A 72,089-nucleotide genomic window follows, 5' to 3' on the forward strand; every position below is an offset into this window, starting at 1 on the left:
CCCCCATAAGGCTCTAAGCTGAATTCTCAACAGAAACACTGCAGGCCAGACGGGAATGGCATGAAGTAATCAAGGTCATGAAAAACAAGAATCTGAATCCAAGACTACTCTATCCAGCAAGGCTATCATTCCGAATAGAAGGTCAAATAAAGACCTTTCCAGAAAGAAAAAAAAAAAGGCTAAGGGAATATTTTACCACAAAACCGGCACTGCAAGAAATGCTAAAAGGACTATTGTAATTAGCAGAAGAAATGGGGGGAAAAATGTAACCACACTAAACAAAAATGGCAATAAATAAGTACATATCAATAATCACCTTAAATGTAAATGAATTGAATGCTCCAATAAAAAGACACAGAGTAGCTGACTGGGTAAGAAAGCATGACTCATATATATGTTGATTACAAGAGACCCACCTCACAACAAAAGACTCACATAGGTTGAAACTGAAGGGATGGAAAAAAATCTTCCAAGCAAATGGAAAGAAAAAAAAAATGCTAGGGTAGCAATACTCATATCTGATAAAATAGATTTCAAAATGAAGGCCATAACTAAAGACAAAGAAGGTCACTACATAATATTGAAAGAATCTATTCAACAGGAAGATATAACCTTGGTAAACGTATATGCACCCAATATAGGAGCACCAACATATATTAAAAAATCTTTGGAGGACTTCAAAGGAGAAATCAACAGCAATACAACCACAGCAGGGGACTTCAACAGCCCGCTGATATCACTGGATAGATCCTCTAGAAAAAAAAGAACAAGGAAACATAGACTCTAAATGAAGCACTAGACCAAACAGATTTCATAGATATCTACAGAGAATTACACCCCAAAACTGCAGAATTCACATTCTTCTCAAGTGCACATGGGACATTCTCAAAGATAGACCACATGTTAGGGCACAAACTAAGTCTCTACAAGTTCAAGAAGATTGAAATCATACCAAGCATCTTCTCAGATCACAGTGGCATGACACTAGAAATCAATTGCAATAAGAACATGCAAAGACATTTGAACACATGGAGGCTAAATGAATAATGAATGGGTTACCATGGAGATCAAGAAAGAAATTAAAAACTTCCTGAAAACCAATGAGAATGAACACACAACAACACAAAATCTATGGGACTCAGCGAAAGCAGTTCTGAGAGGGAAGTTCATAGCACTACAGGCCCACCTCAAGAAACAAGAAAAATTTCTAATTGACTACCTAACCTCACAACTTAAAGAACTAGAAGGCAAACAAAAAGACAACCCCAGAGCAGTAGAAGGAATAAAATAATAAATATCAGAGCAGAAATAAATGACATAGAAACCAAAAAAAAATAATTGAAAGGATCAATGATAAAAAGAACTGGGTTTTTGAAAAGATCAACAAGATTGATGGACCCTTAGCTAAACTCACCAAGAAAAAAAGAGAGAGAACCCAAATACACAAAATCAGAAATGAAAGAGGAGAAGTAACAACTGACACCACAGAAATACAAAGGATCGTTAACAACTACTATGAACAATTATATGGCAACAAATTCGACAATCTAAGCAAAATGGACAAATTTCTAGAAACACATAGTCTCCCAAAATTGGATCAGGAAGAGGTAGAAAACTTGAACAGACCAATAACAACTAAGGAAATTTAAGATGCAATCAAGTGTCTCCCAGTAAACAAAAGTCCAGGCCCGGATGCCGTCACAGGGGAGTGTTATGAAACATTCAAAGAAGAACTAACACCCATTCTCTTAAAACTATTTCCAAAAATTCAATAAGAAAGACATCCAAACTCGTTTTATGAGGCCAGCATAATTCTAATTCCAAAACCAGATAAAGACACTACAAAGAAAGAAAACTACAAGCCAATATCCCTGATGAACATAGATGCCAAAATCCTGAACAAAATACTAGCAAATTGGATCCAGAAATACATCAAAAAAATTATTCACCATGACCAAGTGGGATTCATCCCAGGGATGCAAGGCTGGTACAATATTCGCAAATCAATAAATGTGATACACCACATAAACTAAATGAAAGATAAAAACCACATGATCATATCAATAGATGATGAAAAAGCATTCGACAAAATCCAGCACCCATTGCTGATAAAAATGTTTGGCAATGTGGGACTAGAGGGATGATATCTTGACATAATAAAGACCATATATGAAAGATCTACAGCCAACATCATACTCAGTGGGCAAAAACTAAAAGCATTTTTCTTAAGAACAGGAACAAAACAAGGATGCCCACTTTCACCACTTTTATTTAACGTAGTACTGGAAGTCTTAGCCACAGCAATCAGACTTGAAGAAGAAATAAAAGGGATCCAAATTGGAAAGAAGGAAGTGAAACTGTCATTATTCGCAGATGACATGATATTATACATAGAAAACCCTAAAGACTCCATCAAAAACCTACTAGACTTAATAAATGAATTTTGCAATATAGCAGAAAAAAAAATTAACATCAAGAAATCAACGGCATTCTTATACACCAATGATGAACTCACAGAAAGAGAAACTAAAAAATCAATTCCATTTACCATAGTGGAAAAAATTATGATACCTAGAAATAAACTTAACCAAAGTAAAGGACCTATTTCCAGAAAAGTAGGAGAATAAAAAAAAAGAAATAGAGGTGGATATTAAAAAGTGGAAGCACATACCTTGTTCATGAATTGGAAGAATTAACATCATTATAATGTCCATATTACCCAAAGAAATCTATAGATTCAATGCAATCCCCATCAAAATATCAACGACATATTTCCCAAAACAAGAACAAATACTTCAAAAGCTCACATGGAATCAAAAAAGACTCCGAATAGCCCCAGCAATCTTGAAAAAGAAGGACAAAGTGCAGGACCACAATACCGGATATCAGGTTATACTACAAAACTACTGTAATCAAAGCAGCCTGGTACTGGCACAAGAACAGGCATATGGACCAGTGGAACAGAACAGAGAACCCGGAAATTGACCCAAGACATTATGTTCAATTAATATTGGACAAAGGTGGCAAGAACATACAATCAAGTAACGATAGCCTCTTTAATAAATGGTGTTGGGAAAACTGGACAGCTACATGCAAAAAATGAAACGAGATCTTCAACTTACACCATACACAAGAATAAACTCAAAATGGACAAAAGACTTAAATGTGACCTGTGAATCTATAAAAATCCTAGAAGGAAATGTAGGCAACAAAATTTCAGACATTATACGCAATAGAATTTTCACTAATACAACCCCTAAGGCAACAGAAACAAAGGGAAAAAATGAACACATGGGACTACATCAAACTCAAAAGCTTCTGCTTAGCAAAAGAAATGACCATCAAAATGGACAGGCAACACAATGTATAGGAGAGCATAATTGCCAATGATGCATCAGATAAGGGGTTAATTTCCAAAATATATAGAGTGCTCATACAACTCGATAAAAGAAAGACAAATAACCCAATTAAAAATGGGCAGAGGAACTAAATAGACACCTCTCCAAACAGGACATACAAATGGCCAAGAGACATATGAAGAAATGCTCAACATCACTAATCATCAGAGAGATGCAAATTAAAACAACAATGAGGTATCACCTCACACCTGTCAGAATGGCCGCCATCAACAAATCATCAAACAACAAGTGTTGGCGAGAGTGTGGAGAAAAGGGGACTCTAATACACTGCTGGTGGGAATGCAGACTGATGCAGCCACTATGGAAAACAATATGATGTTACCTCAAAAAATTAAAAATTGAACTTCCATTTGACCCAGTGATCCCACTTCTAGGAATATACCCTAAGAAGCCTGAAACACCAATCAGAAAGAATGTATGTACCCCCATGTTCATAGCAGCACTATTTACAATAGCTAAGTCTGGAAACAGCCCAAGTGTCCATCAGTAGACAAATCGATAAAAAGCAGTGGTACATATACACAATGGAGTACTACGTAGCTGTAAGAAAGAAAGATCTCTTATCCTTTGAGACGACATGGAGGGACCTGGAGAGTATTATCCTAAGTGAAACAAGCCAAGCACAGAAAGACAAATATCATATGATCTCACTTATTTTTGGAATATAGTGAACATAGCAGTCTGAGGAACATAGTAGACCCAGAGATGTGGAAGTATGGTACAGGCTGACAACCCTCAGAACAGGGGTTCAGAGAGGAGGGAAGAGATTACCCACAGAACTTATATGCATGTATGCATAACCGATGGACATGGACAACAAAGCTGGGGACAGGGTTGGGGGTGATGGGGAGGAGAGTGTCAATGGGGAAAAAGGGAAAAACATCTGTAACAAAAAAAAATTAGTAAAAAAAAGTTATCATCATTATTTTTAAATTTTGTAATTCCTCTAGAAAAATAGCAGCATATTGAGAAATCCTAAAAAAAAAAAAGAAAAAGTATTTTCTTTTTGAATGTTAGGAGGACAGATTTGAAATCCAAAAAGGCAAAAACATTTTTTTCCCACCAAACCAAAATACAAGCAATGAGATTTCACTGTTTTAAGAGATATAATTAACTCATGTGAATGCTAATGGAAAATGTGTATTGTCATCAGTTAGAGTTGTTCATACTCTGTGATGATTTTTGAGACAGTTCCTAAGATCTTATCCATGTTAGATGCTAAAATTTTTCAAGTTAAAGAATATCTACTATGGAAAACTACCATTTTCAATAACAAGATCTGAGAAAAAGCAGTCATATTCCTCCACCCTAGAATTCAGTCTATTCTTCCCTTTCTATATTCCTGTTTCTGCTATCCAAATTGGAGGTCCTATTTATGAAGTGGACAATGATTAATAGAGGAACTAGATTAACCCATATCAACAGGGATATTCTGGTAACCTTTTCTTCTTCCCATACATTCTTTTTTCTGAGAGTAGAGTTGAATTATATTGAAGGACAGACCTCTCCATCTCAATCTCTTTCAATTTTCTACCTATGACACTTTTTCCAAATTATACAAAATACTTCCTGTTGCCTTGGCTTTGTAGCCATTATCCACTTACTCTGTGACCTTGCCCAACCACTCACCCTCTCTAAGTTTCTTCTTTCGTCTTTTTTTTTAAATATGTTTTTATTGATTTCAGAAAGAGGAAGGGAAAGGGAGAAGGAGACAGAAACATCCATTGGTTGCCTCTTGCATGCCCCGTACTGTGTATCAAGCCCACAACCTGGGCATGTGCCCTGACCAGGATTGAACCTGTGACCTCTCAGTACATGGGACCACACTCAACCAATTAAGCCGCACCAGCCTTTTTTGTCTTCTTCTTCTTTTTTTTTTGGTACGTGCCCCTAGTAGGAACCAAACCCAGGACTCTCTGGTCCACAGGCCAATGCTCCAACCACTGAGCCAAACTGGCCAGGGCACTTCTCTTGTCTTAAAGTAAATCTTTCTTGGGTTACACATTAAGCTAGAATCTTCAAGAGTTTCTACAGACTCTTGCCGTGTTATATCTTGAAGTTTATCTCTATTCACAGTGACGAATTCACATTTTGAAAATCAAAAAATTACAAGTTACAATCTGTAAAAATTTTCCAGGGTGGAGGGAAAGTTTGACTAAATATTCTTGGTAAGAGGATCCAGTTAATCTATACTCTTAGTGGTGTCATTTTTACAAAGACTGTGGAACGGCTATTTTTGTTACAGCAGCCATGAAGCTTATTTTCTTAAAACAGAATAATAACTCTTTCAAAAAGCAAAGAAATATTCTAGCATCAGGTATAATTTCTTTTTCTGAGAAATCATCTAACAAGAGGAAAAGCATTTTCTTTTTCAGTAGAAGTGCTTCAGAGTTGATGTATCCGTGTAGGAGGACAGATCAGCTGAAAGCACTTGAGGAGAAGAAACTATTTAAACCATGTTATACACCAGGTACTTTCCCAGGAGCGGGTGGAACCATGACGAACAGGGCATAGTCCTGGCCTTTCGGTTGTCTGGCCTTCGTGGAAATGTTTAGAAACGGTCCAAATATTAAGAAAGGTACTAGGCACAATGTAATCAATGGTGGTAAATGAAAGAGGGTGTAGACTACTTTAGTTACATCTATACCCAACAGAGGAAAATGTAATTCTAAAATCCCTGGAACCAGAATTTGGAGAAAGGTTAATTGGCAAAGATATTTCTATTGGCCACAGCAGCCCCTTATATTACTTCCTGTAAATTAAAACGACCCAGGGATATTCCTATATTCTTAAACCTTAAGAAGGCCCGGCTGGTAGACGAACAGGAGCTTCGGATTCTTCCATCCTTCCCAGATGAAATGCGACAGACAACAGCAAAATGGCCTTTGACTATTTAATGTCTATGTTTTAACAAATATCAGAAGGTAGTGGGTTTTCTTAAAGTATCTCCAATAAAGTACCTCCAACTACTCAGCTTGATGTCTGTTGCCAATTTTGTGCCACAACAAAATCTGAGTTGCAAAACCGGTTGCCCACTCAGACCTGGTCTCAGAAAAGGACAAGAAACTCCAGGTTGAACCTGAGAGATTTCAGAAAAAGGCTGAACCAGAAAGACTGATGTTATAGCACTGGACGCTCATGTCATTCGTTCACTCTCTGAATCATGACTTCCACAAACATTTTCTGATATGCTCTTGCGAGCCACCCACTGTCGTTGACAGTACAAAATAAAACCAAAAATAATCTCAGGGAGCTGAGGAGCGAAGTGGAGAACTGGAAAGATCTGACAGAATTGGAAAGATGTTATGACTTAGCTGAGTCGTAGAGTGTTAGGAAAGAAAACATATTCCTACAAGCCGTGGGTAGGAATGAGGTATCGAATGGCCTGCTGCTGTTGGCTGGAGGTTCTGGGGCAGCCGGTGCACTTGGAATTGGTCTCGCAGGAGGGAGGGAATAGACTGCAGAATTAGGGCAAACGCTGTGAAATGGAGGAGCAGGAATGCTAGCTTGCTCAGCAGCGGTGTCTGAGGGCAAGCCCTTCCTCAGAGTGAAGTGTTCAGAAGTCCAACCAGACTCTCATGCGCAGCCTGCTATCGAAGATGCCCGGTCCTGTGCTGTCCACTCCCAGCTGCTGCCCAGTCCACCAGCCTGACGAGGCAGAGCTCTGAGTCGCTAGTTTGCCTGAAACCAGGACTATTTCTCTGATTCTGGGTGTATTCCAACCATCCAGGGTCTGTCCCAGGACTCAGCAACTGACAAGGGCGGGGCCCACACCTGGCCCATGTTAGCCGGCGGCCCATGTCATCGATTTTACGCGGCAGGCGGCCGAAGGAGACCTCGTCTAGCTGCATCTCTTACTCCGAGTCAGTGGCAGAGCGACAGCTTCGCATCCAGCAAAAAAGCAAATGATCTCTTACTGACAATGGGATGAACATCAGGTTCATGACATCTGGTCATAAAGCCAATTTCTAAACAGAGTTGATGTAAAAGCTGTAGCTGAAGGTCTGCGGTCATGGGAAATGCCCCGGCTCTAGTGCTGAATGGACACAAAGCACTAAGCAGCATGCACACTTGTATGTAAATAATATTTGGGGGGAGTTGTACATATATGAGGTGTGTGGCAAATGTAGGGTTACAGTTGTGAGTCCATGAGTTTATTCTTGTATCATTATTTATTGATTATTGTATTATTTTTCATATGAACAATTGTAAACCTACTTTTGCCCACCCTATAATTAAATCTATAAAAGCATGTGATAGTGGAAGGACTGGTCAGATTGTTTGCCTTTTGACAACAGAAGTAAAGGTGTTTTTCCTTTTTTTTTAATATAAAGTTTTTTGTTCTTAATTGATTTTAGAGAGAGAGGAAGGGAGAGGGAGAAGAAGACAGAAACATCGATGAGAGAGAACATCCATGGGCCTCCTCCTGCATGCCCCGAACTGGGGATCGGGCCCACAACCTGGGCCTGTGCCCTGACTAGGAATCGAACCCGCGACCTCTTGGTGCATGGGTCAAGGCGCAATCACTGAGTCACACCAGCAGGGGAAGGAGTTTTTCCTTTGTGATTTTTCTGTGTTTTTGAACAGTTTTTGCTGTTACATTGAGGATATTATATCAAAGTGTTATATACATAAATAATTCAGTAAAATTAAATAATCCAAGATTGAAATCATATACAAGAGACACATTTACATCTGCATTTGGACAATGGTTACAGAAAAAAAAATAGTCCCCTGGCACCTTTAGACTCCCTTTCATTTGGAATTGGAATTTTTACCTTTAAAAAATAAAATGTATCTGGAAACAATGTTTGCCTTCGTGAAGTGAGAAGCATGGTGTCTCTAAAACGTATTTTAGGCAAAATAAAGGTATGTCCTGTTTGTCTGTTGCCCCTTGCTAACAGGTATTGAAAGAAAACAAAACTAGGGTATACATCATCTCCTGGTTTTGTCCTTCTCCGGCGTGCCGTCCGCACATCCCGCAGCCTCCCTGCCTTTTCTTGTTTCAGAACAGCAGATGGACGTGGAGGCAGGATGTGCTATAAAACATTCTCTCCTCCCACCCAAGATTGGCGCCCACAGAGCCTGCTGCATAATTTTCCTTAGTGCATGGCAGCCAAGGCCCTGGTGGATTAATCCGCTGGGTTCTCTGCTGCCTGGCGAGCCCCCAGTGATGTCCACATCCGATGTCCAGAACTCAGCCCTCCCAGGCTGTGGCCGTGACGGGGGTGGGTGATGCTGGGCTTCTGCCTTTGGCAGTTACTGGGTTCAGCCTCAGTCCCACTCATCTCCAAAAGTCAGCCCCAAAGCTTCCCAGGAAGTTCTCCCCTTTACCCTCGGGCCCCTGATTGGGGCATGAGTGGCTTCCTCCGGTGGGTAAATGGCTCTGGGTCACCTCTTTGTGGTGGGGACTCCGCTAGTCTAGGATTGATTGTTCCCCCACGAAACTGTTGGGTGTTTGATGCTATTCAGAGACTATTCCCTGCACTATGTTGTACTCGATACTCTTCAGAGGATACATATATGTCTCGCTTTTTTGTTTGTGTTTCGTAAGACTGTTAGTCTGAATCACCTAAATCACCATTACTGAAGCATGTCTTTTTCACTTATGTTATTAGTAAGTGAAGGCAGGTATCCAATCATAATGGTATTTAGATTTCATTGGATACATGCTCTAGCAGTGGTTCTCAACTTTCCCAGTGCCCGGACCCTTTAATACAGCTCCTCATGTTGTCTGTGGGCCTGTCCGCACGTGGGGGACGCCTGGAGAGGGATAGAGGAGCGGTGTCTCAGTGCCTAAGACCATGGGAAATAGGTGTTTTCCGATGGTCTCACACGACCCCGGTGAAAAGGTCATTTGACTCCAAAGGGGTCGCGACCCACAAGTTGAGAACCATTGAGAGTCTAAAGTGATCTGCCTAATAGTAGCAATATTTACAACAGGCTACAATTATACCATTTGCAATAATTTCAATGTATGTTAAAATATAAGATACTGGCATAAAATAGACAAGAAAAAGCATTTTTTATATTGTTTTATGGGCTACATGAGAAAACATTTTGAAGGCCAGCAAGTTTCCTAAGCGTGTGATTGATTTCCCACAACTTCCCTCCCCACGGTGCGGACTCACTCAGAGACGCTCGGCCTCTTACTTCTGTAGCATTAGTGCCCGTAGAGAGTGGGCCCTCAATATGTATTTGTCGAATTATTAAATTTTTATTTTATTAGTTTGACTTATATGGAGGAAGATATATATATTTTAATCCTCACCTGAAGATATGTTTCTATTGATTTCTAGAGAAAAAGGAAGGTAGAGAGAGAGAAACATCAATGCAAGAGAGAAACATTGATTGATTGCCTCCCATATGTCCCCCCACTGGAGATCGAACCCACAACCTTTTGGTGTATGGGATGAGGCTTCAACCAACTAAACCACCCAGCCAAGATTCAATATTTATACTTTTAAAAATTGTGTTGTTAGGCCGGCTGGTGTGGCTCCATGGTTGAGCATCGACCCATGCACCAAGGAGTCGCAGGTTCCATTCCTGGTGGGGGCATGATGTTCTTTCTCATCCATGTTTCTATCTCTCCCTCTCCCTTCCTCTCTCTCTAAAACCAATAAAGAAAAACATTTTTTTTTAAATTGTGTTGTTAGGATGCAAAGAGTAACTGGTCAACAATGGGATACATTACTATTGCCACTAAATCTAGTCATTTTCCTTTCTAATCAGTGTGGCAGTTGGCGTCCGTGTTCCAATGACATCAAGACCAAGCTCCCACCTGTTTTTCCGATTAAAATACTGGTTAATTTACTCTAATTTACATGCCATTTTAAATAACTTTGAAAGAACTTAGCACAGACTGAACAAATTGAAGATATTTATGTAATGCGGCTTTTGCCATTTTAATGACATTTGAAAGTATAAAATTTCCTCTGAATAGCATTTGCAAAAGCAAATGGATGTCTGAAATTTAAATATGGTATTAAAAATATTACTCTACTGCATTTTATGGCATATTAGGGAATATTTTTACTTTTATAAAAATAAACTTTAGACTCTTTTTTTTCCCCTCACCGGAGGACATTTTTCCATTTTTTGTTCAGGTAGAGTGGGAGGGAGAGAGAAGAAGAGAGAGAGAGGAAGACAGAGAGAAACATCGATGTGAAAGGCACACATCGAGTGGCTACCACCCGCACGACCAACCAGGGCCGGGGACAAATTGCAACCGAGGTACGTGCCCTTAGCAGGAACCGAACCCAGGTCTCTCTAGACCGCAGGCCGACGCTCTAACCGCTGAGCCAAACCGGCCAGGGCAAGACTCTTTTGTGGTTATGTTACTCCTACGCGCCCAAGGTCCGCGAGAGAGTCGCGGGGGTGAAGTCGTGCCTGGCACGTCACTGCGAAGAGCTCCCACGGGATACTGGCGGGGTCAGCGTCCTTTGGAACCGGCCTGATCGCTCAGACTGGTGGGAACTAGTGCGGAACGGAAAGGTGGCCATTGTGGAGACAGTGAGAGCAGCCACGTGAGTCCACGCAGGGACCGAACTGGGCATTGCTGAGAATCGAGATGGATGGCGTGAACAACAGCGTAAAAGCTGGTGAATGTGGAGGTCAGCAAAGTCTTCTGAAAAGGGCCTGAAAATAAATATTTTAGGCTCTGTGAGCCACCCACTCTTTGTCACAGCTGCGTGGCTGCCACCGTCCTGTCCAAGCAGCCCCAGACCACGCAGGAAGAAATGGGCATGGCTGTGTTCCAATGACACTGTGAAAGCAGCCTGGATTTGGCCTATGAGCTGCTCACTCACCACCCCTGCCCCAGACAGGCCAAGGCCCCAGGGCTAACCGGTTGCCCAAAGCGTTCAGCCCACACCCAGTGCCAGGAAAGAGGCTCGAAAGCCTTTCTTCTCCGTTGGCTGCCGCCCCGGGTCCTCCACAGGCCAGTGCAGTTCACCGGGGCTGCTGATTCTCTCAGTGACGGACGCCCAGCGGCTGCGGCGGCATCCCACTCTGGGCTACCCGGCTAGAGTCCTCTTCTTTCCCAGTCTCATGCTCATCCATCGTTCCTCAAGGCACACAGCAGGGCAGGACCAGGCCAGAAGGGCTTCCCACCTCCATTACCTATCCCCCCAGAGCCATCCCTCCTACCACCTCTTGGGCCCTATTATTATCGGTCAGGGTCACCAAACCAGAAAGCGTTTCCTTCCAGCACCTTCCTCTTGTGAGTCTGTATGTCTCCTCCAGCCAGAAGATCTCTTATTTAGGGACACCTTAGGTCACCTTGAGAAACTCCCTTAACTTTTATCCAGTGAAATGGGTCAGAGTCATGGTCTCTTTCTTCCATGAGGACCCTAAGCTTTTGATAAAATGGATTCATCTCTCAGCAGACCAGCAGGAGATGCTCAGAATTCTCATGTGGGACTAATTATTATACAAATGCTATGTGATCAGTGGATAATTACAGAAGAATCAAGAGGACAGGAGTCACCCTGGACTAATTAAAATCGGCTCTCATTTGTGTGTTTGTGACAGTTGTCAGTGTTCTCAAAGCTTTGGGAGAAAGTCCAAGAGTGAGCGCTTCTTCCAACAGAGTCGTGAACCGAAAAGCCCTCCTTTCATCAATGGTGCTTACTCAGAATCTCTCTGCTCTCCAGGGCTAGCCTCGTCACTGTAGGAGAGTACGAACTGCAAAACGTAGGCATCCGATAAATACTCCCAGAACTCTTCACGTGTGCAGAATACCATGCTAAGGGTTGACGATATTAAAGAAAGCTGAGTTACACATAGTTCATACTTCCAAGAAGCAAGAGAAGTAAAACTCATTGGAGAAGAAAAATTAAAGACAATCAAGGCTGAATGCAACATGATCTACAAACGATGTCCAAAGAAAGTCCTAAAGAACTCAGAGGTGGGAAAGGTGGAGGAAGCTTGACCAGGAAGTTGTTTTCATTGGAAACTTCAAGAATGGGAAAAGGAAGCACACAACAGGCTTCACTGCAGGAGAGCATGGTCTGTGCAATGCCGCGCAGGCTGGGTTGTCTGGAGTGGGGTCTGCACGGGGGAGAGTGGGGAGCGAGGTGGACAGACTGGTGAAGGCTGGGCCAGGGTGGCCCTAAACACCATGCTAGAGACTGAATGCAATTTTCTAGGCAATAAAGAGAACCAAGGAGTATTTCTGAGCAAACAAGTTGTGCTTTCAGACAATTATCCTGGTGCAAAATTAAAGAATTGATCAGAAAGGCAAGATTTGGAGCCAGGGAAATTATCCAGAAGGTTATTATAATGCCATAGAAATAATGAAGAATTTTAAAATGTTGAGGGCAGGGATGGAAAGTGGGCGATGAACAGAAGAGAAATGGCAGGTGTCCTACCCCCTGTCACTCCTACAGGCAGGGGAACGAGGTAAGAATCCATCAGCTGAAACAGAAGCTCAGGGTCGAGGGTTGGGAAGTGCAGCACAAAATAAGGGCTCCTGGTGCTCAGAGCCAGGTCACTGAGAGCGAGGGCATGGGACAGCGAGACCGGGGGAGTGACGCATCCCCAGGCAGAATGAGCACAGTGTAAGCGGGGCTCCAACAAGCGCATCGTGGGAGAGGACAGACTGAAATCAGCCCCTAACGAGAACATCACCTTCCCCTCTTCCAGACTTGCCTCATTTCAGTATTTCTGCTACTTCCCATATCTGCATATTCCATTTTTTAAAAACCTCTCTCTTTTTTAAAAATGCAATAAAATCTTACACTGTCTTCAAAATGCCATGGAGTGGGCTGATGTCTGCGAAAGGCATTACTAAATTAAATCTTCTTTTTAGGACTTTCATAATAACTGTGACACAGACAGCCCAGAGGATGATCGTAGCCGTGAAGCTGAGAGAGCCGGTACTGGCCTGACAGTGCACCGTCCAGCTCGAACCACGGCGAGGAAACCACGTCTTGCCCATCTTGGGAGTCTGGCAGTTTCCATGACTGTGGCAGGTGCATTTTCAGGCCCATTTTCCCGCCTGTTTGTGCCGGGAGGTCCTCTGCTTGAGAAATGTCAGCGTGCTTGTCGGTGGGCGCCGTTCCTCCCTGGGACACACAGGACGTTTCCACTGAAGATGCTCACGTTCTGGGAGGCGCAGGAAGTGTTTTTAATGCCATCGTGAGTATGAGGACCTGCCACATTCAGCACACAGGTTCTGCCCTAGGCCTCTCTGATTTCCCCAGGGAATGAGGGTGGAGCAGCTCCTGGCTCAGGGGTCTCTCCAGTACCCTCGGTCTGTAAGGGGCTCGGTGTCCTCCTGCCTGGCCCTCCTGGGCTGAAGGAGTCCCTCACAGCAAGGACAACTGCATCTTGCTGTTCCTCAGCAGGAGCATCCCAAGGCAGGACTGGCTGTGTGCTCAGGACCGTGCGCGCCCTCGAGCCCCGGAGCGCGGAGTACCTACTGGCTTCAAAGCCTCAGCCGCCCTCGTCACCGGCTGCCCTTGAGTGCAAAACCCAGCTTGTCTGAGCTCAGGTTTGTAACTAAGAACTGTGAGCCAGGCCGCTCAGTGCTCAGGAGGTGGCGAGAATAAAATGAGGTAACGGATGCCACGCGCTTTGACGGGGCGCGTCCACCATGATCAGCATGTGAGACTTTCCCATTGTCATGTCCAACTCCGTGTCTGGGTCTCTCCGGGGCCACGTGGGAGGGCAGGATCCATATCTTACAGAGCGGGGCATCAGTCAATATTTGGAGGCTGAATGGATGGGCAGATGAACGGAAAATGGACAATTTCCCAAAGGCTGTCGCGTACATTGTCACATTGGGTCAGAGTGCTGTGGTCCGGGGTAGCAAAGCTTCTCCCATTTCACACATTGGGGAACTGGAGCCTGGAGACATGACCGCTCACTGCAGAGCGGAGTTCAGACCTGGCATACCCCGGGTTTGAACTTTGGTCTTTGGTTCCAAGTCTCATTCTCCTCTGACTCAGCCTTCTAGTTCTTTTTTCCATCTCTAGGTCCAGTCTACAGGACTTTTCTATAAAATAGGGAAAGCACTTGCCCTATTTCTTGCATTCTTTGGAGCATCTAAAGTTAAAGTAGGTAAAATTTATCAAACTGTTTCCCAATGTAAGACGCGGCTGCTGTGTTTAGTTGTCGGGAATACATAGAGCAGCTTGATGGTTTCGTGAAATGATTATAAATGGGAATTTAATGATTTTAAATACTTTAAAAGAAAAAAAAAGAGAAGAGGAATCTGAGCAAAGGAGGGATAGGGGACTTATGTCAGAATTGGCTTTGAGTTCTGAAAGATTTCCTGATTCCTGACCACCCAAAGAGGAACGAACACATTTCTGATCTTTCAATAATCTGAATTACTGAGGTGTGGTCAGCATACCTCTCGGATATTCTATCTCATATATTCAGCTCCTGGCTAATGAAGTCAGGACGCTATAGTTTTAGCCTTATGTTTTACCTCCCTTTTATGTAGAAATCCTAAGAACTTCGGACATTTTCTAACTTATTTTTTACTTTTACCAAGAATTGTACGTTCTGCTGAGGTAGTAAGAAAGTTCAAGAAAAGAAGCACATACAAAGTAACTTTGGCAGTAATGAAAAATATAGTCATTGATAAATAACATAATTAACAAACATAATCAACTAACACTATAGAACATATAGACCAAACTATATGATGTGATTTTATATGTATCATTTAATTTAATTGATTCATTTCTTTCTTCAACAAATGTTTACTGAACACCCACTACTCGCCAGGCACAGTACCACTTACTAGACTTGTAATGATGTAAAAGTGCTTGAGCTTGTCCTGGCCAGTGTGGCTCAGCACTTAGCACATCAGCCCTTGGAGAGTGTCATGGGTTTGATTTCCAGTCAAGGGCATGTGCCTGAGTTGCAGGTTTGATCCCCAGCCCCAGTCGGGGTCGTGTGGGAGGCAACCAATCAATGTGTCTCTCTTATATCAATGTTTCTCTCTCTCTCTCTCTCCCTTCCACTCTCTCTAAAAATCAATGGCAAAATATCCTCTGGTAAAGATTACCAAAAAGAAAAGTGCTTGACCTTGTAAAATTTACATTCTAGTGGGAGATGAAGGCGATGAAAAAACTGACCAAGAAATAAGTGATGAGCTAGCAGACAGTGATGAGTTCTATGAAGAAACACGAAATGGCACGAAAGAATAAAGATTAACAGAGGCTGGGAGTCACTGACACTCTTAGATGGAGAGAGTGCCCCCCGAAGCCTTCTGGGAAGAGTTAAGTTTGAGCAAAGGCGTGGACAAGTGAGGGGTTGAGCCGTGCAGAGTTGGCGGAACAGGGCTCCTGGACAAAGGGGCAGTACGTACAGAATCCCTGAGGCAGCACAAAGCTACACCGGGATTTACTGACTGGGGCACAGGGTGAACAAGGCCCGTGGGCCAGGCGGGGTCTTAGGTAGGGCTTTGAGGAAGTGGCTGGGAGTTTGATTTTCTCTTGAATGTGACAGTTCTTGGAGGGTTTGGGCTGAGAAATGACACAACTGGGTTTACTTTTCAAAAGATCATTCTAGCTGCTCTACAGAGGATGGTTTGTAGCAAGGTGGAAGCTGTAGAACAGTTAGGAGGCTACTGTGCCCATCTGGGCAAGAGATGATGGGAGCTGGGTGGGAGGGGGTCACGGAGTTGGCTTTGAAAGAGAACATTGTTCTCTTCCGATTTCTCCCATTTATAAGTAGAATAAGAGTGAAGTCATTACTTGGACATGACAAGATTTAAACAGTGCGAGTTGGTCCTCAGAGAGTCAGAAAATAAACAGACTATAGACAAATGTTAGGATTGTGGACTAGTGGGTCCTGAAGTTCATGGTCATGAACCTCACGTGAGACTAGAGCACATGCCGTGTGTTTTCTCCCAAACTCGATGCTGTCCTGGTGAGGGTAAAGAATTGTGTTTGAGCGGCTGGGACTCTGCCAGGTGACTGTGGTACATGGATGGGAGATGATGGAAGGTACCCAGAACCTCTGAAACCTGTCAGAAGACAGCGCAGGCACGAGGCACAATGGCAGTGACATGTGAGCATGGGGGGCTCTGTTGGAGTCTGCTATGGACTGAATGTTTGTGTCCTCCCCCCAAATTCCTATGTTGAACCCCTAACCCCCAAATGATGGAGGTGGGGCCTTGGAGAGATAGTTAGGCTTAGATGAAGTCGGGAGGGCGGCCCCTCCTCATGTGATTGGTGCCCTGATAAAAAGATGCCAGATGAGCAGCTCTCTAGCTCCCTCTTCCTCCGCCAGTCAGGAGAAGGCCACCACCTGCCCCCAAGAAGAGAGGCCTCAGCCCAGCCTGGCAGCACACTGACCTCTGACTCCAGCCTCCAGCCCTGAGTGTGACCACCCAGACTGTGGTATCTCACTGTGGCATCCAGGGCTGAGGCAGAGGGGCAACTGAAGACGTGAGCTGGAAAGCGGGGTGCCAACCGGCTGTCCCGTGCTTGCGGGGGAGACTTTGGAGATGGTGGAAATGACCCCGGGGCGTGTGATAAAGGCAGTGGGCTATCTTTATTACTGTAATAAACTGTTTTATATTTCTCCTTTCTATCACTTGACACTTCAGGGTTGCCAAAATAACCACAAAGTTGAGCTCAGCCATGCAGCTGCCAAGAAGGTGAAGGACTTGGTTCAGGTCGGTGATGTCTGAAGGGGCTTCCTTTCCTTCGGCTGTAACACTGGTGGTGTCCTGGGGCCGGAGGACGAGGCTGGGCTCCCTGAAGATGCCCGCACACCTGCCTCCGCTCTGCAGGGACCCTCCCGTGCTGTGGGGAGTCCCCCGGCAGAGCCGCCTGGGAGGGGGTCACTCTGGGCAAGCAGCCAGCTCTCACTAAGCTCCTAGCACGGCCCACTTTTCAGGGAGGGGTCGGGAACAGGCTGGTCGGCACACCCGTGGCTGGCGGGGGCGCAGGGGCCAAGCTTCGGCAGTTGGGAAGCCTGGAGTCAGCGTTGGGTCCACAGTGCCCCAGGAGGCTCCCGGGGCGCCTCGGCTCTCCCGACGCAGTGCTGCAGAATCCAGGGCTGCGTCCCCCTTTTCCGATTCTTGACGTCAAGTTCCGACAGCCTGGCAGGGGCGGTGGCGAGGGAGGGAGGGCGGCAGGGAGGGGAAGCCATTGCAGCAACAGTTTGGAGGAGGAACTGGAGGTCTCCGCGGGGAAAATCGGGGCGCGGGACCGGAGCCTGGAGGGAGAGGACCCGGGGCTGCGCACCGAGGGGCGGGGACAGGCGGGGGCGCTGCGCGGCGCCCGCGGGAACGTGACATCAGCGCGCCCGGGCGCTGGCGGCTGGAGGCGGCGGCTGCCTCGCCTGCTCTGCGCACACCTCGCCCCGGAGGACGCAGACCCGGGCTAGCGGCGGGATGTCGGCGAAGGAGAGGCCAAAGGGCAAAGTGATCAAGGACAGCGTAACCCTCCTGCCCTGCTTCTATTTTGTCGAGGTAGGTTGGCCCGGGCCTTGGCATAATGCAGATCCTCCGGGCAGCTCGGGGATTCGGGTGCTGGACCGGGTGCCAGGGTGCGCGCCGCGGCCCCCGTGCCCGACCCTCCCCCTCCCCAGTCTTTGGGGGGAGTTCACCCGAGGGTGCCTGGGACTGCCTGCCAGCCCGGGTGACTCCCACGAGCGCTGTCGCTGCTGGGTGGCCTGGGAAGAGATACCTGTGTGAGTGTAGGGCTAGTTCCCGGGCCCTCTTGTCCTGCGGGCCACGGGGGCCATGATGCCGATATTTGGGGTTTGTATCTTCAGTCTGCGAGTATGTATCCAGAATTCTGTGAGCTTTTAGTAAGAATTCAAATGCACACGGCCATGCCTTAGTTGTTTGAGGGCTGGGGATGTATATAAAGTACTAGGATTATTTATTGCTTTATTGTAAAAAAAAAAAAAAAAAGCATAAAACCCTCCTATCATAATTACTGTGGTGCTTATGTCTGCTTCTAAAATAGGGTCTGCATCTCTGGGCAGCAATCTATTGGCCCTTTTCCATGGTTAGCAAAGAAAGTGTATATGCACACACACATATGTACATGTATCCATATGGGTATATATGGATGTAGAAAATAAGTGACATCATCTGATCTTGCGTGATTTGTACATTGCACTTATCCTGTGCAGAGCAGTATCACAGAGAAGCAGTTAACCTGCAGGTGTATTGGGAATGCTCTCTGACTCCCCAGAATGCTGCACTTCGGGAGGACCAGCATGGGAGGGTTATCCAGGCTGACAGGTGCAGAGCTTCTGTGCGCCGTGGGAGACATTTTCCAGCAAGAGGTTTATGAAATCATAGGTAGGAAAGAAATGCACGAATAGGTTTGATGAAATCAGATGGCTTGGGGCATGAAACTGTTGTGTGTAATCAGAGCCAGCATTGCATCGAGAATGAGAAGACTGTTGCTGGATTATAAATATTCTTCCTTGGCCGTCTTTTCAGCTAAATATGGAGGCTTAGCACTTGCAAGTACAGATGGGAGATCCTGGATTTGTTGATCGTGAGGCTTATCTGTGGTGGGTAGTCCCTGCCCTGACACCTGGGAGAGGGACACTGTCAGATTGTCTCCATGGATTACAGTATATTTGCAAGCTTCTCTTAAGGTCACACATTGTTTTAAATGCTTTTACTTTTCAGAAAGATGAATGTGATTTGCATAAGTCTCAGAGAAATGATGGCTGACTCCTTCATCCATGACCCATAGAGGAAAATAAGTTTTCCTGTTTATTTAAAGTAGTTAAGAGACTCATTGTCTTCCTCTTTTCATAAGGGATTTTGAGGCCATGGTTTAGGTCACTTTGCCAAAAGATAATAAAGAATTTTCTAAAGAAACACGTGGACAGCAGAGGAGTCCATGGTGAAAGCTAAAAGGCTGGAAAGATGAGCTCCTGCTCCCAAGTTAAGCCCTGTCGGCCCTTCGTCACATTGCTAACCCACTGTTTGGCACTCAAGGGCTTCCATTGCGTCTGGGTGGATTCCCTCTGTCTAGGAGAAATCAGTTCCTTGTGTGGGTCCAGCTCCAGGACAGAGCACTGAGCTGGATGCGGCTGAATATGCACCACCGCCACGTGCTTCAAGGAAAACGCTTTCCCGAGAGAGGGTGCAACCCAGAGAAGGAAGGCTGTGCCTTTAAGATCAGTGCGTACACCTCGGAGGGGCCTTGGACAAGCGCGCAGGTTCCTTCATCTAGAATGTTACAAGTCAAAATGCCTCAGTGCATTCGAAGTGCAGCTCTAGGAACAAACGTGTCACTGATGTCACTTCTTCCCTGGGTGGAAATAGCCCAGAATCTTGCGTTCGGTCTGACCCAGTCCGTTACCCGCTAGGAATCCCGCAGCAGGGTTGCTCTAGCACAGTTACTTGAAGACAATTCATGGCGTTTGAATGAGCATTTATGACACTTTGTCTTGGGGGGGGGGGGTCACAGCCACGGAACTGCTTTGCAAATAGTCTCCCTGGAATTGAAATGCATGATGAACTACTAAAGATCCTCTAGAAAATGGGGGAGACATCAGCACCCCGACTGTTGGAGGGGTGGCAGGATGCATCACCAAGCTCCTCTGGAGTGACTCGTGTTGCAGGCGTGAGAGTGAGGGGCATCTCGGGGCGTGAGCGGTACAGCGCGGGCTGACATGTCAGTAGGAGGCTAGGAAGCAGAGACACTTTGCCCACAGCACAGTTTCCCAAGACCTCAGGCACTGAAATGGGAAGTGGGACATGAGCGAGTCTCCCCTCCTATACCAGTCCAGTGGACTCGCCTTCTCTGTTACTTCAGACGATGGTTTAAGTAACAAAATGGGCAAAGGGACTAGATTTGAGGAGAAAGCCATGTTTGAGTGTCAAGTCAGAGACATCGTAGACAGTTTGGATCGCTGTCTCTGACAGGATGCGATGTGAGACACTTGAACCAGGAGATGGAGGAGCAACCGTCACCCAGACCAGAGGTGCCGGGATCCGACAACCAAACTGTGGCGGGAGAACAGCAGGGTGGTCCCCAGGAATAGCCTGGGCCCGCAGGCAGGTGACCCGGCTCACACACCACCTGCGCCACACACGACTTGCATACTTCTGGCCAAGTCTCTTCTCTCATCCTCAATTTCTGCATATGTGATAGAAATCACATGCTATACTATGAACATACATATATAAAAGAAATTCTGACACCCATATCTCGGACAACGAGGTCAAAGCGTGGAAGGCCTCATGGTGGGCCCGAGACAGCGCAGGCCCTGCCCTCAGTGCACGGGTCTGGGCTGGTCTCCGGGGATCATGTCCTCACCCAGCAGCACGGGTCCCCTCTGCTCAGAAGAAGTCTCCTCCTCCCCAGGCTCCAGGAGTGGCGTGGGTTCCAGAGCTTTCTGAAGCTGACCTATGTGGATGGAGCATGGGGGTAAACAGGAGAGCTAAACCTGGTCTGTCTGGTCACAGTGGCAGCCACTTCTTTCTGTTTTCTTCTTTTTTTTTCTTCTCACCCAAGGACATTTTTCCATTTTTTGTTCAGATAGAGTGGGAGGGGGAGAGAGGAAGAGAGAGAGAAACATCGATGTGAAAGGGACACATCGAGCGATTGCCACCCTCACGACCCAACCAGGGCCGGGGACAAACTGCAACCGAGGTACGTGCCCTTAGTGGGAACCGAACCCGGGTCTCTCTGGACCGCGGGCCGATGCTCTAACCGCTGAGCCAAACCGGCCAGGGCAGTGGCAGCCATTCCCGAAGCAGTCAGTATGCGAGAAGAACGTAGCTCACTGCTTTACACGTGCCATCTTGTTCAGTCTTCAGAGATTCTCAGAAGAGGCAGAGTTACTTCCTGTGGTTTCCCGCTGGTAAAACTAGGAAGCTGGAAAACTAGGAAGCTGTCGCCTGAGTGAGGCCAGATGACGAGCTGACGTGGTTGGCCTGACACAGGCCCCTTTCCCAGCCGAGTTCCTCCTCCCGGGGCACCTGTCAGCCAGAGCCGGTGGACAGTGTGAACTCCCCACGGACTCGCTCCTGAGCAGACAGTGTCCCCTCAACAGTCCCCATGCCAGGTGCTGGGACAGAGCAGGGACACTGACGGCCCAGGTGTAGAGTGTCAGGGTCTGTCTAATTACATCCTTGTTCAGCCACTGAAATCAAGTGATCTTGCCCTGGCCAGTGTGGCTCAGTTGGTAGAGCGTCATCCTGTGCACCAAAAGGTAGAAGGTTTGATTCCTGGTAGGATACGTACCTAGGTTTGGGATTCAATCCCCGGTCAGGGAGAACTGATCAATCTCTCTCTTCCCTTCCTCTCTCTCAAAATCAGTAAAATTTAAAAACTAAAAAAAGTGATCTTGTCCCAGGTCACCACCATATTTGACGTTAAGCAAACCTGAAGGTAAGGGACAGCACAAACTTCCCTTCCACCTGCGGGCTATGCCCCCAGTGACCGGTGACTGTGGTCGACAGTGATGAAGCACACCGCCGTCGCACGGCGATGGGAAAACAGCATGATGCGAGCAAGCTTGGCACCATTGCCTTGTTCAGGCCCCAGGCGAGAGGAGCCCGCGGGGTGGGCGCATTCAGGGCCTCCCAGGCTAGACAGCAAAGCAGGTGTCTCTGCCCTCGGAGTGGCAGCGTGCTCTCCACATGACAGTGTGTCACTGACGGCGGCAGCCGCAGCTGGCCGCACACCTGGAGGCAGGAAGGGCGTCTCACACTGGCCTCAGTGCTGTGATCGGCTGCGTGTCTGTGCGCCTCCGTGCGTCCCTTGGGCGCGGTGTCAGCGGCACTCAGACTCCCACTGCCGTTCTCATGACTCCTCCGGGTCAGAGGGAGTTCACACCAATACAGCGCATGATGTAATCACGTGGTAAATTCCCTCGGAAGCCAAAAAGAGATAAGTTCTTAATAAATAAATGGGAATGAGATTCTTTTCATTTAAGCATTGTGCTTTATGTTTATGACATGCATTTGTATTACTAATGTTTACTTTATGGATGTAGAAGTTTGACCTGTAGGCTGTAGATACAGATAGTTTAAATGTTTGTTTTACACACACACACACACACACACACACACCCCTCCACATATAGGCACGCACAGACTTGGAGGGAGCAAGAATATCATCTCTCTCTTCAGTAAGCATAAGATAACAGTATCTGAGGCATTACAGATTCAGAACGTTTTAAACACAACAGAGTTGAAATTATATGGGACGTTTTCACTAACTTGAATGTTGTACTTGACCACAGATGTGTTGCTCTGGGGTCAGTGACTACGTGGTGTGTCCAGGAGTGGAAACCACTGCTTCTCTGTTGCCAAATGACCCGCAGAAGCTCAGAAAGCCTTTGTGGGTGCAGAGACACCCTGGGGAGTCCAGTTTGGACACCGGGTCTTGACTTGTGTGTCCTGAAAAACCTTCACACAGTTGCTTTCTTCCAGGGGAAAGTGTCCATGGATCCCTAACTAGCAAACACATCAATTCACAAAATATCTGTTCCAGCGCATGTGCTATGTGCAAAGTATAAGAACTCATTTGAACTTCTTGTGGGGAAGAGAGCTAGCTTATTTCCTCTTACATAAGATTTAGCAGCAGTGGGAAGCACACAATCCCGAGACTTCTGCATTGCACACACCAAAGAGCAGCTAGACTTTCCCTTCTCTAGATGGCGCGGAGAGAGTGTGCTCCAAGTGCCACAGGGCCGAGCTGAGGGATATGTCCTCCTCCTTCAGGGTCTCGATGCCCAGCGTTCTTTGATAAAAAAGAAAAAGGGATTAGAGAACAGAACAGATTCCTAAGTTTTAGAGAGACCAAATTAGGACATTTCCACAAATACCAAGGTGAAATATTGAACATCAGCCCTGCCTTTGGGGCACAGGATGCCATCCTCGGTACCGCCGTGTGCCACCGTGTGCCACCGTGTGCCCACGGCCGGGTCCCTCCCAGTGATCTCTGCCCTGCTTTTCTCCGCCAGGAAAAGACACCGGCTTCTACCAACCTTAAACAGAGATCAATGGTCATGATGACAATAGCAATAAAAAGAGAAGAGTCCGTTTCAAGCCCCCTTTCTGTGGCAGGCCTGCGTCTGCTGTCTTTCATTCTGAGAACTGCCCAGAAGCAGGGTTAGTGCTGTGTGGAGGCAGTGCCAAGGAGGCGTCATTATCCTTCTTCTTTTAATCATCAAAGTGTGACTCAGAGAGAGGTGAACAGCAATGAAGGGAAGGAGCCAGAGTCTGAGTGCAGGCCCGCCTCTCTCCCCATCACCAGAACACATCTGTGCGGATGAGGTGGGCCTCTGCCACCAAGTGGGCGGGAGCCCGTCGTGGCCACGCGTGGGAGCTGGTGGACTGAAGGGATGGCTTGGAACGTGTCTGGTGGGCTCTGCGTTGTGGAGCAGTTATTCTCCTCTGCACCCTGCTACTGAACTTGGCTTTGTGACTGCCGTCCCTCCTTGGGGTGACTGGCTGAATTCTGCCGTGGATGTGTCGAGGGCAGAGGGACTGTCCCCCCAGCAACTGCTTCCTCTGGGGGAGCGCCAAGGCGGCCGTGGGCTCCTGTGGGGGCCGAGGAGCTGTGGTGGAGGAGGGAGAAGAGCCGGGACTGTCACTAAGTGCCGAGTGGGCTCCACAGGTCTGTGAGAAGGACAGGTCACCAGAGAGGTGACCGACGCAGAGGGGCCAGGCCAGCGGGACTGGGAGGAAAAGCTGAGATGATGAACGTGGGGGTGCATGTGGAACCGGCAGTGAGGACCCGGTCTGGGAGCGAGACACGGGACTGCTTAGACATCCGGGTGGTCCAGGCTGGCTTGCTAAATCAAAAGCATTTGAGGCACATTCGTTCCTGTTTATGTTAGGAATGTGTACAAATATTACAACAGGTTTCCTCTCTGTGAATGTATACAGCACAGGCTATTTCTCAAGCAAACTGTCTTTAAAAGATGAGGAAATGTCTCATTCCAGAATGAAGTCTAATAAAATCATGTACTCCAAGAACATCTGGTTTGAATCTTTCTTCCATCACAAATGAGCAACTAATGGCTTGAAAAGGTTAATGAGTCACCTTAGGGCACACAGTTAATGTCAGACCAGTGCTGTTCCTAATTATGACTATTTCTAGAATTCCTTATATTAGAAAGCTTCCCCCTGGATTACAACACTCGAAATGCAGGTCGCTCTAATTCGACATGGGAACCAATTGGGCCAGCTGTGTGATTTTACCTAGATACCCAGGACACCTGTTTCGTGACACCAGGTGGCCGTGAACAACACGTTACAGTTGTTTTGAATGAATCTCCTACTTTTCCCAATTGTTAGGCTCTTTGGAAAGTGGGTACAGCTAAAGAGCAGAGACTTGGAAGTGATGTTTTTCTTCCTCATGACCTAATTGCCCATCTGTGATTTCCCAGTTACTTCCCTTGACATGAAGTCTCTGGTGGATAGGAAAGGAAAGAAGGAACACTGGAAGGGTTAGAGTATAATTTACAACATTGGTAACAAAATAACTTTGAATTTTCCGTTACAGTTAAATGTGATTTGCTCACACACATCATCTCACTTGATCCTGAAATACAGCTGAGGAATAGATACTAACTCCATAAACTGAAACTCGGGGGGTCCTAGAACTTGCCTAACATCCAAGTTGTCCTTTTCTCCCAGGATGACCACAAGAAAAAGAATGTATTTAAACTGTGAAATGTCTCATCATGAGCATCCCAGCTTCCTATGGTTTCTCCTAGTATTAATTAGCTGAGAAATGTACTTCCCAGTAACTGCAGGATGGAGTAATTTCCTCCTGGCCAAGTGGATTTGGGAATGTGGGAGCCAAGGACAGAAATGCTCATTTGGACACAATGTTGAGGTGTTTTTCCTGCCAGTAATTAGAGACTCATTTATGTGAACTGACATAAAGGAGGAGAATTGCCTTCCTATCTGCTGTAGCTTCTGCACATTCTTCTAAGACTGAAGGTGGAAGACCAGTAGGAGGTGGTCCGAGAGCAAAGGTGAGTGAGAGCTCGGCTCACAGCAAACTGCTGACCGAGGTGGATGACTCGGAGACATGCTTTGAAGGCAGAAGCGATAGTTCTTATGAACGCCTTTAACTCACACGGGCAAGAAATGGTGAGAGAGGGGAAACACACTTGCTTCCCACTTCAAGATGTGTGGCGTCTGTATGACCGCACAGAAGAATAAATCCATCTTCTGTGTCCTCCATCCCCAGTTGCCTATATTGGCATCGTCCGTGGTCAGCCTGTACTTCCTTGAACTCACGGATGTCTTCAAACCTGTGCACTCCGGATTCAGCTGCTATGACCGGAGTCTTAGCATGCCCTACATCGAACCGACCCAAGAGGCAATTCCGTTCCTCATGCTGCTCAGCTTGGCTTTTGCCGGACCTGCAATCACGGTAAGAATTGCCCCCAAACGGTGTGTCAGTCCCAGAAAACTAAGAAGGGCCACATGTGTGTAGCAAAGGGGTTGAGAGCAAACAGAGAGTGCAGTCTAAATTTTGGCCCAGAAAGATCATGTCTGTGAGATACTTTGACAGCATCACGTGGGAATACTTCACAGCTTAAGAGTATCGGCATTACCATGATCTGATTGCGAAAATGATGGTTCTCTACGGTTTACTTTTATAAATCAGTCTGAAAAAAACGTTTGTGACTGCATAACTCTTTTTTTTTTTTTATCCTCACCCGAGGACATTTTTCCATTTTTTTTTGTTCAGGTAGAGTGGGAGGGAGAGAGAGGAACAGAGGAACAGAGAGAAAGAGAGAGAAACATCGATGTGAAAGGAACACATCGAGTGGCTGCCACCCGCACAACCGACCAGGGCCGGGGACAAACTGCAACCGAGGTACACGCCCTTAGCGGAAACCGAACCCAGGTCTCTCAGGACCTCAGGTCGACACTCTAACCGCTGAGCCAAACCGGTCAGGGCGTGACTGCATAACTCTTGAGTGGCTAATATGACCTATCTGGTCCACCTACTCAGTAATGCATTTTTCACATGTTTATGGAGTATCTGAAGTGTGGGGAAAACGAATTATGTAGCCAACAAATTTTCTTCTCAAAAGTGCATGTTGCTAGATCTTAGTGTTTCCTTTTTTACTAGATTAGCACTTTTTATTGATTCTGAGCTCTTTGTGTCAACAACTATAAAGAGGGTATAACTCACATCACACACAGGGAGAGAACACTATGGATTCAGAACAGGCACTAGCATTTTAAAATAATTAACATAAAGAAATGCCCTCCCCTACTGGAACTGAGTTAAAGACAGTTATTTTTAGTTTAGTTTAGTGTGAATAACACACTTTTGATAAATTCATTAATAAATAAGACAGACCAACCCTTCCCACCATCTCTTGTGCTCCCAGAATCCTAAAGGACAGTAAACATGTTTCAAGGTCAATAATACATCTCTCTGACAGGAGGGACTCGTACTTTGCTTTACTAATGCTCGTGGGTGTCAGAGGAGGTGGTTATTAAATAAAACGCTGTGTTTTATTTGAGCCGTGTTTGGACAACGTGCCTGAATGGACGGGCCTCTTCTGGTTTAGCACATCAGCAGTTTTCGGAGTCTGAGCATAGACCTTCGAAAGTCTTTGCTTGTGTTGGCTGTGGATTTGTTTTGTTTTTAAATGTCCCCTACATTAAATAATCATCACACGCTATTTATACTACAAATAAATCACACCCTATGCTCTCTGAAGATAAAATTAGAACTTCATTTTCCAAAGAGCTTTATCATACTTAAAAGATCTCAAAATACTTTGAAAATCAATGAGTTGTTTGAGTTCCAGTAACTCTGGGGTGGTTGGAACTATTATTGACATGTGGGAAGTAGCCGAGACTCAGATTAATAGAACATATTTAAAGTGCTGTACTGCTCAGAACATTCTTTTCCTGCCATTTCTTTGAAGACATAAAAAAAATTCCTATCGCCCAGTCCCTTTACAAAAGCAAAATGAGTATGTGCTTTAACTCGATCATACTAGAAAGCATTTCTCCTAGTCGGGGTACAATGGACAATTTATTGATTGGTTTGTTTGAAACAGAATAAATAAAATGCTGTACAAATGTCCATGAGTCTGCTGAAAAGACCATGTTGATATTAATCGTTTAAGTCATTTGTTGTTATGTGTCTCCAAGTCTGTCCCCCTCGGTGGACGTCATCTCGCGGCCAGGAAAGCGAGTCGATTTCTCACATCCATCCTATTGCTGATGTCTACGTGTCCTAGACACAGTGACCTTGGCCTCGTCCCTGTGTTTCTGCTTCTCCAACTCCTTCACTTCCTGTAATAAATTCGTACTATGCAATTCAAGTGTTCTTTCTGGGGGTTCTGGGTCAAAGCTTGCTCTCTCAGCCCTGGGCAATGAAAGAACAAGCCTGCCAGAACTCACTTCCGCAACCTTGACCCGGGGCAGCCCGTCCTCTCCCGGGTCTGCACGGGGCCCCCACGCGCTCACTGCCTCCCAGGGGAGGAGAGGAGAACCAGGTGCTCTCACCCTCGGGGCCCCTGACTTCCCCACCTGCTTCCAGCCCCAGCACCCCAGGACTCCGTGACCCTTTTCTTCCGCACGAGCCACAAGCTTTGGGTCAGCAACTACCAGTAAAACAAAAGTCTGACTTAGCTGACATCAAACACAGTTTTTCACTCCAACCATATATCATACGTACCTTCGTGAAGGCCTTCCCCCAAACATACGCTTTCTTAGCCTTGGTCCTGCGGCGTTTGCGGTCACCATGTCCAGAACCACAATCCTCGCCAATCTTACTACGTCACCCCTGCTCTGACCCAGCGATGTTCAACCGGTGAGCCGCAGGCCTTCTTCACACATGCACACCTGACTACCAGTCGGGCACTGACCTTTTCCCTGAGACTGTCAAGTGAAAAAGCGACCACAGCCCACACAACAGCTGCCCGGGGTGAATGAATCAAAATTATACCTTTTTTTCAGATCGGCAAAAATATACATGTTTTGGTGTGCCGTGGAATCTTAGCCATCAGGGTGTGCGCCGTGAGGTGAAAAAGGGTGGACACGGCCGCTCTAACCCCTCCCAACTCTTCCTGGAAGTGAAGGCCACCGGCGCATCCTTGACCCCCGCGGACGCCCCTTGCGTCGTATCCTTACGCGGCGCCGGCCTCTCCCGAACAGCCGCGGGGGGCAGGGGAGGCCAGGGGAGGCCAGGGGAGCCCTGCCTCCGGAGGTGGCCTTCCCCGCGCAGGTGTGCGGAGCAAAACGAGACCTCCCAGCAGCAGCCGCTTTAAGGGACCTGTCTACCAGCAAAAGGAAGGTGAACCGATTGACGGTCTTCACATAGAAATCACTTCGTTTTGCTTCTCAGATTTTTCTCTGTGCTTTGAGGGATGTTTTCAGAATAACTTGTCTTCGAGATATGAGAAACTAACAATTCCGTTCATGCCTGTGAAAGGCACATTCTTATTTCTCCACGATGCCCTCGAAATGGAAACTCTCGTTCATACCGGACGCTCGCTCACTTTGGAGCGAGAGCAGCGCTGGGGCAGTCCTCCGAGGTGACCTCCCGGGGCCACGGCGCAGACGGGCTTACAAACCGCGAAGGCTGCACGCTGGGCAGGAGTGTGCAGCTCTTCTCCCGGAAGCAAGCTGTGTCACACGGTCGTCAAGGACAGTGTATCTAATTTTACAGGAGAACTCTATCAACATTTTTTTTTTTTTTTTTTTTTTTTATCCTCACCCGAGGACATTTTTCCATTTTTTGTACAGACAGAGTGGGAGGGAGAGAGAGGAAGAGAGAGAGTGAGAAACATCGATGTGAAAGGGACACATCGAGTGGCTGCCACCCGCTCGACCAACAAGGGCCGGGGACAAACTGCAACCAAGGTACATGCCCTTAGCGGGAACCGAACCCGGGTCTCTCCGGACCGCAGGCGGGCGCTCTAACCGCTGAGCCAAACCGGCCAGGGCTCTATCAACATTTAAGCATAGTTCTAGAAGGTGACTTGGGGTCAGGAGTCCACACCGACCACAAGTGCAATACTGAAATCACCAGGGCTCCCAGAAGACGTCCGGGCAGTTTCCACACTGACCACACTGTGATGACTATAACACTTTTTTGCTGTTTTGTTTCGGTGTATTCACAAGAAAGACTTTCCGGGTTGTGAGCCCTCCCCGTGGTGGCCGCTCGAGGGCAGTGCCCGTGTGCTAAGAAACCGCCCCCACCTTCCCTGCCCTGACGCAAAGCCACTTCGGAAGCTCTTCCGAAAACCTGCCCGTGACATGGGACACGAAACAAGTTGTGCTGTTTCCTCTCAGGCTTCTGTACAGCATAGACAGGGTATTGGGGAAGGACAGTTGTCAGGAACGGTTTCTTTTTGCAAATGACTGCAGCAGCGGAGAGTCTGGCTGTCCAGGCGGAGCCTGAGCCCACCCCACACGGGACGCGCCACCGCCCACGCGGAAAAGAGCGGCGATTTAGAAATCCGTCAGTAAACACCTCCCCACCACGGGAATTCTATCTTTAAGCCAAATTAGATCTTTTTGAACATTCATGCAATGACAGAGACCAAGGTTAAATGAGTCGAAGTGTGAGGAGACTGATGTGCTCCTTAGAGAGAGGGACAGTTGGTGATGTCAAAATACTGACCAAAAACCCTCTGTTTAGAATCAAGCCAAAGAGTCTGAGTACCGTATGCGTTTGCAGCATACTAAGCAACTAAGGGAAAACGCCTGGAATCTCAAGGTCGTCTGAGAGGATGGCTGTTGTGTGAGAAGACACATTTCCCTAATGGCACAGCAGCAATAAGTGCGTGGTTCCCAACCTTCCTGACGCCTCTGATCCAGCTCCTCCTGCTGTGACCCCCTAACGCCACACCCCTCTAATCCAGCTCCTCCTGCTGTGACCCCCAACCATACAATTATTTTTGTTGCTACTTCATAACTGTAATTTTGCTACTGTTATGTCATAGGCGGCCCCTGTGAAAGGGTCGTTTGACCCCCAAAGGGGTCGCGGAGAACCGCTGGTTTATGTAATCTAATGATGAGAAGTACATCTCATTTCAGATATAATTAAAGAGAAAGAAACAAAATTACTCACAGATTGCTATTGAAGAAGTGAAGACGGGCTCCATCTCTCCTAGCCAAACAACAATGCCTTTCAGGGACGAGTGGTTAATTTTCTTGCAATGATCAATCTGAGACAACCATTATATTATTCTCTGTGTGTGGTGCCTCAGGCAGAATACAGAACCTTTGTGTGTCCATGCCTACTTTAAAGAGATAATGTAGGGTGATATTTTTCAAGATGTATAAAGAACATTTTCAATGTTCAATGATCTGGAAAAAAAAAAACCCTTTAAATTATTTCTCTACAATTGATCTTAAAAGTCTATCATGCATGCCACATGATTTTCACACGTGTATGGTTACTGGTCGAGTTTCATGAAGAAAATTATTTTTATACAAATTAAATTCTGTATAATGGTACACAGTACCGTAGTACCACAGAAGTGCGGTAGAGTGAACATCGAAGCAGGAAGTCGGGGCATCCCCGCTGTGTGAGCCTATCATTTAAACTTCTTCCTACAGTAAATGATAAGCTAGTATTGAAAACTGGGCAGATTCGAACAGTGCTCCTCCCAGCGGCCTGACCGCCCAGGAAAAACTGATCACATCTCTAACACTCTAAGAAAATACATCTTTACCTTGCTGAGCCGATGATGTGCTAAGAGATAACGTATAACTCAGCTGAAACCAGGAGTCCGTGCTGAACCTCTTGTCTTTGCAGATCATGGTGGGGGAAGGAATCCTCTACTGTTGCCTGTCCAAACGGAGGAGCGGGGTGGGCCTGGAGCCCAACATCAACGCCGGGGGCTGCAACTTCAACTCCTTCCTCAGGAGAGCCGTCAGATTCGTCGGTGGGTATGGGAACCACAGAGAAAGGAAATGTTTTGTTTTGTTTTTCAAATAGAGATGTTATGTTTAATTACAAATGTTAAGTCTTTAAAGCTATAATTTAGATGTGTGATTTTTGGTACATGATGAGTTTTACGTTATGCAAAAAAACCCGAACTTGTTGATACACCCAAATTTGGGCTTTGTATCTGAAATGTGTTTACACTTACAGTCCTTGTTTTGAGAGCTAAGACACTGTATGTTTTAGTGTATCTTTGTCTTCGATCTGGCAGAAGCATACATGTACTTTTAAATGGTTTTACTGGATCTGCGTTCATTTTTTTTTTTTTTTTTTTTTTATTTTTATCCTCACCCAAGGACATTTTTTGATATTTTGTTCCGATAGAGTGGGAGGGAGAGAGAGAGAGAAACATCGATGTGAAACGAACACATCGAGTGGCTGCCACCCGCACAACCCAACCAGGGCCAGAGACAAACTGCAACCGAGGTACATGCTCTTAGTAGGAACCGATCCCAGGTCTCTCTGGACCACAGGCCAACGCTCTAACCACTGAGCCAAACCGGCCAGGGCTGCGTTCATTTTTTAAAGTGGAGAATAAATGTCAGCAGGCTAGTATGAACCGTTAACACTTGAGAAATGACTTTGGTGACATCAGTGAGTCCATGCTCGTTGTCCTGGAGTGTCTCCATTCAGAAGCCAAGGCACAGCAGGTGTCACTGTACAGTACTGCATGGTGACTGTCTCCTTGGTCACGCCTAGAAGTCTGCCTCCTGTGTGTTCTGAGACCTACGGAAGAGGCCACAGGCCTGGCTAACCAGCATCTGACTCAAAGCAGTATCTAAACTTCTGTCTCTTTGGCTTGACATGGAAACATCTTAATGTTCTTTTAATGAGTTGCAGGACTTTTATTTGATCTCACTTTTTGAGAAAAAGCGAGTTGAGCAGTCTAGCCACATGCCTCACGCCAACATGCGTGCCTCACAGTCATTCCAAACAACTCAGTAGGAAGTCCTGTTACCTGTACCTCTCTCTCCAAGGCAGAGGTAGTTTCATTCAGTGCCGGGTAGATGACGTACAACCGTCTCCGCACCAGAGGACAGTCTGGTCCGAATCACGGCCTAGACTCTGCTCACGAGTGCAGCACAGTGGGCAGACGAGAGCAGGCCCCTTGGCAGGGTCATGACTGAGGCGAGGACGTAGGACTCCAGGGCGGAGAGCCGATCACGGAGGAAATTCTCCCTAAGGGGACGAAAGGAGCAGAGCCCGCAGCCTGCAAGCCCACCCTCCTTGCTTCTGGAGGTCCTCACTGGCCACGGGGGTTGGGGTGGGGGGGGGGCCTTAGTCCTCTCTAAAGCCTTGCACACTGCTAGGAACTGAATGCAGAACAAAGCCCAGGTGAGCTGCAGAAGGAACTGGTAGAGTGGGTGTCAGGGGACAAACACAGAGAAGGAAAATGCAGACAATGCAGGGGACCGTGCAGACGGCGATCCTGTCTGGAGGAGTCCACTGCTGAACCACCCGGTGCCTCTCACACCGGTGAGGGAGAAGCCGGGCTGGCCGGTCACAGGACCTCGAGGCCTCAACACGAGGAGGAAGCAGGCGTGTGCGTGCCGTGGACGTGTGAGCAGAGCCTCTCCCAGGGACAAGGAAGGAGGAACCCACAGCAGGAGTGGGGGTGGAGTGTGCGTGTGCAGCGGGGTCTGTGAGTCTGTGGTTTGAGACAAGCTCTAGGAGACAGAAGACAGAATTTGGACCTGGAGATACCAGAACATCATCTCTGAACTCCAGACACGCAGGGAGACGCCCACAGCCCCATGGCCGGGATATAGTTACTGTCTCCATGGCTGGGCCCCCTGCTCCCTACTCTGCTTTCGTCAGCATCCCTGGTGTGCTGACGGCGGTAGGGAGCAGGGACCGACTCTGCCGGGTGGCTGCTGTGACTAGAGTTAGGGACCGCTGGGCACAGAGCCGGGAAGCTCAAACGTGCGAGGCAATTTCAAATGATTTTTAATTCTGCTTCATTCCCCATATTTAATCCAGTTGGTCAACTTAACTCATTTCAGGTGTCTGGCAAGTGACCTATGGTTAATAATACTGAAAATTGGCCTTATTTAACCAAAATGATAAAAATACTTCCAATGACTACTTTGAAGATACTCATTGCCGTTCTATTGGCCTTAAGTATCTGTTTAGAAATTTAGGAGTTTTCTCTATTATCTTCTTGAAATAGACGCAGAGAAAATGGTCACAACAGATTTGAAGGTTGTGTAACAGACAGGAGCACGGCGACCAGCACCAGCCCCGCACCCGCCTGGTAACCGCGTGTTCCCTCTTCCTCACAGGCGTCCACGTGTTTGGACTGTGCTCCACGGCACTCATCACTGACATCATACAGCTGTCCACGGGGTACCAGGCACCCTACTTTCTGACGGTGTGCAAGCCAAACTACACCTCTCTGAATGTGTCCTGCAAAGAAAACTCCTACATCGTCGAGGATATCTGCTCAGGGTCTGACCTCACAGTCATCAACAGCGGCAGGTTAGAAGCTGAAACTTAAGTGCAACTGATCTCTGTTTGCAGCACTCATCGGCTCATCGACAGCTCAGGGATCACCCAGGCAGGCGGGCTTCGGTCATAATGATTTTGGGTTTTGTTTTTCTATTCAATTCAGTGATCTCTTAATAATTATACCATAGAAACCACTGATGGCTCATTCCAAATCTTCCTCTCTCTCCAAATTTCAGCCTCATTTTGCCATTAATCTTCCCATCACCAAACCTTACTCGTGTTTTGTGACCCACCATGTACTCAGTTGGTTTATTTTAGGATATTAGTCAGCCGTGGCTCATAGTCAGTGCATATTCTGTGCTGACTTAAGTGGAAGACTGAATATCAATAATGTGTACATCTCCATGGTATGTTTTATAAACAATCACGTGAATTTGCCTTTCAGGAGAGCTTTAAAGGGACCACATCTGGGACTGCATGTGTCTTCTACAAATAAACCAGAAGACCTGGATAGCTTCTAACCTTGCATTGCAGAAAACAGGAGACAGAAAACCTCAAGAAATTACCAATGCATTAAATTGTTTTCAATCACTAAAGTAAAAAATAAATTTATATGGCAGAAGGTGTTTTAGAAGTTGAAGAGAAATAAATTATAAAAAGATGAATAAATGATAATTGTAAGAATTGTATTTGTCATTCAAGAACTTCCCAAAGATCGACTTCAGAGTCAAAAACAAGTTACTGTGTGCACTTGACGAGAATCAGAGCCTGACACTGTGTGATCACACACAGTCAAGATCTCCTGGTCCAGTCAGTTATTTATGACCTGTGTCCTCTGTGCTTCTCCATCCTTTTACAGGCTCCTGTCTGTATTGAATGGTAATCCTTTTTATTTATTTATTATTTTTAATCCTCACCCAAGGACATTTTTGCATGTATCTTCAGATAGAGCAGGAAGGAGAGAAGGGGAAAGAGAGAGAGAGAAACGTTGACATGAAAGGGACACACCGAGTGGCTGCCACCCACACGACCCCAACCGGGGCCGGGGACAAACTGCAACCAAGGTACCTGCCTTTAGTGGGAACCAAACCCGGGTCTCTCTGGTCCGCGGGCTGACGCTCTAACCACTGAGCCAAACTGGCCAGGGCTATTTTTTCCAATCTTTTTATCCATCAAAAGAAATCTATGTTCTTCTTTTGTGTCTTTTCCAGGGTCTCTCTCACTATCTTGTGCCTCTGTCTCCGGGCTTCTTAAATTATTTAACTAAATAAGCTCTGTGATTCTTGAGAAAATACTTAAAATGAAACACACAGAGAAACATTTTGTTAAAATTAGATTTTTCTCATGCTTTATAGAGTGTAGAAATCACATTTAGATCCATTGCTGTGAAAAAATAATCTTGTCTTAACATTTTATGTAAGTGGAATCCTATTTTTAGGAGCACAAAAATTAAAAGCTTTAAAATCCTAGGTTTTATGAATTTTTACTTTAAACTGACATAGTTCGGATACCAAAGAACAGTTGTCCTGTCTTCCGATCTTTCTCATTCAACCACCACGGGGCGCTGTGGCGGCAGTCCTGGGGTCCCCACGAGGCCAGCCTCTTCTGGGGCGGGCACCCCGCTTTCTAAGCGACGGGGGTGAGCGGTGCTTCTGTCACACTCAGATCTCCCCAGGAAACGACAAGGAATGAAGGTCACTGCCCACTGCCGTGTGGCGTGTAAGGCGAACGCCTTGGCCACCGGGGTCTGGGCGGCGGTGAGTGCGGAGAGCAGGCGTCGTCTGACTGTGTTCCTTTTGCAGGAAGTCCTTCCCTTCTCAGCACGCGACCCTCGCTGCCTTTGCCGCGGTGTACGTGTCGGTGAGTACCGGTCTGTGTCCCCGCTCTGTGTCCTGGAGAAGTCAGGGTGAGCCCCTCTCCCGCCCCCGCCCCGAAGCCCGCAACAGCAGACAGTCCGCTTCGGGGTCCCTCCCTGCCAGGTGTCGAAGGTAGAAGTCAGGTGCTGCTGTAAACTGGTGTAGTAAAATACCTTTCTACAGCCGTTTACCTTGGCAGCCTGGCATCCCTCTAATCGGTGGTGCACTTCAGGAGAGGGGACTGGGAGCCGCGGGAGTGATGTGAATTCCAAACCGAAGACTGGGTGAGGTCCGCGGGTGCCACCCCAGCCTGACGCAGTTCTGGGGCCCGAGTCGTGTCAATCTGATAAACACTGTGCAACGAATTGTCAGCGGAGCTGATTAATACAATAGTTCATTAGATCTTATGCGAGGAAAATGAATTGAAATGATGACAAATAACATGGAGACTAAGCAGTGATGTGACTGATTGTACTCTTCCATATTTGCCAGACGTCCACGTAATTAAATGATGTTATCTATTTGCTGAGCTGTCACGCATTCCCTTCCTCTCGGGTGGAGGATGCAGAGAGAGCGGGCGGGGGAGGGGGAACAGCCTCTGTGCTGAGTGAGTCGGGGCGGGGTGGGGACCGTCTGGCCCGGGGCGTGCCAAGGCCCTGGAAACCAATACCAGCCAACATCACAGCCTCACCAAGTAGCTGACCACACAGAGCAGGCTAATGTTTAAGCTGATAACTTTGTATGGGCCACAAATGATGTTATAAATATCCAAATGGCCCTGGGCACAAACAAGGTTCCCAGCCCTGGTCAGACTTTGGAGTTGAACTTTTTATTTGATGATAATTTAATAGTAAAATGACCTTTCTCACATAATCGCTTTCATTTTTAAGATGTACTTCAATTCCACGCTAACGGATTCCTCCAAGCTCCTGAAACCCCTCTTGGTCTTCACATTCATCATCTGTGGCATCATCTGTGGGCTGACACGGATAACGCAGTACAAGAACCATCCCGTGGACGTGTACTGTGGCTTTTTAATAGGAGGAGGGATAGCTCTGTACCTGGTAGGTGATTTACTATCCTTATTTTGTAAGCCACAGTGTAAAATGGAAAACCCGCATAGAATATGCTGTACTGTAATGATTTACTGGAAATATAGTTTGTATTCATGAGGAAACCTCTGGCTACATCTCCATTCTAACCCAAAACGCGTATTCGATTTTCAGTAAAATAAGTAATCAAACTCCTACCATGGGCCGGAAACTGTGACTTTAGAAGAAATGTTGCATTTTGTCCTTACACACACACACACACACACACACACAAGCCAGGGATGAGTATAATTTTACAAATGAAGAGAGTGAATGTTAGTGAAAGTGAAGGTTTAGTGAGAGATTAGATAACCTGCTCAATACCATGATGTGGCACCTGGACCCTGTTGATCCAACTAATATGAAAACAGAACTCTATTTTCCAACCCGATCTTCCTTCAAGGGAAGAGTCTACAGCATGAGGAAGCCGACACTGCCCACTTCCTCCACTCATTCCCTCATCCGTGTATCCTACACTTAGACGATATCTGTGTCCAGTGCACAGCACTTACGGTTTCTCTTCTGCACTAGGGCCTGTATGCTGTGGGCAACTTTCTGCCCAGCGAGGAGAGTCTGTTCCAGCACAGAGAGGCCCTCAGATCTCTGGCAGACCTCAATCCGGACGCCAGCCGAGTTTTAGCTGCTAAAAGTGGTGGCGGCAGCGATGGGATAGCTCACACGGAAGGCATCCTCGCCCGGAACCACCGCGACGCCAGCTCCCTGACGAACCTCAAAAGGGCAAACGCTGACGTGGAAATCATCACCCCACGGAGCCCCATGGGGAAGGAGAACATGGTGACCTTCAGCAACACGCTGCCAAGGGCCAACACTCCGTCCGTGGAAGACCCCGTCAGAAGAAACGCCAGCATCCACGCCTCCATGGATTCCGCCCGCTCCAAGCAGCTCCTCACCCAGTGGAAGAACAAGAATGAAAGTCGAAAGCTGTCCCTGCAGGTGATAGAGACTGAGCCCGGACAGTCACCACCCAGATCCATAGAAATGAGGTCAAGCTCTGAGCCATCCAGGGTGGGGGTGAATGGAGACCACCACGGTCCTGGCAATCAATACCTCAAGATCCAGCCTGGCACTGTCCCTGTGTGTAACAACAGCATGCCTGGGGGACCTCGGGTGTCCATTCAGTCCCGCCCTGGGTCCTCACAGTTGGTGCACATCCCAGAGGAGACCCAGGAAAACATAAGCACCTCCCCCAAGAGCAGCTCTGCTCGGGCCAAGTGGCTGAAAGCCGCGGAGAAGACCGTGGCCTGCAACAGAAGCAACAGCCAGCCCCGGATCATGCAAGTCATCGCCATGTCCAAGCAGCAGGGCGTCCTGCAAAGCAGCCCCAAGAACACAGACGGCAGCACGGTCTCCTGCACGGGCTCCATCCGCTACAAGACCCTGACGGACCACGAGCCCACTGGGATCGTCAGGGTGGAGGCCCACCCGGAGAACAGCAGGCCCATCATACAGATCCCGTCCACGGAGGGCGAGGGCAGCGGTTCCTGGAAGTGGAAAGCCCCTGAGAAGGGCAGCCTCCGCCAAACCTATGAGCTCAACGACCTCAACAGGGACTCAGAGAGCTGTGAGTCCCTGAAAGACAGTTTTGGTTCTGGAGACCGCAAGAGGAGCAATATCGACAGCAGTGAGCACCACCACCACGGGATCACCACCATCCGCGTCACCCCGGTGGAAGGCAGCGAGATCGGCTCAGAGACGCTGTCCGTCTCCTCTTCCCGCGACTCCACTCTCCGGAGAAAAGGCAACATCATCTTAATCCCTGAAAGAAGCAACAGCCCCGAAAACACTAGGAACATCTTCTACAAGGGAACCTCTCCCACACGGGCTTATAAGGATTGAGTGAATGGCATTCAATCGTTTGGGTGACCCCCACCCAAAGACCACTGTTTGAGTCTACTTGTGTTCTGTTCCAGAAGATTGGGGAACTTCGCACCAATCTAGGTCATCCACTGTCAGCCCCGGACTCGGTGACTCTTGAGAAGGGCTGCCCTCAAGCTTGTAGATTTCACATCGAGGGGCGGGAAAAGCACAATGCAAGAACCTGACTAATGTGATCACGTGAGGATTCTTAAGACCTATCTCCAAACTCAACAGGTTTGCAGAGGGCAGCCTAAAGGACAGGGGCTGCCTTCAGTGTATACTACTTTACTTCCTGAATGTGCCAACTTTAGGGACTTTTCTTTCTAATTAGCTGTGGGGGCCCAGAACCGGTTCCCCACGGCAGAGGCCATGCAGTTTTATATACCCATTCTGCAGAATCCGCACCTCCTGCTCCGCGTGGGTGGTGCTGATCAGTCTAGTGCATCTACCATGTAAACTCCAGTGCTATCTAGCTGTGCAGTCGTGGTGTGAACCCCTCGTCGAAGCAACGCCGCTGCGTCAGGACGCCGCTGGCCGCTTTGTGGTAGACTAGGACCCCAGCCCCTCTGCGGCGGCTCCGTCACAGCCCAACGTGCAAAGGTCTTGTGCATTTTTTTCAAAATTATGCTTTCTTCAACAACAAAAAGTTGCATAGGAATATTTTCAGTAAAAGGGAATAGCTAGTACTTTTCTGCGTAGTATTTTTCTTCGCTGCTTACGTTTTATTTAAGTGTAGGTACTGCTAATCAAGAATCTGGCTTTTAGTGAGTCAAGATGCATCACTTAAAAATACATATTGTTTTAGAGTCTTTTGAAATGGCTATGATCCTATTTTGTATTTTATGGCTTATCCTTTATTTATTGATTTTTAGATTTTTTTTTTGATGTTACAGATATGTTCTTCTATTTTTAAAGAGAAAATAGCCGTTGACATTCCCTGAGCAAAATGTATTGCTGTGAATTCTTAAACAAGAAGTCTGAGCCACAACTTGGCATTGTGGGTTACATTGCCAGCTGGCTTAGGTTGCTATCTCAACAAATAACCCAGAAATTCCACTTAGTTCCAAAACAGTAACTTTTTTGATATTCTGAAAACCAGTAAATCAGAGCTCTCCGCAGGGAGGTGTCTTACCTTCTTCCCTGTTTTTGTTAATTATTCACCCACAGGAAGAATCAGAAACAAATACAAACTGATAATAAAATTATCTCACAGAATAAACTAAGAATTTATTTCTTCAAAATACCTGAACAGGCACAATTTGGTGCTCAGCGTGCGAATGCCAGTCTTTGCTGTCACCCTGAACGGCTTTCGGCCTAAATCAAAGGAAACAATATTATCAACAAGAAAATAAAAACAAAACATTTTGAGGGTTTTTTCCAATTTAAAAATGTATTTTAAGTATAAAGAAGTATTTGGTTCTTGGAATGTAGTTCTAGACCTTTCCTACACCATTTCTCGAGAATTGTAACCGACCGTGATGATTGCCGGGGGACCTCAGGTAACAGCAAAGCCGGTGATCTGACCTGGGTTCCGATCCGAGAGCAGAGAGTGCTGTTTAGGGAGGACAGTTCCACATTATCTCCACCTCCTGCAGGAAAGGCACGGAGCTTTCTAGAACAACCAACCTCCTAGAGCATTAGGGATTTAGCTGAAACCAGCAGAATTGAAAACTCTGGCAATAAAATAACAGATTCACTATATCCCTTCTGGCAACCTCCTTCTCAGAGAGGGGAGTGGGACTCAGATGCTGCCTTCCCGCTTCTCACCGCCCCGACGCCTGGCTCCTGCGCTGGGGCTGGGGAGGCGGCTGGGGTCAGTGCTCTGAAGAACAAGCTGCAGTCTTTCAGGTGCAGTGACCTTTCCTAACGTTTCCTACTTCTTAACAAACGATTTTAAAGTACTTCTCTAGTCATTGAAGCTTTTGTTCTTCACATAAATATTGATATATTCTTTTTCTACTCAAAGTGCCAAAGGCTATGGTTTTTAAAGACTTAAATTGTACCACATTGTTGAAATAAAATGAGAGCCGCTAGAACTCAGACCTCTGCATGTATATTTGATAACACATCTTTTGTAAAAAAAAAAAAAAAAAATTACAAGAAATTTGTTTACATTCCACTGGTACCTTAATTTAAAATAGATGAGACTAACAGGTGGTATCCCTTAGTGTTCTATTTATCTTGTTTGCTAACGAGAGCACCCCTTCCTTCGTTCGGCTGTGCTTTACGGACACAGACAAGTATTGAACAAAGAGAGTTCCTTATCTTTTTAAAGTAAATAAAGTTATGAGAATATATATATAATATATATAAAGTATCGTGTTTAATAAAATGTTACGCAATGTTTTCCAAACTGAAAAAGTTTGTAAAGTGCTATAATGTATTTTGTTAAGTACAGATCAAAGCTATTGTGTGAGTATATTGTGCTAACATCATAGAAATAAAGATTAGATTTCTTCATCAAAACTGGAACATTTTGTTTTTTTTAACTTCAGAGTATGTATGAATGGATAACTTAACTTGGCTTATAGAAAAACAGATGAAGAAATAAGACTGGATTGGAACTGATTATATTCATAATTGTTTAGAAGGAAGATTGTTTTATTGGGAAAGAAAAGTGTCAAACTATGACATAGTGTTTCCTTATCATTCAGCATTTTTACTTTATGCTCGTGAAAGGAGCTCTTTTCGACTTTAGAAATAAATCATTCACATAGCAATGTTGTAGAGCATAAAAACTGAAAATAAAGAGTCGTAGTCAATTTCTCTGAATCAATATTGTACTAACAGTAGTTTATGTGCAAATTTCCCAAACGTCAGTGCCCTGGGCCAGCTGCTCTTAAGCGAACGCTTCACCCGAGACCAGGACTGCTGCCGAGCCCAGGACACCTGTCGGGCGAGCTGCGAGGCGGACCCTTCACGCGTCTCAGGAGGGGGTAACACAGTTTCAGACCTTAGCCCGGGCCTGTGCTTTACTCCAGTGAGCCACACCGCTGTCTGAAACATGAAGTCACAGTTGTCCAGTGAAGCCACCAGTCACCCAACTGTCCAACAGCACCCAGTTCACATGTCCTAGCCACTGCACCATGATGGCCACCTGGCCAAAGCCATTGGAAGATGCTATTCATTGCACAAACATCCTGGTTTTTGAAACATTGACATGTAAGAAAACTCTGTGTCTTTTAATGGTTGAAATACAATATTAAGACTCGCTGGGTCTTGATTTTTTAATCTCTAAAATGGGGGGTAGCTATATTATCCTTTCTAAAGGATCTCTTAAAGTCCTTTCTAAATTTCTATGGGTTACTATCATGTACTTTACCCAAAGAATGAAATCTGTGTGCGTGTGTTACTCGCTGCTGAGTTGGCTCCCACCCCTGATACCCTATGAACAAATAGCATAATGTCCTCACCCCTGCTCAGCTCTTGTACATCATGCTGATGGCTTTTTTTTGGAGTAAATCCATCTCATATTTGGTCTTCTTCTTTTCTTGCTGCCTTCTTTTTTTCTCAGCAAAAACTACCAACAAAAAAATAGGAAATAACTCACTGGTCTAGAATGAGTATTATCATCTTTGACCACAAAGTTAATGGAAACAAGGCAATGGGGTTGCTAAAATCCTACATCAACCATTTACCTTCCACACTGTACATCAAAAAAACAGGCAATTTGCATACGAATCCCCTGATGCTAGGACCTTTCTCATGATGTATCAGGGGAGCAGACTCTAAGTTATAAACACAAGAAGCTATCATTAGGGGCCCTATTATTTCTGCCTTTCACAGGGCAAGCCTTTACTTAACATGTGTGGATCACTTCAAAGGGGATATGGAAATCTAGGCATGTTTCAGAGAGTCATTTAATTAAAATACCATAATTGAAGGAAATCAAAAGGAAAAGAAATGGTTTAATCTGAAATGAAGATGTGGCCTGGAAATCGGATTATGGTGGTTTGTGGCTGGATATTTTGTTTCCTCTGCTCATCAAATGTGTCTCCTGACCTTTTTCTGTAGAAAGCTTCTACAATGCTCTAGATTAAATCTCCAGTTTGAAGGAAACATAGATTTCAGGAATAGTTTATGATATTACAGGTAAGACAGTACAGGTAGAAGCAGCCTACAGTTGGAGAAGTGACTTTGCCATATTTAACTCACAGTTTCCAAAATGTTTCTAGTTAGCCCAGCTGGTGTGGCTCAGTGGTTGAGTGTCGATCCATGCACCAAGAGGTTGCCGGTTCGATTCCCGGTCAGAGCACATGCCCAGGTCGTGGGTGGCATGCAGGAGACAGCCACTCGATGTTCTCTCTCATCGATGTTTCTATCTCTCCCTCTCCCTTCCTCTCTTTCTATTTATTTTTATTTTTAATCCTCACCTGAGGACATTTTTTTTTTTTGCATTTATCTTCAGATAGAGCAAGAGGAAGAGAGGGGGGAAGGGAGAGGGGAAGAGAGAGAGAGAGAGAGAAACTTCGACATGAGAGAGACACATCGAGTGGCTGCCACCCACATGACCCCAACCAGGGCCAGGGACAAACTGCAACCGAGGTACATGCCCTTAGCGGGAACTGAACCCGGGACTCTGGTCCACAGGCTGACGCTCTAACCGCTGAGCCAAACTAGCCAGGGCCTCTCTCTCTCTCTCAAATCAATAAAGAAAAAAAAATGTTTCTGGTTGTCACAGTTTCCCAGCAGGAGTTGGGGTGGAGGGGAGGGCGTCAAGGGTTAGCTGCTTTGTCTTTAAGAAGATGACAAAGAAGTTGTGTGGGTCAGTAGAATTCACCCGAATGGTGCAAACTAGGTCACCGGCTGCAAGCGAGACTGGGATGCCGCCTCCAGCTGGGAGGGCCTGGGCCCAGCTCGGACTGGGTGACTTCTCCAGTGGGACGGAAAAGCTGAGAATGGCTGCTGGGGGCGACTACTCAGCCTCTGTCACACCACCGTCAGGACCCTTCACAGTGTGACCCACAAACCCTTATATTTCACTACTTCTGCACACAAACCTACTGCTGCAACAGGCCTTGTGTGTGTGTGTGTGTGGTTTATTTTTAACTCTCTAGAAAGTCTTTACTCCCCTTTTTAAATCTCCTTTGTGCCTCTAAATCTCAGCCTTCTCTTATGCAATGTTAGAGCTGGGAGGGTTTGAGATACCACTCATCCTTTTAGGTATAATCTCTGTACAGTCGTCCCTGTTTACTGCGGTTAATCCGTCCCAGACTCCAGCGGCGGCGCCTGGCGTTGAAGGATCCCTGGGGCGCTCGAGCACACAGGCCCACAGTCCACACGTACAGGAATTTTAATTGTAATTGTAATACAGGGGTGTGTAATTGACAGACAACCGAGCACACACTGTATCATTTTCACTATCTCAATCAACTTTTTAATGAATATATTTGAAAAAACTGCGATAGAGTGAAGCCGCGAAAGTCGAAGTGCGAAGTGGCGAGGGACAACTAATTCCTTATGTTTCACAAATGAGAAAAGTAAAACACATGAGAAGTGATCTACTCAAAGTCACACAATTGGTAGGTGTCAGGAGGGCATTGAGGGCAGTAAAAAACCACCTTCTGTTCATTTTTTAATTCCTAATATTGAACACATCGCCTACCTCATCAGTTGGAAACTCAATGAGCATTTGGAATGAATGAATCAATCAATCAATGAATAAAAAATATTCTGATACCAGAATGGGTACATTTTTCAAAAGGCTAAGTTAACTCTCCCTTTTGAGAATATTTATAGACATTGTTCTGCATGACCAGAGTATTCACCTAACCATCAAGTTTGCACTATTAATCAACTTGATTAGCAAGGCTTTGAATATTTACCCCACACTAACTTATAAGTTCTATATCAACAGCTCCTAGCACAGTAGGTGCTCAATAAATATAAGAATTGACTGAGTACAGAATGTTCTATCTACTAAGAGTGAAAATATGATAATGAGTAAATAACAAAGTTTATTACAGAAAGGAAAGTATGAAGGATTTTCAAGAGGAAGAAGTGGTTGTCTGTCTGTACCCTGATCCTCCACAGTTCTCAGAAGCGCCCTCCAAGATTCTGAAGCCCAATTTGTTTTATTTGTATTTTTCTCCTTTTTCTTATTTGAAGCATCTTTTTAAAATGTTGCCATGGTGCATGCCAGATCTTTTGGAACAAGCTGTCTCTTCACAACAGTTGTTTGTTCAAGTGTTCCCGCCTCCACAGCGTGCCTGGGGGCAGGTGCCAATAGAATGAACCGACGTAGTCTATCTTTTCTAAATGCCTCTTTAGAGTCAGCATTACAGTTATTTTCAAATTCAAAATTAGATATTAGAGACCAGGGACCATATATAAAGAAATCTCTATAGTTCCTGGACTCTAGTATCTGATTTTTAATTTGCTTATGTATTAGTTTTCATTTTTATTCATGACATTCTTTTCCTTGGTTTAGTCCCAGGAAGACTACTTTAGAGGGGCCTTGAGACAGGCCAGCGAGGCAGGACCGGTGGGCTGGGGAAACCGAGACCGAGCTGCACACACTGCCCGAGCCACTTACAGCAGATGCAGAAGGTCTCCTCCCCACAGGTAACATGGAGGCCTCGGCTGTATTTCAGCTCCAGACCCAGAGGGGCAGCAAAGTCATGTGGGCAACACCAGGACCAGCTGCAATGACTACGACCCCTGCCCTGGCAGTGACCAGTCATTGGAGACCAGAACCCTGAAGGAGCACACCTGGAGAGCTGACGAATATTCTGTTGAAACCCTCCTGAAACTTCCCCTAAGACTGCCCCCTGCAGGAGAGAAATCAAAGCCTCCGGACTAAAGAGCCAGCAGGTCCCCCCTTCCCAGGAGCACGCTCATGCCCACCTTTCTTTCCCCCCCTGGCAGGGTCTCCTAGCCTCTAAGGGAGCCCACGAGGCTTGCAGCCAGGGCAGCAACAGGCAGTGGCAGTTCATCCCAGGTAAGCCCCCTGAGCCTGTCCCCAAGGCCCCATTTTCTCTGACTTCTCAGTGAGCCAGCCGCCCAGCCTGGGCTCATTTTCCCGCCCTTTCTTCTTTCCCTGTCCCCAGTTCTAATAAATGTCCTCTGAAATTTACGTGGACTCGTGTTGTGAAACTTTGCCTACGTGGAGTCAAGAACCCACACACTGCCTGGCCCGTGTGGCTCAGTGGATTGAGTGATGTCCCAGGGACTGAGAGGTCCTGGTTCGATTCCCAGTCAGGGCACAGGCCCAGGTTTCAGGCTTGATCCCCAGTCGGGGGTGTACAGGAGGCAGCCAATAGATGATTCTCTCTCATATCAATGTTTCTACCTCTCTCTCCCTTCCTCTGTCTCTAAAAAAGTCAATTAAAACATACTTTTTTAAAAAACCACACACACTACCTGCTGGCCATAGGCAGACCTGCTCAGGGCCAGGTCCCTTTTCCAGTCGGGGGTGGGGGACAGGTAAACAAAGGCCTCTTCCAAAAATCCATGACCAGCCAGGTCATGATTCCTATCTCTAATCCCTTTCTAACCTATTTGTTAATCAAAGACACCAGGAGTGAGGCGGGAGCCTACAGATTTACACTGTCCCAGAACTGACCTTCCCTGCAAGTGACCATCATCTCCCTGATGCCCCCTGCTCCGCTCCCTTCCACACAGGCCAGGCAAGACCTTGACGTCATCACTGCATTTCTTCCTCACCAGTCAGAGAAATGCCTTCGGGCCCCGCGGTCCAGATTGTTAGACATAATGAAGACATGGCATGTGGGTTCTCATGTGTGTAAGTGATCTTGAGGAGAACGCACACACCTGTGCATGTCGGTGGGAGCGTCTAAGCAGTGGCCGGGTGACTGTCTCAGGTTCCCTCCTGGCCGTGGCTCCTGGAACCCTTTCTAACCTGCAGGAAAGCCAGAGAGAAGAGTGCAGGAGAGCTGTTTCCATAGGAACAGATGTAACAAGAGAAAACCTATCAGTCCTGCAGGTAAACTGGGCTCACACCACCAGTGTGTTATGAACAACACAGTGACTTAGTGCAATTGCATTTTCTGTCACCGAGAGGGGAGCTGGCCCTGAGAGGCCCCGGGGCCAGCCGGCAGTGTGCAGGTCTTGCCCACTGCGGGAAGCTTCAGAGCACGAGTCCAGGTGAACTTCGGGGGACGTTTATTCAAGCTGGGGACAGTGAAAGAAGGAAGGGCTGGGGAAATGAGAAGTCAGAGAAAAGGGGGCCTCGGGGACAGATTCAGGGGTTTCCCTAGGTGAACTGCCACGGCCCTTGCTGCCCTTGGCTGCCAGCCTGTGGGGTCCCTGAGAGGCTAGGAGACGCTGCCTCTGGGGGAAAGTGGCCAAGGGTGTGCTGGAGGCTTTAATTTCTCTCCTGCAGGGGGCAGTCTTAGGGGAGAGCTCAGGGGAGGGTTTCAACAGAATATTCGTCAGCTCTCCAGGTATGCTCCTTCAGGATCCTGGTCTCCACTGACTGGTCACTGTCAGGGGGTGGGGAGGGGGTCATCAGTCATTGCAGCTTGTCCTAGCATCACCCACCTGGTTTGCTGCTGTTCTGGGTCTGGAGCTGAAATACAGCAGAGGCCTGGATGTTATCTGTAGGGAGGGGACCTTCTGCATCCGCTGTAATCGCTCAGCCAGCGAGTTCAGCTCGGTCCGTTTCCCTGTTACACTTGCCCTGGCTCACTGGCCTGTCTCACTTCCACTGCTAAGAAGTACGAACTAATTTTTAAGTATACAAACACGGACTATCTGGCCTCCGAAAATAAAAATATTTTAAATCAGAAAATTAACTTTTTTTTTATTTGGATTGGCACTATTTGAATATGGGGGCAGAGCCACTAAAGCATATATATTCTCAGAGAAGATTAAGGCACCACAAAATAATTACTTTCTCTTATAGAGGAACTCCATGTGCATCCAACCGAAACCCAGCACCTTGCCCCAGAGCCTGAGGGCCCAGCAGGCACAGGGTGCGAAGGCAGCTCACTGCTCCCGGTCCGGGATGGGACGTGAAACCATTCCATTCAGGAGAACTGGGTATTTAGGGCGAACTCCTCATACTCAATGTGAGAAAGCAAGGCTAATCCCTACTGTGTCCTAAGGGCCCAGAGAAAAGAGTTCCGTTTTAGAAAAATCTGTAGTTCTTAAGTAAACTCTAAGACTTCTGCCAAGAGCTTTTGAAGAGGAAAAAGTATTAAAATAGTGACAACATGTAAGTTCTAGAAACTCCGAATGACCTTTCAATTCTTCTTGCCTCTGGGTTCTGCCACTCCGGCTCCTCAGCCGCCCTGCCCCGCCCCGGCTGCTCGGGGCCCCGCCCCGGCTGCTCGGGGCCCCGCCCCGGCTGCTCGGGGCCCCGCCCCGGCTGCTCGGGGCCCCGCCCCGGCTGCTCGGGGCCCCGCCCCGGCTGCTCGGGGCCCCGCCCCGGCTGCTCGGGGCCCCGCCCCGCCAGCGGCCTGTGCTCCCGAGCAGAACCCGCGTCCTTTTACCTTGCTTTGCCCACTCTCCCGATCCTGGGGAGAGAAGGGTGGAATTGAATTATTTTGCAATATAATGAAAATGAGTGCTGGGAGGTCAGTGTGTTCTGCCTCCCAGGGTGATCTGCATTTAAAAGGGAGATTGTAATCCAAAAACATTCATTAACTGGATGATTGAAAGCCTTTGGAAATGGGAGAAACAATTTCTTATTGAAGTAAGCAAGCAAATGAACACACAGAGGAAGGATGAATCTATGGTGCTAGAACATCAGCAGTAGCACCGCTGTGGACCCTAATGGTCTCTTTTTTTTAAATCCTCACCCGAGGATATTTTACCATTTCTGTTCAGATAGAAAGGGAGGGAGAGAGAGGGGGAGAAACAGAAACATCGACATGAGAGGGACACACATCGACTGGTTGCCTCCTGCATGACCCTCAACCAGGGCCGAGGACAAACCGCAACCGAGGTGGGTGCCCTTGGCCGGAATCAAACCCTCGATTCATAGGTCCGCGGGCCTACTCTCTCACCGCTGAGCCAAACCAGCCAGGGCGACCCTAATGGTCTCTTAACCTGCGGAGTTTCAGAACCAGCCCCTTAGCACACAGGCTCTGCGACAACACTTCAGAAACTTCCAGGCACAGGTGTGCTCAGCGCCTCTCCGCCAGGACAACACCGGAAACTTCCAGGCACAGGTGTGCTCAGCGCCTCTCCGCCAGGACAACACCGGAAACGTCAGGCACAGGTGTGCTCAGCGCCTCTCCGCCAGGACAACACCGGAAACTTCAGGCACAGGTGTGCTCAGCGCCTCTCCGCCAGGACAACACCGGAAACTTCAGGCACAGGTGTGCTCAGCGCCTCTCCGCCAGGACAACACCGGAAACTTCAGGCACAGGTGTGCTCAGCGCCTCTCCGCCAGGCCGCATGTGCAGCACCAGCTGCCTTCACAACGGTGAGGCAACCAATCTGCGCGCGCTCCCTCTCTCTCCCTCCAACTCCATCTTTTAAAAAAATGAGTCAGTCAGTGGAAAAACATCCTTATCCTCAGGTGAGGATTTAAAAAAACAAAAATAAACAAACAGAGAGTCAGCAGCAAGAGGTACCAGGTCATTCTGAGACGGAAGCTGGGAGACAAGGCCAGTCTGAGCGGATAGAAGGTCTGTCCCTTGGAAGCACACACCGCACTGGGGTGAGCATCCAGATCAGAAGCTCAAAGTCAAAGTTGACTAATCAACTGGATTTTGAAAACCCCGGTTCTTCCTGCAGTGGGACCTCAGAATGATGGCAAGCAGGCTGATAACCTCCAGGTCAGAGAGTGAGAAATTCACTTTGAGGACTCTGGCCCACACCAGGAAAAGAAGTGAAGGCGCTGTCATCATATGCCCGGCCCCAGCAACAGCCCCCTGTGCGCACTGACAGACTGCAAAGCAGGCAGAGCAGCGAGGAGCAGGCCTGGCAGGAAAAAGGACCAATCCACAGGTAGTGCTTGTAACACTCTTCCTTGTGACCGATAGCATCGGCAGAAAACCACCAAAGGAACGCCGGAGTTGTGGATACCACTACCTGGACCTGATATTTATACACTACACACACCTGCAGAATGTACATTCTTTCTAAGTTCCCTGGGAAACACTAAGACCATGTGCTGGGTCACGAAACAAGTCTCAGTAAATTTAAAAGAAATGAAATCATGTTTATATACCACGACTGCATTTAATTTTTTTAAATCTAGAAGATCAACAAATGTATGGAAATTAATCAGCCTACTTTCAAATGACTAGATGAAACAAAGAAGAAATCAGGAGGAAAGTTAGACGGTATTTCTTATCGTATGAGAATGTTATAATGTGTCAACGAGATAACCAGAGACACACAGCCAAATGGTAAAGAGAGCTTTATTCTCCTCAGCCAACTGCGGGGGGCATAGTCTGCTCTCAGATCAGCAGCCAAGATTCTTCCGCCTTTAATTTTATTTTATTTTATTTTATTTATTTATTTTTGGAAGTAAATGTTTTATTTTATCTTTGTTCTCCTTTTTTACTCGATTGACACCCTCTTCCCATCCCCCCCAGCTTTGTTGTCCATGTCCATTGGTTATGCGTACATGCATATAAGTTCTGTGGTTTATCTTTTCCCTCCCCCACAACCCCATCTTTTCAGGGGTGTCAGTCTGTACCCCACTTCCATGTTTCTGGGTCTACCCTATTCCTCAGACTGTTATGTTCATTATATTCCACAAATAAGTGAAATCATGTGATATTTCTCTTTTTCTGCTTGGCTTGTTTCACTTAGGATAATACTTTCAAGGTCCCTCCATGTCATCTCAAAGGATAAATATGAGATCTTTCTTTCTTACAGCTGCATAGTACTCCATTGCGTATATGTACCACAGCTTTTTTATCCATTCGTCTACTAATGGACACTTGGGCTGTTTCCAGATCTTAGCTATTATAAATAGTGCTGCTACAAACATGGGGGTACATATATTCTTTCTGATTGGTGTTTCAAGCTTCTTAGGGTATATTGCTAGAAGTGGGATCACTGGGTCAAATGGCAGTTCAATTTTTAATTTTTTGAGGTAACACCATAGTGTTTTCCATAGTGGATGCACCAGTCTGCATTCCCAAGAGCAGTGTACTAGAGTGCCCTTTTCACCACACCATCACTAACAATTGTTGTTTGATGATGTGTTGATGGCAGCCATTCTCACAGGTGTGAGGTGATACTTAATTGTTGTTTTAATTTGCATCTGTCTGATGATTAGTGATTTTGTGCATTTCTTCATATGTCTCTTACCATTTGTATGTCCTGTTTCGAGAGGTGTGTGTTTAGGTCCTCTGCCCGTTTTTTAATTGGGTTCTTTGTTTTCCTATTGTTGAGTTTTATAAGCACTTTTGTATTTCTGTGATGTCAGTTGTTACTTCCTCTCTTTCATTTCTGATTTGTATATTTGGTTTCTCTCTCTCTATTTCTTAGTGAGTCTAGCTAAGGGTCCATTGATCTTGTTTATCTTTTCTAAAAACCAGTTCTTTGTTTCATTGATCCTTTGAATTGTTTTTTTGGTCTCCATGTCATTTATTTCTGCTCTGATCTTTACAATTTCCTTCCTTCTGCTTGCTCAGGGGTTGCCTTTTTATTTGCTTTCTACTTCTTTAAGTTGTGAGGTTAGATAGTAAATTAGAAATTTTTCTTGTTTCTTGAGGTAGGCCTGTAGTGCTATGAACTTCCCTCTCAGTATGCTTTCGCAGCATCCCATAGATTTTGTGTTGTTGTGTCTTCATTTTCATTGGTTTCCAGGAAGTTTTTTATTTCTTCCTTGATCTCCATGGTAACCCATTCATTGTTTAATAACATGCTATTTAGCCTCCATGTGTTTAAATGTCTTTGAATGTTCTTGTTGCAGTTGATTTCTAGTTTCGTGCCATTGTAATCTGAGAAGATGCTTGATATGATTTCAATCTTCTTAAACTTATAGAGATTTAGTTTATGTCCTATCATGTGGCCTATCTTTGAGAATGTCCCATGTGCACTTGAGAAGAATATGAATTCTGCAGTTTTGGGGTATCTATTAAATCCATTTTGGTCTAGTGCTTAATTTAGAGTCTCTGTTTCCCTGCTAATTTTTTGTCTTGAGGATCTATCCAGTGGTGTCAGTGGGGTGTTGAAGTCCCCTGCTATGATTGTATTGCTGTTGATTTCTCCTCTGAAGTCCTCTAGAAGATTTTTAATATATTTTGGAGCTCCTATATTGGGTACATATATGTTTATCAAGGTTATATCTTCCTGTTGAATAGATCCTTTGAATATTATGTAGTGGCCTTCTTTGTCTCTAGTTATGGCCTTCATTTTGAAGTCTATTTTATCAGATATGAGTACTGCTACCCCAGCTCTTTATTCCTTTCCATTTGCTAGGAAGATTTTTTTCCATCCCTTCACTTTCAACCTATGTGAGTCTTTTGTTGTGAAGGTGGGTCTCTTGTAAACAACATATAGATGAGTCATGCTTTCTTATCCAGTGAGCTACTCTGTGTCTTTTTATCAGAGCATTCAGTCCTTTTATATTTAAAGCAATTATTGATATGTACTTATTTATTGCCAGTTTTGTTTAGTGTGGTTCTATTTTTCTTCCTATTTCTTCTATTAATTATAGCAGTTCTTTTAACATTTCTTGCAGTGCTGGTTTGGTGCTAATGTATTCCCTTAGCCTTTTATTGTCTTGGAAGCTCTTTATTTAACCTTCTATTTTGAATGATAGCCTTGCTGGATAGAGTAGTCTTGGATTCAGATCCTTGTTTTTCATGACCTTGATTACTTCATGCCATTCCCTTCTGGCCTGTAGTGTTTCTTTTGAGAAGTCAGCCGATAGCCTAATGGGGGTTCCTTTGTAGGTCACCTGTAGCTTATCTCTTGCTGCTTTTAGGATTCTCTCTTTGTCTTTAATTTTTGGCATTTTAATTACTATATGTCCTGGTGTGGGCCTGTTTGGGTTCTTCTTACTTGGGGCCCTCTGTGCTTCTTGAAGTTGAATGCCTTCTTCCTTCACCAAATTAGGGAAGTTTTCTGTCACTATTTTTTCAAATATATTCTCTATCCCTTGCTCATTTTCTTCTTCTTTGGGGACTCCTATGATGCAAGTATTATTACATTTCCAGTTTTCCCACAGTTCTCTTAAGCTGTCTTAATCGTTTTTTCCTTTTGGTTTTCTGATTGGTTGATTTTTTCTACCCTGTCTTCTAATTCACTGATCCGGTCCTCAGCTTCTTCTACTCTCCTGTTTAGACCTTCCAATGTTTTCTTTATTTTTGATATGTAATTCTTGATTTCTTCTTGGTGGTTTTTAATTTCCAATCAGTTGATTTTTAACATCTCTATGTCCTTACTCATGCTGTTGAGCTTCCTCAAGATCATGACTCTGAATTCTAGCTTTGTTAATTTGCTTAACTGCTCCACATTTATCTCATCTTCAGTAGACGTCTCTTGTTCTTTCATTTGGCTTTTGTTTCTGTGTTTCACCATTTTGGCTATCACAGTGGGCTTTGGAGCCTGCCAAATTTTCCCTGTGGGTGTTGGTGTTCTGCTGTTTGTGGCTCCCTTTCCTGGGTTTGGATGAGTAAGAGAAGACACATGTTATACACCACTGTCAAGTCTTACTTTCCTGGTTAGAGTTGCTAGCCCAGGAATGGTATAGTTATCCTCTAGATTTTTGCCTGGAGGCTATCAATAGCAGTTACTTGAAGAGCCTTAGGTTCTCAGTTGAATGAAAAACTCCCTCAGGTGCTCAGAGTAAGGGGATTTCCCGAGGGTGGGACAGATGCTGGTTGTTAGTGAGCCTCAATTTGCATTTCAATGGCCCACCTGGGTGGGGTTGAATATCCCAGTGAGGGGCCGCTGCCTCTCCCCAGAGCCCTGGGAAGGAGTAAGATGGCCACCGTTCTGCATGGCTGCAACTCAGCAAAAGCTCTGAACCCCTCCAAATCCCAAGTGTCCCCACACAGTTCAAGTCTAGTCTGCCCTCCCCGTGTTGGAGCCCAAGGTGTGTGGCTATGGCTACTTTAGCGTCTCTCCCAGCTCTGCATTGTGGAGCCACTTTGGAGTTTAACCAGAAGGCTCTACTCACAGCTAAGGCCATTGCTGTGTGCGGGCTCCCAGCCCCACTCTCGCGCCTCTGTAATCATACCAGGATCAAGTCAGTGTCCCTGGGTATATGATCCTCCACAGCTGCTTTTCTGTTGTTTTTTCCCATCGATTTGTCTTTATTTTAGTGGTAATTCCAGTTTGGTCCTGGAAGACAGTCTGTGTAGCTTCCATTCACTCCGCAGTCATTTTGGAATCTCTCCCTCCTTCAATTTTAAAGACAGAAGCCCCATCCTCTTTTTTCCCCCCTTCCTCCCAGGACCATTACAATAGAGGGTGTAACAGTGATTCCAGAAGTCAAAATTGGCATTATTTTTCAAATAATTTATTTATTTTTGTAACAGATGTTTCTCCTTTTTCCCCCACTGATTCTTCCTCCCCCTCCCTCCCTGCCCTGTCCCCAGGTTTGTTGTCCATGTCCATTGTTCATGCATACATACATATAAGTTCTGTGATTTATCTCTCCCCCACCTTTCCCTCTTCTGGTGATTGTCAGTCTGTACCCCACTTCCACGTCTCTGGGATTATCCTGTTCCTCAGACAGTTATGTTCATTATATTCCACAAATAAGAAAGTTCATATGATACTTGTCTTTCTGTTTGGCTTGTATCCATTAGGATAATACTTTCCAGGTCCCTCCATGTTTTCTCAAAGTATAAGAGATCTTTCTTTCTTACAGCTGCATAATATTCCATTGTGTATATGTACCACAGCTTTTTTTTTTTTTTTTTATTCATCAGGTATGTATTGTTTTTTTTTAATTTTATTTTTGTTACAGATGTTTCTCCTTTTTTATCCCATTGACACTCTCCTCCCCATCCCCCCGCCCCATCCCTGGCTTTGTTGTCCATGTCCATTGATTATGCATACATGCATATAAGTTCTGTGGTTTATCTCTTCCCACTCTCTACCACCTCCTCTTCTGAGGGTTGTCAGTCTGTAACCTACTTCCGTGTTTCTGGGTCTACCCTATTCCTCAGACTGTTATATTCATTATATTCCATATATAAGTGACATCATATGATACTTGTCTTTCTCTGTTTAGCTTGTTTCGCTTAGAATAATACTTTTCAGATCCATCCATGTTGTCTCAAAGGATAAGAGATCTTTCTTTCCTACAGCTGCATAGTACCCCATTCTGTATAGGTACCACAGCTTTTTTATCCATTCGTCTACTGATAGACACTTGGGCTGTTTCCAGGTCTGAGCTATTGTAAATAGTGCTGCTATGAACATGGGGGTACATATATTCTTTCTGATTGGTGTTTCAGGCTTCTTAGGGTATATTCCTAGAAGTGGGATCACTGGGTTAAATGGGAAATCAATTTTTAACTTTTTGAGGTAACACACCATGTTTTCCATAGTGGCTGCACCAGACTGCATTCCTACCAGCAGTGTGATACAGTCCCCTTTTCTCCACACCCTCGCCAACACATGTTGTTTGATGATTTGTTGATAGTGGCCATTCTGACAGGTGTGAGGTCGTACCTCATTGTTGTTTTAATTTGCATCTCTCTGATGGTTAGTGATGTTGAGCATTTCTTCATATGTCTCTTAGCCATTTGTTTGTCCTGTTTGAAGTGGTGTCTATTTAGATCATCTGCCCATTTTTTAATTGGGTTCTTTGTTTTCCTTTTGTTGAGTTGTATGAGAACTCTACATAATTTTGAAATTAACCCCTTATCTGATGTATCATTGGCAATTATGCTCTCCCATACAGTGGGTTGCCTTTCCATTTTGATAATTGTATCCTTTGCTGTGCAGAAGCTTTTGAGTTTGATGTAGTCCCATGTGTTCATTTTCTCCTTTGTTTCTATTGCCTTAGGTGATATATCATTGAAAATTCTGATGTGTATGATGTCTGAAATTTTGTTACCTACATTTTCTTATAGGATTTTTATAGATTCATGAGTCACATTTAAATCTTTCATCCATTTTGAGTTTATTCTTCTGTATGGTGTACGTTGATGGTCTAGTATCACTTTTTGCATGTAGCTGTCTAATTTTCCCAACATCATTTATTAAAGAGGCTGTCATTACTCCACTGTATGCTCTTGCTACCTTTGTCAAATGTTAATTGAGCATATTGCCTTGGGTCTATTTCTGGGTTCTCTGTTCAGTTCCACTGGTCTATATGCCTGTTCTTGTGCCAGTACCAGGCCGTTTTGATTACAGTGGCTTTGTAGCATAACCTGAAATCTGGTATTGTGATCCCTCCAACTTTGTTCTTCTTTTTCAAGATTGCTGTGGCTATTCAAGGTCTTTTTTTGGTTCCATATGAACTTTTGAAGTATTTGTTCTAGTTCTGTGAAGTATGTCATTGGTATTTTGATGGGGATTGCATTGAATCTATAGATTGCTTTGGGTAATATGGACATTTTAATGATGTTAATTCTTCCAATCCATGAACAAGGTATGTGCTTCTACTTATTTATATCTTCCTCTATTTCTTTTTCAATAACCTGTAGTTTTCGGTGAATAGGTACTTTATTTCTTTGGTTAAGTTTATTCATAGGCATCTTAACTTTTTGCCAGGATGATAAATGGGATTCTTTTTTCAGTTTCTCTTTCTGTGAGTTCATCATTGGTATATAAGAATACCATGGATTTCTTGACATTAATTTTGTATCCTGCCACTTTGCCAAATTCATTTATTAAGTCTACTAAATTTTTGATGGAGTCTTTGGAGTTTTCTACGTATAGTATCATGACATCTGTGAATAATGACAGTTTTACATCCTCCTTTCCAATTTGGATCTCTTTTATTTTTACTTCCTGTCTGATTGCTATGGCTAAGACTTCCCATGCTATGTTAAATAACAGTGGCAAAAGTAAGCAGCCTTGTATTGTTCCTGTTCTTAAGGGAAATGTTTTTAGTTTTTACCCATTGAGTATAATGTTGGCTATAGGTCTTTCATACATGGCTTTTATTATGTCAAGATATGATCCCTCTATTTCCACATTGCTGAGCGTTTTTATCAGAAATGGGTGTTGAATTTTGTCTAATGCTTTTTCAGCATCTATTGATATGATCATATAATTTTATCTTTCATTTTGTTTATGTGGTGTATCACATTTATTGATTTGTGAATATTGTACCAGCCTTGCATCTCTGAGATGAATCCCACTTGGTCATGGTGAATAATTTTTTTTATGTATTGCTGGATTTGAATTGTTAGTATTTTGTTCAGGATTTTGGTGTCTATATTCATCAAGGATATTGGTCTGTAGTTTTCTTTCTTTGTAGTGTTTTTTTTGTTTTGTTTTGGAATTAGAATTATGCTGGTCTCATAAAACGAGTTTGGAAGACTTCCTTCTTCTTAAATTTTTTGAAATATTTTGAGGAGAATAAGTATTTATTTTTCTTTAGATGTTCGGTAAAATTCCCCCATGAAGCAGCATGGGCCTGGGCTTTTGTTTGCTGGGAGAGTCTTGATTACATCTTCAATTTCTTTTGTTGTTATTGGTCTGTTCAAGTTTTCTATCTCTTCCCAGTCCAGTTATGGGCGACTATGTGTTTCTAGACATTTGTCCATTTTGCTTAGATTTTCGAATTTGTTGCTGTATAATTGTTCATAATATTTGTTCACAATCCTTTGTGTTTCTCTGTTGTCAGTTATTATTTCTCCACTTACATTTCTGATTTTGTGTATTTGGGTTCTCACTCTTTGTTTCTTGGTGAGTTTAGCTAAGGGTCCATCAATCTTGTTCATCTTTTCAAAGAACTAGCTCTTTATTTTATTGATCCTTTGAATTGTTTTTTTGGTCCCTATGTCATTTATTTCTGCTCTGATCTTTACTATTTTCTTCCTTCTGCTTACTCAGGGGTTGCCTTTTTGTTTCTTTTCTAGTTCTTTAAGTTGTGAAGTTAGTCATTTACAAATTCTTCTTGTTTCTTTTTTTTTTTTTCACTTTTTTTTTTATTAATTAATTTTTGTTACAGATGTTTCTCCTTCTTCCCCCACTGATTCCCCTCTCCCCCTCCCTCCCTGCCCTGTCCCCAGCTTTGCTGTCCATGTCCATTGTCCATGCATACATGAATATAAGTTCTATGGTTTATCTCTCACCCACCACCTCCTCTTCTGGAGATTGTCAGTCTGTACCCCACTTCCACGTCTCTGGGACTACCCCATTCCTCAGACTGTTATGTTCATTATATTCCACAAATAAGTGAGGTCATATAATACTTGTCTTTCTCTGTTTGGCTTGTTTCACTTAGGATGATACTTTCCAGGTCCCTCCATGTAGTCTCAAAGGATAAAAGAGACCTTTCTTTCTTACAGCTGTGTAGTACTCCATTGTGCATATGTACTACAGCTTTTTTATCCATTCGTCTACTGATGGACACTTGGGCTGTTTCCAGATCTTAGCCATTGTAAATAGTGCTGCTACAAACATGGGGGTACATATATTCTTTCTGATTGGTGTTTCAGGCTTCTTAGGGTATATTCCTAGAAGTGGGATCACTGGGTCAAATGGCAGTTCAATTTTTAATATTTTGAGGTAACACCATATTGTTTTCCATAATGGCTGCACCAGTTTACAACCCCACTAGCAGTGTACTAGAGTCCCTTTCTCCGCACCCTCGCCAACACTTGTTTGATGATTTGTTGATGGTGGCCATTCTGACAGGTATGAGGTGATACCTCATTGTTGTTTTAATTTGCATCTCTCTGATGATTAGTGATGTTGAGCATTTCTTCATATGTCTCTTGGCCATTTGTATGTCCTGTTTGGAGAGGTGTCTATTCAGCTCCTCCGCCCATTTTTTAATTGGGTTCTTTGTCTTCCTATTGTGGAGTTGTATGAACACTCTACATATTTTGGAAATTAACCCCTTATCTGATGTATCATTGGCAATTATGTTCTCCCATACAGTGGATAGCCTTTCCGTTTTGATGATTGTAGCTTTCTCTGTGCAGAAGCTGTTGAGTTTGATGTAGTTCCATGTGTTCATTTTCTCCTTTGTTTCTATTGCCTTAGGTGATGTATCAGTGAAAATTCTGCTGTGTCTGATGTATGAAATTTTGTTGCCTACAGTTTCTTCTAGGATTTTTATGGATTCATGAGTCATATTTACGTCTTTTATCCATTTTGAGTTTATTCTTGTGTATGGTATAAGTTGATGGTCTAGTTTCATTTTTCTGCATGTAGCTGTCCAATTTTCCCAACACCATTTATTAAAGAGGCTGTCCTTACTCCACTGTATGCTCTTGCCACCTTTGTCAAATATTAATTGAGCATATTGCCTTGGGTCCATTTCTGGGTTCTCTGTTCTGTTCCATTGGTTTATATGACTCTTCTGGTGCCAGTACCAGGCTGTTTTGGTTACAGTGGCTTTGTAATATAACCTGAAATCTGGTAATGTTATCCATCCAACTTTGTTCTTTTTTTTCAAGGTTGCTGTGGCTATTCCAGGTCTTTTTTGGTTTCATATGAACTTTTGAAGTACTTGTTCTAGTTCTGGGAAATATGCCGTTGGAATTTTGATGGGGATTGCATTGAATCTATAGATTGCTTTGGATAATATGGACGTTTTAATGATGTTAATTCTTCCAATCCATGAACAGGGTATGTGCTTCCACTTCTTTATATCTTCCTCTGTTTCTTTTTCAATGATCTGTAGTTTTCTGTGAATAGGTCCTTTATTTCTTTGGTTAAGTTTATGCCTAGGTATCTTAATTACTTTGCTATGATGGTACATGTGATTGTTTTCTTAGTTTCTCTTTCTGTGAGTTCATCATTAGTGTATAAGAATGCTGTCGATTTCTTGATGTTAATTTTGTATCCTGCTACTTTTCCAAATTCATTTATTAAGTCTAGTAATTTTTTGATGGATTCTTTGGGGTTTTCTACGAATAGTATCATGTCATCTGCGAATAATGACAGTTTCACTTCCTCCTTTCCAATTTGGATCCCTTTTATTTTTACTTCCTGTCTGATTGCTGTAGCTAAGACTTCCAGTACTATGTTCAATAAGAGTGGCGAAAGTGGGCATCCTTGCCTTGTTTCTGTTCTTAAGGAAAATGCTTTTAGTTTTTGCCCATTGAGTATAATGTTGGCTGTAGGTCTTTCATATATGGCCTTTATTATGTCAATATATGATCCCTCTGTTCCCACATTGCTGAGCATTTTTATCAGAAATGGATGCTGGATTTTGTCGAATGCTTTTTCAGCATCTATTGATATGATCATGTGGTTTTTATTTTTCATTTTATTTATGTGGTGTATCACGTTTATTGATTTGTGAATATTTTACCAGCCTTGCATCCCTGGGAGGAATCCACTTGGTCGTGGTAGATAATTTTTTTGGTGTATGGCAGGATCTGATTTGCTAGTATTTTGTTCAGGATTTTTGCGTCTATGTTCATCAGGGATATTGGCTGGTAGTTTTCTTTCTTTGTAGTGTCTTTTTCTGATTTTGGAATTGGAATTATGCTGGTTTCATAAAACGAATTTGGAAGTCTTCCTTATTCTTGAATTTTTTGAAATAGTTTGAGGAGAATGGGTGTTAGTTCTTTGAATGTTCAGTAAAACTACCCCGTGAAGACATCTGGGCATGGGCTTTTGTTTGCTGGGAGAGTCTTTATTACATCTTCAATTTCTTCTGTTGTTATTGGTATATTCAAGTTTTCTATCTCTTCCTGGTCCAGTTTTTGGAGACTATGTGTTTCTAGAAATTTGTCCATTTTGCTTAGATTGTCAAATTTCTTGCCATACAATTGTTCATAGTAGTTAACGATCTTTCGTGTATCTGTGGTGTCAGTTGTTAGTTCTCCTCTTTCATTTCTGATTTTGTGTATTTGGGTTCTCTCTTTTTGTTTCTTGGTGAGTCTAGCTAAGGGTCCATCAATCTTGTTTATCTTTTTGAAAAACCAGCTCTTTTTTCATTGATCCTTTGAATTGTTTTTTTGGTCTCTATATCGTTTATTTCTGCTCTGATCTTTACTATTTCCTTCCTTCTACTTACTGTGGGGTTTTCTTTTTGTTTGGTCCCTAGTTCTTTAAGTTGTGAGGTTAGATAGTCTATTAGGGATTTTTCTTTTTTTTTTTTTTTTTTTTTTGGTTTTTGTTTTTGAGGTAGGCCTGCAGTGCTATGAACTTCCCTCTCAGAACTGCTTTCGCTGCATCCCATAGAGTTTGTATTGTTGTGTGTTCATTTTCATTGGTTTCCAGGAAGTTTTTAATTTCTTCCTGAATCTCCTCGGTAACCCATTCATTCTTTAATAACATGCTATTTAGATTCCATGTGTTCAAATGTCTTCGTATGTTCTTGTTGCAATTGATTTCTAGTTTCATGCCATTGTGATCTGAGAAGATGCTTGATATGATTTCAGTCTTCTTGAACTTGAAGAGACTTAATTTGTGCCCTAACCTGTGGTCTACCTTTGGGAATGTTCCATGTGCACTTGAGAGGAATGTGAATTCTGTAGTTTTGGGGTTAATTCTCTGTAGATATGTATTAAGTCAATTTGGTCTAGTGCTTCATTTAGAGTCACTGTTTCCTTGCTAATTTTTTGTCTAGAGGATCTATCCAGTGATGTCAGCGGGTGTTGAAGTCCCCTGTTATGATTGCATTGCTATTGAATTATCCTTTGAAGTCCTCTAGAAGATTTTTAATATATTTTGGTGCCTCTATATTGGGTGTGTATATGTTTATCAAGGTTATATCTTCCTGTTGTATAGATCCTTTCAATATTATGTAGTGGCCTTCTTTGTCTCTAGTTATGGCCTTCATTTTGAAATCTAATTTATCAGATATCAGTATTGCTACCCCAGCGTTTTTGGGGTTTGTTTGTTTGTTTGTTTGTTTGTTTGTTTGTTTTGCTCTCCGTTTGCTTGGAAGATTTTTTTCCATCCCTTCACTTTCAACCTATGTGAGTCTTTTGTTGTGAGGTGGGTCTCTTGGTAACAACATATAGATGAGTCATGCTTTCTTATCCAGTGAGCTACTCTGTGTCTTTTTATGAGAGCATTCAGTCCATTTACATTTAAGGTGATTATTGATATGTACTTATTTATTGCCAGTTTTGTTTTGTGTGGTTCTATTTTTCTTCCCATTTTTCCTGCTAATTACAGCAGTCCTTTTAACATTTCTTGTAGTGCTGGTTTGGTGCTAATGTATTCCCTTAGCCTTTTTTTTTCTGGGAAGCTCTTTATTTGACCTTCTGTTTTGAATGATAGCCTTGCTGGGTAGAGTAGTCTTGGATTCAGATCCTTGTTTTTCATGACCTTGATTACTTCATGCCATTCCCTTCTGGACTGTAGTGTTTCTTGTGAGAAGTCAGGTGAAAGCCTTATGGGGGTTCCTTTGTAGGTAACTTATTGCTTATCTCTTGCTGCTTTTAGGATTCTCTCTTTGTCTTTAATTTTTGGCAGTTTGATTACTATGTGTCTTGGTGTGGGCCTGTTTGGATTCTTCTTACTTGGGGCTCTCTTTGCTTCTTGAGGTTGAATGCCTTCTTCCTTCACCAAATTAGGAAAGTTTTCTGTCACTATCTCTTTGAATATATTCTCTAACCCTTGCTCATTTTCTTCTTCTTCGGGGACTCCTATGATGCAAATATTATTACATTTCCAGTTTTCCCACAGTTTTCTTAAGGTGTCTTCCTGTTTTTTAATCGTTTTTTTCCTTTTGGTTTTCTGTTTGGTTGATTTTTTTCTACCCTGTCTTCTAATTCACTGATCCGGTCCTCAGCTTCCTCTACTCTGCTTTTTAGACCTTCCAATGTGTTTTTCATTTCTGATATGTCATTCTTCATTTCTTCCTGTTGGTTTTTAATTTCCAACTGGTTGATTTTCAACATTTCTATGTCTTTACTCATGGTGCTCATGTCCTTACACATGCTGTTGAGCTTCCTCATGATCATGGCTCTGAATTCTAGTTCTGTTAACTTGCTTAACTGCACCTCATTTATCTCATTTTCGGTAGAGGTCTCTTCTTCTTTCATTAGGCTTTTGTTTCTGTTTTCACCATTTTGGATATCACAGTGGGCTTTGGAGTCTGCCAAATTTTCCCTGTGGGTGTTGGTGTTCTGCTGTTTGTGGCTCCCTCTCCTGGGTTTGGATGAGCCAGGGAGGACCTGCTTTAAATGCCACTGTCAAGTCTTACTTTCCTGGTTAGAGTTGCTAGCCCAGGGAATGGTAGTTATCCTCTAGTTGTTTTTCCCTGAAGACTATTAGTAGTGGTCACCTGAAAAACCTTGGTTTCTAGTTGACTCAAAAACTCCCTCAGGTGCTCAGTGTAAGAAGATTTCCCGAGGGTGGGGCTGATGCTGGTTGTTAATGGGCCTCAATTAGCATTTCAATGGCCACTGGGTAGGGTTGAATCTCTAAAGGAGGGGCCGCTGCCTCTCCCCAGGGCTTGGGAAGGAGTAAGTTGACCACAGTCCTTCGGGGCTGCACTCAGCAAAAGCTCTGAGCACCCTCCAAATCCCAAGTGACCCCACACAGTTCCTGTCCAGTCTGCCTTCCCTCTGCTGGAGCCCAAGGTGAGTGACTGCTGCCAATTTAGCCTCTGTCCAGGCTCTGCGTCGTGGAGCCGCCTGGGATTTTAACCCATGCGTGCTGTTCCCAGCCAAGGGCGGCCACAGCTGTGGCACCAGCAGAGGTCGCAGGACCCAGCCCAGGGTGTAGCATCCAGCCGAGGTGGCCGCAGGACCCAGCCGAGGCAGCTGCTGGTCCCAGCTGAGGATTTCTTGTTCCTTGAGGTAGGCCTGTAGTGCTATGAACTTCCCTTTCCGAACTGCTTTCACTGCATCCCATAGATTTTGTGTTGTTGGGTGTTCATTTTCATTGGTTTCCAGGAAGTTTTTAATTTCTTCCTTGATCTCCATGGTAACCCAGTCATTATTCAATAACATGATATTTAGCCTCCATGTGTTCAAATGTCTTTACATGTTCTTGTTGCAATTGATTTCTAGTTTCATGCCATTCTGATCTGAGAAGATGCTTGATATGATTTCAATCTACTTGAACTTTTAGAGACTTAGTTTGTGCCCTAACATGTGGTCCATCATCGATAATGCCCCATGTTCACTTGAGAAGAATGTGAATTCTGTGGTTTTGGGGTGTAATTCTTTATAGATATCTACTAAATCTACTTGATCCAGCACTTCATTTAAAGTCTGTGTTTCCTTGTTAATTTTTTGTCTAGAAGATCTATCCAGTGATGTCCGCAGAGTATTGACGTCCCTGCTATGATTGTATTGCTGTCCATTTCTCCTTTGAAGTCCTCCAAAAGATGTTTACTATATGTTGGTGCTCCTATATTGTGTGCATATATGTTTACCAAGCTTATATCTTCCTGATGGATAGATCCTTTCGATATTATGTAGTGGCCTTTTTTGTCTCTAGTTATGGCCTTCATTTTGAAATCTACTTTATCAGCTATGAGTATTCTGACCCCAGCATTTGTTTTGCTTTTCATTTACTTGAAAGATTTTTTCCATCCCTTCACTTTCAACCTATGTGAGTCTTTTGTTGTGAGGTAGGTCTCTTGTAAACAACATATATGTGAGTCATGCTTTCTTATCCAGTCAGCTACTCTGTGTCTTTATATTGGAGCATTCAAACCATTCACATTTAAGGTGATAATTAATATGTACTTATTTATTGCCATCTTTGTTTAGTGTGGTTCTATTTTTCTTCCTATTTCTTCTACTAATTACAGCAGCCCTTTTAGCATAGCTTGCAGTGCTGGTTCAGTGTTAATATATTCTCTTAGCCTTTTTTTTTTGTCTGGGAAGCTCTTTATTTAACCTTCTATTTTGAATGACAGCCTTGCTGGATACAGTAGTCTTGGAATCAGATCCTTGCTTTTCATGACCTTGATTACTTCATGCCATTCCCTTCTGGCCTGCAGTGTTTCTGTTGATAAGTCAGCTTATAGCCTTCTGGGGTTTCCTTTGTAGGTAACCTGTTGCTTATCTCTTGCTGCCTTTAGGATCTTTGTCTTAGATTTTGGCATTTTAATTACTATATGTCTTAGTGTGGGCCTTTTTGGGTTCTTACTTAGGGCTCTCTGTGCTTTTTGATCTTGAATCCCTTCTTCCTTCACCAAGTTAGGAAAGTTTTCTGTCACTATTTCTTCAAATATATTCTCTAACCCTTGCCCATTTTCTTCCTCTTCAGGGCCTCCTATGATGCGAATGTTAGTACGTTTCCAGTTGTCCCACAGTTCTCTTAAGCTGTCTTCCTGTTTTTTAATTGTTTTTTCCTTTTGGTTTTCTGACTGGTTGATTTTTTTCTACCCTGTCTTCTAATTCACTGATCCTGTCCTTAGGTTCCTCTACTCTGCTGATTAGTCCTTCCAATGTCTTCTTAATTTCTGCTATGTCATTCTTCATTTCCACTTGGTTGGTTTTCAATGTTGGTATATCATTATACATGGTGCTGATGTCCTTACTCATGCTGTTGAGCTTCCTCAAGATCATGGCTCTGAACTCTACCTCTGATAATTTGCTTAGCTGCATTTCATTGATCTCATTTTTGATAGAGTTCTCTTGTTCTTTCGTTTGGGATTTGTTTCTTTGTTTCACCATTTTGGGATTTGTTTCTTTGTTTCACCATTTTGGTATCTCAGTGGGTTTTGGAGCCTGCCATATTTTCCCTGTGGGTGTTGGTGTTCTGCTGTTTGTAGCTCCCTCTACTGGGTTTGGATGAGCCTGGGTGGGCCCACGTTAAACACCACTGTCAAGTCTTACTTTCCTGGGAAGATTTGCAAGCACAGGAAAGGTTCAGTTATCCTCTAGCTTTTTCCTGGAGGCTAGTAGTCTCAGTTACTCAGTGCCTTGGAATGTAGCCCTGGTGTTCTGCATAAGAGGATTTTCAGCGGGTGGGATAGAGGCTGGTTGTTAATGAGCCTCAATTTGCATTTCTTTGACTCACTGGGAAAGACTGAATCTCTGGGGGCGTGGGGAGCACTGCTGCTTTTCCCCACAGCTCTGGGAAAGGCGCACACTGGCCACTGGCCTTTGTGGCCACAACTCAGCAAAAACTCTGAGTGCCCTCCACATCCCGGGTGTACCCTCTGAGTTCCAGCCCAGTCTGCCTTCCCTCTGCTGTAACCCCTAGGTGAGTGGCTGTGGCTATTTTAGCACTGTGTCCCGGCTCTCTGTACTGTGGAACTGGCTTGGTCTTTATTCCCCAAGGGCACTGTTCACAGCTAAGACTACTGCTGTCCATGGGCTCCCAGCCTGCCACCCTCTGGTGCCTCCGCAGATCCTACCAGTGTCCGTGATTATATGGTCCTGTCCTGCTGCTTCTGTTGCTTTTTTTTTTTTTTTTTTTGAGGATTTGTGTTCATTTTAGTTGTAATCTCCATTATGTCCTGGGTGATTTTCTCTGTACCTTCCATTCACTCCGCCTCCATTTTCACATTCTATATGCCTATCTTGTATGCAGCTGGGTCACACAAGCCTCTCTGGTGCCCCCGCACCCCGCAGGTCCCACAGGTAGCTGGATCACACAGTCCCTTTGGGGACCTGGCTCTATGCCTGTTATTGGCTACTGGGTCTCACAGGCCTCTCTGGTGCTTCAGCATGTCGTAGGTCCCGTGGGTAATTGGATGGCACAGTCCCGGCTGGGTCGCACAGGCCTCTCTGGTGCCCCCACACCCTGCAGGTCCCTCGGGCGGGTAGCTGGATCGCACCAGTCTCTCTCCAGCTCTGGCTTCTCACTGCTCTTGTGGGCTACTGGACCACACAGGCCTCTGTGGAGCCCCAGGTCCTGCCGCTTGTGGCTGGGGAGTGCTGCTGCCCAATGGGGCTCAACTCCTGTTCAGCTTTTGCTGTAGTTTTGGGGGATGGGTCTCAGCTGCTGGTCTGTGCTTCTGTTGCCTGGGGATGGATGTCTGCTCCCCAGCCTCTTTTGCTGGGGGTATATCTGGACTCTGATCGTGCTGCTACTATGCGGGATGGTCCTGGGCTCTGGGCTGTCTGCGGCTTCCACAACCAGCAACTTGGGAGCTCCACTCCTGTGCCCTGGCCTGTGTTGACAGAGTGTCCACTGGTCCAATGGTGCCAGGTGCACTGGTGGGCTCAGGTTGCTGGGCCCTAGCCGCTCCCACTGCCTCCTCCCAGGGAAGACCCAGGATCTTCCAAAATGCTGGGACCTCCCTGAGGCGCAGGGAGAAGCACCCTGAAGGGCCACTCACCACGTAGCCGGCTGCACTGTCCACAGCACAGGGACCTTCTGCTCCGGGCTCTGCACTGCTCGGGTTTGGTCGTCCACCTGCACGTCCACTCACACTCTCTCATACACTCACTCACTCTCTCACACACTCACTCTCCCTCCAGTCCTGCCCGCCGTCATCTTCGAACATCTCAAAAATTAGCATTATTCACCGGGCTCATGCATACCTGCAAATGCCCGCAGTTACCGGTACTCAGAAACTGCAAATGCTCCCAACACGTGGGCAACTATAATCTTAGGCAAAATTCCTTTACTTCTAAGGGTAATTAACCTATTATTGGAAAAATAGTGAAGAAGGTCCATTGATGATAAAAATGGAGTCATTTAGCCCTGGCAGGTTTGGTTCAGCAGTCAGAGCGTTGGCCTGTGGTCCAGAGAAACCCGGGTTCGGTTCCCACTAAGGGCGTGTACCTCAGTTGCAGTTTGTCCCTGGCCTGGTTGGGTCATGCAGGTCACAGCTACTCGATGTGTCCCTTTCACATCAATGTTCCTCTCTCTCTCTCTTCCTCTCCCTCCCGCTGTATCTGAATAACAAAATGAAATAATGTCCTCAGGTGACGATGATAAACAAATGGAGGCTTCAGTCGCCTCAGCCAAGGGGCCTACATAAGAATGAAATCCCGTCGCCTGAGCCTCGGGGCCAGGCCAGGAACACAGCACAAGCTCCAGCGTGCAGCCGAAGCAGCAGTGCTTACAGAGGAATTTCCAGCTTTAAATGCTCATATTTAAAAAGGAGAGAAAGGCAGAGCCTAGGGTCCAGAACAAGGCATTGGACACCGGAAACACCATGGTCACTGACACACAGCCCGTCTGACGGTGAGCACAGCTGGACACCAGCTGCTGTAGAGCAACACAAACAATCACCACCCGGGATATTTATCACCGTGTAGAATCAGTCAGATGTAGACCAGAGTGGCTTGCCCTCGTGAAGCAGTCGCTGTTTGGTGTGCCCATCACACTGAGGAGGCCATGTGGCCGGCAGACACAGAAGTCCTCAGTTTCGTGGAATGGTAGGAAAGTGCTCATTCAAAACAATGACAATTCACTACACATCCCCCAGAACAGTTCAATGAAAAGGACAGAAAATGCCAAGTGTTGCAAGTCTGTGGAGCAACGGGAACTCACACCTCCTGGTGGGGGAGTTGAAGTTGGGTAACTGCTCGAGAGACGGCCAAAGCTGAACACGGGCACACCCCACAACGAGGCTAGTCCTTCCCCAGCTAAATGCTCATGTGTGCTGACCAGAAGCCCGAGATCATGTTTGGAGCAGCACGCTGTCAACAGTAGAACAGAAAATGAAATTAGGACACAGCCACACAAAGTTTATTCCTTGATTTGTGTGCCAGTGACATTTGGGGGTTCACTTGGTGAATGTTCACTGGGCTGTACACACAGCATTTGTTCACACAAATTGCCTGTTACATTTCTATTAAAAGCTCAAATAAAAACAGAAGAAATATTTTCTCTTTTATTACAAAAAATCACCACCACCCTGGCCGGTTTGACTCAGTGGTTAGAGCGTTGGCCGCGGACCAGAGAGTCCCGGGTTCGGTTTCCACTAAGGGCATGTACCTCGGTTGCAGTTTGTCCCCGGCCCCAGTTGGGGTTGTGTGGATGGTAACCCCTCGATGTGCCTTTCTCACCTCGATGTATCTCTCTCTCACTTCCCGCTCTATCTGAAGATAAATGCAAAAAAAGTGTCCTCTGGTGAGAATAAAAAAAAAATCATCACCAAAGTATCTTTACGATCAAGATTTCATATGCCCAGAGTTGCCAATCAATGTTCTCTTTCTCACTTCACTTAGTTCAAATGGCTTGTCCTGTCCCATCAGTTCTCACACTTGCTTGTACTGCTCAGGTGTGCCGATGGGGGGAGACCTTTCACACTTCAGAGGGAACAGTATGTTTCCCTTTTCGCCACGAGGCTGCCGTGGGCAGTGTGGCGCCCACTCCCTGAGCGCGTGGCCGACCTCGTGGCCGACCTCTCGTGAGGAGCGCGGGCTTTCTGCAGCTCACAAGGCTGCTCCAGCACGGGCCTCGGACGGGCCCACTGGAGATGGCTGTTGTAGTTTAATGTCTGTTTCTTGCACTCGAATCACCTCTTTCCTTTGGCAGACATACAGGGAAGCAATCACATTGTCACTGCTTTTGCAAGTCAACTTTTGAGAAGCTTTTAATAAAACAAGAGAATATGTAGAGAACTATGAATTATCTTGGGCTCCCTAGTAATTATAAACTTCCTTTGTTGCTTAGACAAAAATTCAGTCACTCGTACAGTTAAATTACACGTTGGCTCGGGGGTTAGGGTGTGAACTGATACTGATTTAGTAAACAGAGGATCCTGGCTCTGACATTCCTGTCTTCCAACTCTATTCTGTACCACTGAACACCCACAGGTGAGAAAATCCACTCACCAACCCATCGATCAACAGAACATTTGCTCTCTTTTGTTTTATATTTTATAAACCAAAACATAGTTTGAAAGGGAAAAGTGAGTCCATCCCCACCAGAATCAGCTGTGGGTCTGACTACAACCTGATTAGCGAGTTGCCATCACGCAGTCACTGGTGGCTGCGTTCGTGCCGCAGAAGTGCCGCGGACACACGTGCGATCGGTGGTCGTGGCATCTCGTCACGTGGATGTCTGTATTGTCTCCCCGCCTCCTCTCCAGTTTCACCGGGTGCGTTTAACACAAGGTAGTCATAGAAGATGTGGGTTTGCCCAAGACACCTACCAGCCAATCAGAACGATTTGGACATTGCTTTGGAGATGGGTCTGACACTGGAAATGGACAGAGAGGAATAACACTTGTTTGCCGTCAGATACAGGGCTCAGAGTACACCGGAGCTTTATATTTATCCAGTTTTCTTTAAAAAACTGATTTCTTGACAGCATCTAAAAATGACAACGTGCCCAGCTTCATTTAGTTGCACACATTTATACAAGGAGATAAACCATAATTGTAAGATGTTTTCCCATCTGTTATCCTTCGGGAAAAAATCTATTTTGCATTTTTTCCAATAATTATGAGGAATTTTGAGTTTTATTGCTTTCTATTCACAAGACTTGCATCTTTACTTACACTTCCATGTTTCGGAATTGACTGCTGTTTTAGTTTCTATGGCAACTCTGCAGTTGTCTACTATAAATAGATACTCTATAATGATAGCAGGTTTATAAAAGTTCAGTTTTTGAATACCCTGCTGCAACAAGAATCTCGAGAAAAAAAATAACCTGGGCATCAAGGTTTAGGGAAACAGACATCTTTTACCTGTCGGGGTGTAAACATAGAGGACCAGATGTAAAAATCTATGTAGGTGCCTGGTGGCAGGTACATGTGGAAAGAAAGAATACTTAAATATTTAAAAACCAAAATGTACAGTGGGGACGTACTGTTAATTTATCCCCATTGAAAACACCCATGGTATCTTTTTAACTGACATTTATTAACCACAAAAGGACTCTGCATCTCTTCCATGGGCACCTGCTCCTGTATGTGGATTGTTACTTGGAGAGAGATATATAAGATCTCCTCCCAAGCTGGCCTTTACCGTTTAACTTCCTTTACATACACTCGCTTGCCAGCCCGACTCTCAGTTTACGTCGTCAGTATGTCAGTTTCTCTGGCTTCCAAGGCTGCACCTGTCTGAGGAAGCCTTCCCACAACGAGATGATAACATCGCCCCCTGTATTTGTTTCATGTAAAGTACATTACAGCTCTAATCGATCTGGAAGATACTTTTGTGTTTATTAAATCTATTTTTGACAGAAAGTTAATTGTATTTTTAGCACCATCGTTTTCCTGCTCATTCTTTAAGTGTCCTTTTTATCATATATTAAATTTCAACTGCACTGGGATCTATTCTGGACCTTTTATTATGGTTCTTTTGTGTATTTTCCTATTCCCACACTGATACTTGCTAACAAGCATGTTTCAATATGTAGTGCTATTTTCAAATGTGTTAGTATTCTGTTTATTTGTTCTTCTACATGAAATTTCTTTTTGCTTTTTTTTTTTTTGCCTTGTTTCATTACTTGATTAAGGTTTTTTTGTTGTTTTTTTTATTTGCTCTTTAGAGCAAATAAAACTTTAGAACCAGCTGGATGTTCCAGACAATTGCCATCACTGTTTGCATTTAGCGTTGTTTCTTTTAGGAACTATTTAGTCCTGCCATTCCAAAACATGGCTGGTCCACCTTTATTCTGCCTGGTTTCATACAGAACAGTAAAGTAGCATTGTATTCCCTGCTCAGAAACATTCTAGATTTCGTAGATGTTTTGCTCTTGTACACAGAATATTTTTCTGTCTGCTGTTGCTATTGATGCTACCGATGCTAGCATGTGTATCGTGTGTTTCCTTGCCTAACCACACTCTCTTGTTAGCTCTACTGGCTTTTCAGTTTATATATTTAAAGGCATATTAAGATATGCTTCCACTTGCTACCCATCTATCTTATAAATCTTGTGAACCATTTTTGTAGTTCTCAAGTTCTTTGTACACTTTTGAGAATAATCAAAAGTACCTAATTCTTGGAGAAAAACAAGAGGATATATATATATAAGTGTACGTGAGTCTGTATTTATCTGCCCCAATGAAATTTACATTCAATTCTACAAAAATAACAGACACATTATCACTGTTTTTTAAAAAACAATTACACCGCCCTGGCCGGTTTGGCTCAGCGGTTGGAGCGTCGACCTGCAGTACAGAGAGACCTGGCTTCGGTTCCCGCTAAGAGCACGTACCTCGGTTGCAGTTTGTCCCCGGCCCTGGTTGGTCGTGCGGGTGGCAGCCACTCGATGTGTCCCTTCACATCGATGTTTCTCTCTCTCTCTCTCTCTCTCTTCCTCTCTCTCCCTCCCGCTCTATCTGAACAAAAAATGGAAAAATGTCCTCAGGTGAGGATTAAAAATAATAATAATAAAAATAAATAAATAAATAAAAAACGATTACACCTTTAGACAGTGAACTCTTCAGATTCTGTGCACCAACCTACTTACTAACTTCGGGTCTCTGGCCCCCCAGGAAACCCATTCCGTGTTGCTGAGCAATCAATCAACCCTATTACCAATCACTTTTAGTCAGAAAAGAAAGCCCCCAGTTTGCTTGAAACCTGTGAAAGGCTTCTATTTTTATACCACACTTGGTCTTATTCCTTAGTGTTTTCTACATAGCAGGCAATTGTGCATTCAACCGAAGAAGGTTTTTTTTAGCTTTTTTGC

The 72,089-nt window shown here is 45.0% G+C and overlaps 1 protein-coding gene across 2 annotated transcripts; it reads left to right on the forward strand.

Annotated features, from left to right (window-relative positions):
* Positions 1 to 17,758: 17,758 nt before the first annotated feature.
* Positions 17,759 to 39,435, forward strand: PLPPR4 (phospholipid phosphatase related 4). Of its 2 annotated transcripts, XM_036272877.1 has the most exons (7): positions 17,759 to 17,859; positions 25,583 to 25,768; positions 31,136 to 31,265; positions 33,607 to 33,802; positions 35,575 to 35,632; positions 36,519 to 36,692; positions 37,251 to 39,435. In XM_036272877.1, the coding sequence occupies exons 1-7, from the start codon at positions 17,782 to 17,784 to the stop codon at positions 38,574 to 38,576; spliced, it is 2,148 nt and encodes a 715-aa protein (XP_036128770.1). In that variant the 5' UTR covers positions 17,759 to 17,781; the 3' UTR covers positions 38,577 to 39,435. The 2 variants fall into 2 exon arrangements, with proteins under 2 accessions (XP_036128770.1, XP_036128771.1); XM_036272878.1 differs by lacking the exon at positions 36,519 to 36,692.
* Positions 39,436 to 72,089: the final 32,654 nt, after the last annotated feature.

The sequence above is a fragment of the Molossus molossus genome, unplaced genomic scaffold (assembly GCF_014108415.1).
Source record: "Molossus molossus isolate mMolMol1 unplaced genomic scaffold, mMolMol1.p scaffold_m16_p_20, whole genome shotgun sequence".
Lineage (NCBI taxonomy): Eukaryota > Metazoa > Chordata > Mammalia > Chiroptera > Molossidae > Molossus > Molossus molossus.

What these genes read in the sequence shown, in the direction of transcription:
- PLPPR4 (XM_036272877.1), top strand. Translation starts at nt 17,782, where the DNA reads ATGTCGGCGAAGGAGAGGCCAAAGGGCAAAGTGATCAAGGACAGCGTA. An exon ending in GAGAGCCGTCAGATTCGTCG is followed by an intron (nt 31,266 to 33,606) that starts GTGGGTATGGGA and finishes TCTTCCTCACAG; the next exon opens with GCGTCCACGTGTTTGGACTG. An exon ending in GAGGGATAGCTCTGTACCTG is followed by an intron (nt 36,693 to 37,250) that starts GTAGGTGATTTA and finishes CTTCTGCACTAG; the next exon opens with GGCCTGTATGCTGTGGGCAA.